The 60,948-nt window shown below is 41.6% G+C and overlaps 1 protein-coding gene across 3 annotated transcripts; it reads right to left on the minus strand.

The window, feature by feature from the left end:
* Positions 1–20,153: 20,153 nt before the first annotated feature.
* Positions 20,154–59,362, minus strand: LOC138741020 (uncharacterized). Of its 3 annotated transcripts, none has more exons than XM_069894465.1 (6): positions 59,200–59,362; positions 55,826–55,867; positions 36,709–36,744; positions 26,119–26,943; positions 22,076–22,166; positions 20,154–20,247 (listed from the first exon to the last, which is right to left on the minus strand). In XM_069894465.1, the coding sequence occupies exons 1-5, from the start codon at positions 59,306–59,308 to the stop codon at positions 22,114–22,116; spliced, it is 1,065 nt and encodes a 354-aa protein (XP_069750566.1). In that variant the 5' UTR covers positions 59,309–59,362; the 3' UTR covers positions 20,154–20,247; positions 22,076–22,113. The 3 variants fall into 3 exon arrangements, with proteins under 3 accessions (XP_069750566.1, XP_069750565.1, XP_069750567.1); XM_069894464.1 differs by having other exon boundaries at positions 26,083–26,943; XM_069894466.1 differs by lacking the exon at positions 59,200–59,362 and adding an exon at positions 36,445–36,555 and having other exon boundaries at positions 26,083–26,943.
* Positions 59,363–60,948: the final 1,586 nt, after the last annotated feature.

Here is a 60,948-nt window from a genome sequence, read left to right on the forward strand (position 1 = left end):
AAATTTTCCGTGCATTCGCTTTGCTATCGAGTCCAGTGGGTTGCAGATACAGAATGAATCATTGTTTGAACAACCACCACTCATGGTTGACATTCCAAGTCCAACACACAGCATCAGAGGGGTTCACTGTCTCCTGCTGATACCCACTCATGGGTACATTCTTCGTGGGAATGGTAGCACAGGAAGGTTTCAAACCAACAGAAACCGAACAGAGTTCAACAGTGCCATTTCATGCAAATGGACCAAATATTCCTTTCAAGCTGGTCACGTTGTAAAGGCTAATTTGATCTATGAATGCGTCATCAGGGCAATGAAGATAAAGCCATACATCCATCCAAATTCTGTTCAGCTCAAGGCCTACAATGGACAACACATTGACACAAAAGGCATATGTATACTCAAGGGGAAAATTAAAAATAAACAGCATCACCTCATGTTTGCAGTAATGCCAGATGGGCATGAATCACTGCTTGATGACAAAGCATGTGAAAATGTAGGCCTAGTCAAGAGGGTGTACTGCATTAGCAGTGCCAATGCACAGAACAGCATAGAGGAAATACTGGATCAATTTCCAGACATCTTCAAGGGATTTGGAGTTCTACCATTCACCTATAAGATACAGTTAAAGGAGGACCTACAGCCCTAAGGTGGGTTCCAGCACCACTAAAAAAAAGGTCAAGCAGGAACTCTACTGAATGATGTCACTGGGGGTCATAAACAAAGTGGAGGAGCCCAGAGAATGGGGAAATTCAATGGTGTGTGTCAAAAAGAAAAATGGTGACCTATGCATGTGCATGGACCCAAAATTTTTGAATGCCAATATAAAGAGAGAACATTATCAGATTCCAACCAGGGATGAAACTATAAATGAGATGGTCAGTGCAAAGATTTTCAACAGCATCAGAGATTCTGGCAATTAGAACTGCATGAAGATAGCACAAAATAAAGGTTCCATTATTGTCACATAATTTAGAATGTAACATATATGAAATTCTTTAACTTTTCTCTACCATAAGGCAGACAGAGAGTTGCCACTTTGTCCAAAGTCCCTCACAGAAACCTACAGCATCTGGTGTACATACCTAGGCAGTCTCCCCTCCAAGTACTGACCCAGGCCTGAGCCTGCTTAGCTTCTGAGATCAGACAATTTCAGGCACATTCAGGGTATTAGGCTTCTGTACATTTAATACACAGTTTGCCCGATACTCCTGTTTAAGGAAGCCTTTGGAATTTCCTCAACTCTTGAAGTGATCCACAGGACAATGGAGCACATCATAGGAGGGATAAATGGGGTATGGATGACATGATCCTATGGGAATCCACATAGGAGCAACACAACGAGAGGCTCATGAATTAAAGTTAAAAAGAAAAAATGTCAGTTTGGTGTGAAGGAAATCACTTTTCTGGGAGATAAGCTGTCGGAGGCAGGTGTGAAAGCAAATTTAGAGATGCTCAGTCCCATGGACTAAAAGAGTATATTGAAATGATCAACTTCACTGATAAATTCATACCAAACCTGTCTTCCAAAACAATGTACCTGAGGAAGTTGTTACAGGACAAATGTTAATTCAAGTGGATGGCTAACCACGAGGAAGAATGGGGATGACTGAAGACCATTCTAACTGATCAAAAGCATCATTCTATACCATCCAGAAGACAATAATATCTAGTGACACTTCAAAAGATGGAAGAGGTGTACTACTTCAGGCTGTGGGAGAAGATTGGAGGCCAGTTGCATATGCATCAAGGACGATAATCACATCTGTATGTCGATATGCACAGATCGAGAAAGAGTGTCTGGGTCTGGTCTATGGATTTGAGCAATTCCACAGTTATGTGTATGGTCGACCAACATTTGTGGTAGAGACAGACCACAAGCCATTATTAGCAATAATCAAGAAAAATGTCACTGTGAATCCAAAGACTGACGATGAAGCTACAACGTTATGACTTTGAATTGGTGGACACACCCGAGAAACTTATTATGTTAGCTGATGCGTTATCCAGGGTAACGACACAGAGTGAAGCACACAATGAGAGTTCCACAGAGACAGATGTGAACTTGATCACCAAATCTCTTCCTGTATCTGACATGAAATCTAAGCAGATCACAGCTGAAACAGAAAAGGACACAGTTCTACAGAAGGTCATCAAGAATCTGAATGAAGGATGACCTAAAGGTGAATGTCAGCAATACTACAACATCAAAGCAGAGCTGAGTGTTGTCAATGGGCTCCTACTCAGGCAGAGCAGCAGAATTATCATTCCTCAATCACTTCAACAAGACATGCTGAAAAGGGAGCGTGAGGGGCAACTTGGAATTGAACAATGCAAGTTTATTGGTCAGGGATAAATGCTGACATCGACAGAATGGTCTCAAACTGTGAGATTTGTCTGAAAAATCACGTAAAGCAGCCAAAGGAACCAATGACCATAACTGACTTACCAGAGGGAACACAGCAGAAAGTTGGGACTGATCTGTTCCACCTGGATGGAATGAATTACCTTCTGGTTATGACTCTCTGTGGAACTATCCTGAGATGGCTCTGCTTCCTAACATGTCTGCTGCCTGCATGATCAGATACATGAAGTTGATCTTTGCAAAACATGGAATTCCTCAAATTGTCTACAGAGAATTCCAGAACTTTTCAAGAGTCCTCAACATCCCCAGTCAAATTGTAAAGCAGAGAAAGGAGTTCACATAGTTAAACAGTTGTTCAAGAAAGTACAAGACAGTGGTTCAGATCCTTATCGAGCTCTGTTGAGTTGCATGGTACCACTTGAACGTGGGACCTGCTGAGCTCCTAATGGGATGTAGACTATGAACTACACTTCCCTACTCTGCAGATTCAGACAAAAAAGATGCCAAATACAAACAAAAGCACCTGAAATGGAAACAAAAAAAACAAACTATTACAAGTCATCAAGAAGTTTGGGACCACTGGCCCAGTGAGACTCGGATTTTCCAACACCTGAGACAAGGCAGCCACTGTTCTGGAGGAAGTAAATCCAAGATCCTACACTGTCAGAACAGAGAAGTGTTAAATACTGAGCAGGAATCAAAAGAGCCAGCTGAAAACACAAAAGACACTATAGGAACAGACAAATGCAGAAGATCCAGCCTGTACAGCAACAGAGGAAACAGCACCAGTGCCAGACAGTAGCGGGCCATCAGAAGTCAACACAAGCACCTGGGTGAAGAAGATCCACACATGTCATCAAAGCACCTAACAGATTGAAACTCTAAAAGAAAAAGAACTGCACACTTAAAAGCTTGTGCTACAAATGTTTGCATTTATACTCTTTAACTTTAAATTGAAATGAATACTGTATTAGTGTGTCATGTTGTTAGATTAAACATCTTAAGGAAAGGGGATGTGGTGTTTGGGAGTTGGTGATCCTCCTGACCACTAGAGTGTGTCAGAGATAGACTGTCCCACCTTGGGTTAGAGGCACAAAATGGATGAGTCCCACAAGATTGCGAGTTGATAATAAAATATAAATAATAGAAAAGAACCCAAGTTTCTTTATCACAATAGAACAGTGTCCCTCAAAGTGGGTTCCGCAGAAAGGCGCAGGGGTTCTGCAGAAGAAATGGGTACTAATAACTAAAACTTGTAAAAAACTGTTTTTATTTAATTTAAATTTAAATTACTTTTTACTTGTGTTTCTAAACGGTTGCCTTTACACTAACAAAATTAAATAGCATCTTGAAGCCTGACTTCAGTAGCACAGACATCAGGCCTCAAGACGCCATCTTCAACTAATGAGACTCGGATTTCTTTTGGCATGAGGCTGGCCACATTTTCAAAATTTAAACTGCCTCCTCCCCTCCCACCTTGCTCACTGTTGGACTCTGGCTTTAATTTATTTACTCTTAATTTAGTCTATGTGTGAGCTGAGTCCAGCGCGTTCGTTGAATGAAGTGATAGGAGAAGGTATTCGGTTCAACAGTCAGTTTATTACACCACACAGCACAGCACAGCACAAGAATAAAACTTATCAGAGCTCTGGGTCAGTCTGTTAGTTCATAGGTCACCTGCCAGTGAGCTACTCCCCGAGACTGACCCCTATTGTCCAGTTGGCACAGTTTATATAGGTCAATCTTATCACACAGAACAAAAGTTGTTTTCCCTGCTAGATCTTTTTGCATAAGGGTTATCACAAGTCATCTCCTGTTTTGCAGATTTCTGGGGTGTAGCCTTCCCATGTTAATCCTCCAGGCCAGACTATCCTGTTGTTTAGATCTGAAATTAATTCATCCCCAGATATTTCTAATCACCATTTGGTCCCTGTCTGGCCAATTTCTGCTGTTCTCTTTAACACCTCCTCGTGCCTTAATCTTCCTCCTTGACTGGTTTTCCATTCCCTTTGATTCTTGCGGGCCATTCTTTGTTCTGATCTGGCCTGTGTCTCCTGTGCTACTTCCCACCTCCTTCAGTTGAGCATTCCTCCTAAATCGTTTTATGCATATCCTCTCCCTGTATCTTGGGAGCGGCCAATTTCTGTTCTGCCAACTTTGCTCCATGCTGTGACAGCCACTTAGCCACATTCCTCTTTCCCTGACTCATGCAGTACAAATAAACTTATTAATTAATCATTTATTTCATAATGTTTTAACCCCTAGATTCCAACATCACTCACTCGCTCCCTCCCTCCAGCCCTCTTACACACTCGCTTGCCATCTAAGCGGGGAACAAGGTACAGTGGAGGCAGCATGGGCTGCGGCAGGGAGTAAGGTACAGCAGAGGCGGCCTGGGCCGCGGCATGGAGCTTGTGGCAGTGGAGGCGGCCTGGACCATATCAATCTCTATATAGATTAAATTATGTACCATTATTGAAGAAGATTAAAGTGGATTTGAATAAATGGAAAGATCTTCTGTTAACATTAATGGGACAGGTAAATTGTTTTAGGATGAATATCTTTCCATGTATTCAATATCTTTTTCAACCGATTCCATGTTCACTTCCAAAAGTATTTTTTCAGGATTTGAGTAAGGCAGTAAGGAAATATTTATGGAAGGGAAAGTTAGCTAGGGTAGTATTACAGAAAATGACTTGGAAATATGCCTTAGGAGGACTTCAATTGCCTCATTTTCAAAATTATAATGAGGCTGCACAATTAAATTTTGTTAATAGGATGTTAGATACTCCACAACTTCCTAGTTGGGCTAAAGTGGAATTAGCCTGTATTTCTGAGTTTCAGGTTCATCAGTTTATATTTAAGTGGGATATAATATGCCTGTTTTAAAACACTTATTAGGGATTTGAACTAAAAGGAATTCTATTATGGGTTCGAGGGGTAAGATATCGGCCCAAACTCCATTATATCAAAATAGGGTAATCCCTTTTTCAATGAATAATATATATTTAAAGATTTGGGATTCTGAGGGTATAAGGGTGATTGAGGATTGTTTTGAAGGACAGTTTCTTTCTTTTCATTGACTTAGGGAAAACTTTGGAATACCATTTAATTCTTTATTTGTGTATTATCAAGTCCGAGCTTTGCTAAGGGATAATTTTGGAAGAGAAATGAAGCTACCTGAATTAATAAAGTTTGAGATTTTGATTTCGCAAATACTAAATAAGGGTTTTATTTCTGATATGAATGCTTTATTACAAGATAGTATGAATAAACCAAATTTAAATAAATCTAGAAATAGATGGCTAGAAGATTTATCTTTGATATATCTCAGGAGGATTGGGATGTTATGTGTCAAGATGGGGGTAACTAAATTACTTAATGTAAGATATAATTTAGTTAATTATAATTTTTTTTACATCAGTTATATTTGATCTCCCTCAGTTTCTAACACTCCATAGACAACAGCCCAAGTTTGTCTAAGGTTTCTTGTAGTTCATCACCTTAAATCCAGAAAACATTCTGGTAAACCTGTTTCATTTCAGAAGCCTCCCGCATCCTTCTGGCACAGTTAGCATAGTGGTTAGTGCAACGTCTTTGAGCGCCCATGACCAGGTTTGAATCTGGTGCTGTCTGCAAGGAGTTTGTATGTTCTCTGCGTGGATTTCCTTGGGGATCTCCAGTTTCCTCCCACCCTTCAAAACGTAATGGGGTTGTAGGCCAATTGGGTGTAATTGGGCGGCATGGGCTCGTGGGGCCTGTTACCATGCTGCATGTTTAAATTAAATAAAAATTAAATTCATCTAATGGGGCAATCAGAATCACACACTGTATTCCAAGTGCATGAGCACAAATCCCTTAATCCCTCTGACGATAATGATACCAGAAAGGGTTGCCAGCAGCAGAGTAGGGAAACCTACACCCACAAAGATTCTCATGTTCCACAATTGCTCTCCCCTTGTTCATTTTTACCTCTCAGAACTGAAATTTCTCCAGCCGACTCTCTTGAAGTTGGCCAGGCAGCATGCATCGAGAGGAGTGGTCAGTCAACTTTCAAGAAAAAATACCATAAAAGTATATGTCATAGAATATATCTCAATCTTAAATGCACTTTAACATTGTATTGTGGCTGAATATTTAGAGGGGGTTTGGGATGATTGTTAGAACAGGTTGCACACAAACATTTTAAAACACAGAATTTTTGCAGGACTTTTTCAGAATGTTAGTTTGCAAAAGGCAACAAAGTAGCAACATATGGCAGCAGGTTGTCTAGAAGAGCAGGTGATCTTTGCAGGCAGAGGCAGAACAGCTTTGCTCTCAGAGATGGAGGGAGTGAGAGAGAGGAGAGACAGAAACTTCAGTTCCAGAGGGACAAGCTGGCAAAGTTTGGAAGACGGCCTGGTCAAAGGAGAAGACTGAAAGGAATTCTGTGGTGACCTGAAAGAAAGAGGATCATCTGGAGAACCCTGAAGGGGGCAAGTTTAATCAGCAATATTGATTAAAAAAGAATCAGGTGCGGAAGTCCTGGAACAAAAGGAATCTCTCTCTGAAAACTAACAAGAACCCTCCTGAGTGGTAATCATTTGCCTGTTAAGCACCAAAACCTGGTGAACTTTATTAATGCTAACTTCTGTGCACAGTCCAAGAATTATCTGCAACCAGTGACATTGGACTGTGAACCAAAGAACTTTTCTACACTTATATACACATTACACGCACGTGCACGTAGAATTAGAGGGGTGTTAAGTAGGTTAAGTAAGTTGATAGTAATAAGTTAAAGTTTGATTCTGTTTTCATGTGCAAATATAATTAAAAACAACTTTTGTTTAAATAACCCTTTGTCATGGTGCATATCTACTGCTGTTGGGTTTCCGTAACAGCATGTATAACACTGGACAACAAATGTTTTCAAAGGGTTGACAGAGGGTGGACCACGGACCATCAACATCATTCTGTGTCAAATGACACTAAATTAGTGTAATGTTTGTTTGCCCACTACATTCCACCACGTGAGGTCAGTGAGACCACTGAAGCACATTCCAGCTGAGTGTCTTCAACTTCCCACTCCTAATGAAAGGGAGTTTTCTTTAATAACACTTTGATGGGAGTATGATAGACAACTTCAAGCTGTATCACGCAGGAAATTGAAGGAACGTTAAATTAACTGTTATAGAATTTAGCATGTTCAATTGGATGATGATGCTGACCTAAAAATGCTTTTCCGCTTATTTTTGCTTGTACTCAGTATCTGATGCCACTCGTTGCAGTGTCCAACATTAGTCAGCCATTATATGTCCAGTTGCCTCGACATTGCTTTTCCATGGTCACAATGTCCTGGAGAAACTTTTCTCCACGTTCGTCATGGACTGCACCAAGATCAGCAGGGAAAAAGTTCAAGTGTGAACGCAGAAAATAAATTTTCAATGATGTGTGGCACATCATGGTTTAGTATGCTTGAGGTAGATGTAAAATATAATAGGAAATCACAAAAGGTTATATCTAAAAATGATATGGGCCCAGAGGACCGATGCAAAGTTGATAAGATCGGATTGCATTCAGGAGGTAGTCCAGCACTGTGTTAGTGTTGTGACTGAGGGAACAGTATTGGTAGACTTCAAAGGCAAGGACTCAGGATGCAGTTTTTGTAGTGAAAGGATTTATTTACACAAGGCAAGTGTGGAAAATGGCACACGCATGCACACACACACACACACACACACACACACAGAGTTTGCAGCAGCTGTGAGAAAGTAATAGTGGACAATTAATAATGAACGTGGGGAAAATAGCGTGGAAACAAAACACACACACATTCAATGAACTGGTACATACAATGATGAAGGAAAAGTCACTACGATACCCCTTGATTTAGTGCAGGCACAGCTCTATGCTACAAGAGGCACTAATTAAACACTTCCAACCTTTTTAACAGTGCACATCTTACCAACAGTTTCTCCGGCACCCTTCCACATTTCTAGGCCTGGAGTGAAGCAAGGTGGTCCCAAACTGGCAAAGAGGCATCTGTATAGTGCTGGAGGGTCCATCCCAGCTCGTTAGCAGGTTAAAATGGCTCAGTGTCAGGAGGTTTAATCCAATTACAACAGCCAATGGCCCAAGTACAGGCAGTCTGGATATTCCAGCCCAGGTCATTAGCAGGGTCTAATGGCAAGGTGTGCACTAATGGCTAGGGTGCAGCCAAACCTTGATTGGCAGCTGGTGTGTCCTCCAAATAGGTAGGGTGCAGTGCAGTCACGTGACAGCCACAACCCTTTCCAATACAGTTAGTTTTTATATTTTGAGTCATTGAGAGATACAGTATGGAAACAGGTCCTTTGACTCCAAGTGGGTTCACAGAGAGACAAATCTGGACACACGTAACTTTATTAACACACACAAAACAAACAGGGGAGAATGTTAAATGGTACTTGATCACTATTTCACTTAAGTGATGAACTAGACATTCACTTTGGACTTTGTTAGACTCCAATAATTGTAAACCTATACTTGACCTGCTCACACATCACAAACAAGGACTCTTACACATACACCCAGTTCCCTTTACCAACAGGTTTGTGGATCTCCATGGATCACAGCATTGTCAGGAGGGAGAGGGTGATCAGCCAAATGTTGTGGTCCATATATGGACCAGTGACATTTGTAGGAAAGGTGAAAAGGTAAAGAAAGGAGAGTTCAGGGAGTTAGGCACAAGCTTGGACCTCCAGGATAGCGATCTCAGGATTTCTACTTGTGCCACATGCTGGTGAGTTTAGAAATAGGAGGATAATTCAGCTCAACATGTGGCTGAGGACATGGTGTAGGTGGGAGGGCTTCAGGCTTCTACATCAGTGGGCTCTCTTCGAGGGGAGGTGATGGTTTGCATCTGAACCGCTTGGAGACTAATATCTTTGTGGGCAGGTTTGCTAATGCTGCTCCAGGTGGTGGGGGGGGGGGGGGGATTAAACTAGATTTGCAGGGGGATGCGATCCAGAGTGCTAGAGCAGAGAGTGAGGTGGAAAAGTCCTCATGTGAGGACTGCAGGTATAGACAGAAATCAAAGGTTTGTAAGTGATAGAAACATTCTCAGGTGTATTTATTTCAAAGCAAGGGGTATTGACAGAAAGGCAGATGAGTTTATGGAGTGGATTGGCACGTGGGATTATGATATTATTGCTTTGAGTGAGACTTAGTTACAGGAGGGGCAGGACTGGCAGTTCACTGTCTTGGGGTTCCATTGTTTCAGACATGATAAAGGGGGAGGGATGCAAGATGGAGGTGTCATTGCTAGTCAAGGAAGATAACACAGCTGTGCTTTGACAGGACAGCACTGAGGGCTCGTCTACAACAGCCAAATGGATGGATTTGAGTAATGGGAAAGGTGTGACCACACTGATAGGGTTGTATTACAGACCGCTCAATAGTCAGAGAGAATTGGAGGAGCAAATCTGTAAAGAGATAGCTGACTGATGTAAGAAAGAGAAAATTCCGATAATAGGAGACTTTAACTTTCCACATATTGACTGGGACTCCCAAACTGTAAAAGGGCTGGATGGCTCGGAGTTTGTGAAATGTATTCAGCAAAATTTTCTAAATCATTATATAGAGGTACCAATGAGAGAGAACGCAATACTTGATCTCCTACTAGGTAACCAGACAGGTCAGGTGACAGATGTATGTGGGAGAGAACATTTTGGTCCAGTGACCATAATGTCATTAATTTCAAGTTAGTTATGGATAAGGATAAGGTCTGGTCCTCGAGTTGAGATTCTCAATTGGAGAAAGACTAATTTTGTTGAAATGAGAGAGGATCTAGGAAGAGTGGATCGGGATAAGATGGTTTCTGGCAAGGATGTGTTCAGTAAATGAAAGGCCTTCAAAGGAGAAATTTTGAAAGTGCAGAGTTTGCATGTTCCTGTCAGCATAAAGACAAAGATAAAAGGCATAGGTCTGTACTCGCAGTGAGCCTCAATCCCAATAGTACAAAGAACCGGGTCAGTGTGTAGTGTGCGAGCAGGTTGAGTATAGGTTTACTGTTGTCAGAGTCCAGCCGAAGTTCAAGGTGAATGTCTATATTGTCGCTTAAGTAAAATAGTGGTCGAGCACCATTTAATATTCTCCTGTTTGTTTCCCGCGATTTAATGAAAGTTACATGTCCAGACTCATCTCTCTGTAAACCCACCAAACCTGATACTCTTCGCAACATGACAGTGGTGGAGGAGGAAACTGGAGGTCCCAGGGGAATGCAAGCAGTCACAGAGAATCTCCCCGGTGCTGTAAGGCAGTGTAACACTTCACCACTCTTCAGAAACGCAAACACATTTTGATTGTGGAAAGAGGATACAAACCAGAGAGTAGAAATTAGGAAATGCAAGGTCTAGGTTTGGCATTTTCTGACAATTGTGGGCAAGTGGGTGAATGTAGCAGCAAGAAATTCCATAAGAGGGACTGCAGATCCAAACTGTGGAGCTGTTGGGGTGGAGAATATTAGTTTAGGGAGTTATGCAGAGAGAAAGATCTTGAATTTATTATAGGTTTCCATGTTTGCTACAATCTGCAAGTTGTTTCCTTGTATCCTAAAGTACTTAGCACCAAATGCACTTTTGAAATATTTCTGCCATTGTAATGTAAAGAAATATAGTTGTTACATTTCTCCGGAATCCAGTGCTAATTAGTAATGGCTCGAAACTCTATTTTAATCGTTTTTTTTAGTTTAATTCTCATGCTTGTAGTGTGTGCGCTACCACGAAGCGTTGAAAGAAACACACACGAGAAGTCGAAGTCAAAGACTGATTTATGGCACCGGCAGCTCTGCTTCTATTCTATCCCCGCGTGATGTTCAAATGAACCGTAAGTCTTTGACCTCACTGAATTGAAAGCAGGAAATATTTGTGATTATTATTTTGATTGTTGAACATCTCTTTCAACTTGAACACTGCTTTTGTGTGATATTAATGTCACATTGAAGGTTAGATCATTATTTTGCTGATGGTAATTTTTAAAAAAATTTCACTCCATAAATGTTGACTTAACTGTCAATCAACAGCAGGCTTTCATTTAAGAGCAAATGTGTGACAACAGGCCAGTTTTGGAGATGGGGAAAACCATCCACATCATGTTTTGTAAATTATTGCAAAAATGAAACTAAAGTTGTGTTCAACTTAATTTTGGTTGTAATATTATTCAATATTTTGTAAGGGCTATATTGATTGAATGAATTGTGCAAAAAGCCTCAATGTTAACCCTTTGGACTCTCTGTCCCTGTTTTCAGGGACGACCAACATTAGGGTTAGGGTCCTGGTTTTCAGGGACTATCAACAAGTGCATATAGTCCATGTCCCCGTTTTCCAGCCACCAGCTGGTCCGTACTGGTGTTCGTACTGTAGTTTACCCATGGACCCAGTATATATTATAAAAGGTTAAAAATGGCCAGAATCCAAAGCTTTAAAAACAGACATGAATTCTTTACCCAGCTAACCAAGCAATGTCAGTAAAATTATTTGATTATTTAACTTAACCTGAGAGAACAGAATTGATAATGGTTTTTACAAGGTTAGCAAAAAAAATGTGTATTTTGAATGAGAATATTATGCAAAATGCCATCCAGAGCATTTCATCTTAGATTCGTTCAGTTCCTTTTTTAGCCGTTCACCTCAAGGTGGAAACATTCTTCAGCAGCCCTTTGCCTTATATCCACTCCCATTCTATGGGTCATGTGGTATCAGATGAGGTGAGTGTAGAATCTGTAGAGGGTCACAGGCTGGAAGAGGTGGATGAATGTGAAGTTTGGGAGGAGGTGTGCTCCTTCTATCATTGGAATTCTCTGTGCTCCTGATGAATAGACTGAAGATCCATAATTGATCATCTCCATATCAAATAGTCCAGGGATTCTTCAATGTCAGCACAAACATTGCGTGTTTGAGAACATCCATTAATTGTTTTCTCCACGCACTCAGTAATCTTCAGCCATGATGGAGCTTGTAAAAGTGTTTGTTTGAGGAGCCTGGTCTTGGACATGCAAAATAAATGGCCTATTTCTTGGAGCTGGTTGAATGAAACTTGGGTCTCCATATTGAGAATGTTGGCCAGAGAGGATGCTGATGTTTCTTATACTTCCAGAGGATTTAGAACATTTTGCTGGTGGGAATCTTTTGGATATTTCTATGGGTGGTCTATATCTCGGATGGATACTGGAGAACATGGATCCCTCCTGCCTGGTAGACAATGTCAAAAATGGCTCTGCATACCCCCATCCAAACTACCCATCTATCTGCCCCTTCAAGCTTGTGACGCTCTGGAGATCCTACACTGACCTCATCAGGCATGAGAGAGCCCAAATGGACTGAAGCAATGCAAGGGATTGAAGGATTTTTCCACCTGGTGAAGGACTGCTTGAAGGGGCAATATATTCTGGATGGTATTTTGCATAATATTCTAAATCAAAATGTACAAAATTTAACCAAGTTAACATTGTACCTAGCCTTGATTTTTTTCCCCCTCAAATGTCTAGAAGGCAGCTTTGAGGCATTGAAAACAACCTTGAACATCGTCATCAAACTGCACTTTTGTCAAGAGGTGGCTCTTAGTTCTGCAGTGTCCCATGTTTTCCTGTGACCCGAACGAGATCTCTATTGTCAGTGAACCGTATTGTACAACCAAAGGCAAGGTACTAGACAATCTTAATTTTGTGGATGTTAAACATAGGGCCTATTTTTTTCCGTATTTTCCAGTGATCAAGTTGAAAGTGGATTGGAGCTTAGTCACCAAATATGCACATAGACCAGCACTTTCTACTGACAGCAGATCCATGACTCAAGCTGCAGTGAACTTGGTTCTAGATCGGTAGTGATGCAAGTTGAACAGGGTTTCTCACTTGATCTGTCGATTAGCTTCACACCTGGAGGTGCGGTAAAGACAAAAAAAAGAAAGGTTTTTCCAAGAAAATCTGCAGACACTGTGATTCTGTTGCAATACGATCCAGCACTTTTGTGTATTGAAAAATAACTGTTGGTTTGATGCCACAGTGTTGCTTCACATCAGTATCTGTGAGCAGCCAGGCTTGAGAAGGATGCTTCATACTTTCTCTCAACTGATAAAGTCAAAGGTTTGCATGAAGCCAAAAAATGGTAATGGTCTTTGAGAGTTGTCGTGTGGTTAAGATGAGATCCATTGTGCTTCCGAGATAGATGCAATTTGGGGAACAGGCCTTCAACCTACTGGAAGGAAGCAGATGATTTCTCTGCCACAGGAAACCCTTCTGTGACGATTACAGCCAGATTTGCCAGCTTTCTTGGTATTTCTGAGGTCTGTGGGTATATCCTCCTCACCACAAGCTTATGTTACGAGCCCAGAGGACCCCAAAACCCAGCAGCAATAGATATTCACCAAGACAAATGGTTACTTAAACAAAAATTGCTTTTAATTATCTTTATACATGAAAACAGGATCAAACTTTATCTTATCACTATTAATTTAACAAACCTATCTTAACCCCCTTCTAATTTTAAGCACACATGTATGAAATGTGTGTCTAAGTTTAGAAAAGTTCTTTGATTCACAGTCCAATCTCACTTCTCATTCCTCCAAGTTCACTGGTTTCAGGCAATTCTTATACTGTGCACAGAATTTAACATTTATGAAGTTCACCTGGCTTTGGTGCTTGAAAGGTAAATGGTTACCATTCAGGAAGGTTCTTTTCAGTTTTCAGAGAGTGATTTGTTGTTCCTAGACACAAACTGATCCCTTTTAATCAGCCACATCAGTGTCTTGCTGAAGGAATTTGTCCCATCGGGGTTTTCCAGATGATAACCTTTTTCTTTCAGGTCACCACAGAGTTCCTTTTTGTTTCGCTTATTTCAAGTGAAACATTAGGCAACCAGTCCTCTCCTCTTGCATGAACTACAATGGCTTTGACCAGGCTGAACTAAGCACTCACAACCTATCTTCCAAATGGGGTTTTTCCACAAGCTTTCCAGCTTGTCCTGTTCCAGTTCCAGCTGCTGCTGAACTATAAAACTGCAGAACTGATCTCTCTCAGAGAAACAGCCTGTTTGACTCCCTCTGCTTGCAAAACCACATTACCCTCTTAGAACAGCAAGCTCCACTCCCTACAGCCTGCAGCTTCGAACTATTCTTCCGATCTCTTTCATCTGTTGCTTTTCAAATCAACAATCCATTAATGAAGTCTCTTGGGCCCCAAAGTTTTTCCAAAGACCCGAGGAGCTGCCCTGTCTGGCTTGAGTAGAGCTGCAGTATTTTAAATGAGATCTGTTTTGAAGTGTCTGTATGCGACCTACATCAGATGACCACCCAAAAGTGTTCTGTGGGCTTGATTTAAAATTTCATTCCAGTAATTTCTAGGAACAACCACCTGATGAATCACCACCCCCCCACCCCCCCCCCCCCCCAACACACACACACTGTTCATTAGCTGGTATATCAAGAGGTCTCCATTTCCTTTATCAACAGTAATATCCACAGGCCATTTCTTTAATCTCCTGTTCATTTACTGCTTTGTCCCTTGTCAATAAGATCTGTATCTATTCTCTGTTGCCGAATTAACTCTTTCCTTGACAAAGAGAAATCCTTACTCTCACACTTAACCTGCTCTTTCAAGACTATTTCAGAAGCTCTGGGCAAGTCTCTATCAACTGGATCTTCCTCAGCTCTCATTTTCTTAGACAAAGGGCTTGTTACAATACATGTAGGATATATCTCACAATCCTCTTCAACATCATCCTTACTAGGCCGATTTGTTAGTCTCAAAACTGACCCAACTTTATCCTCTGCCAAATCATTCCCTAATAAATATGAGGTTCCCTGGATGGGTAACTTTGAAATTACTCCTACTACAACAGGTCCTTTAACTAATTCTGAATTCAGCACTATGTTGTGAAGAGATATTGACTCTACCTCACCTCCAACACCGTTAATCAGTCGTCTCCCCTGTGTCAGTCTTTTGATCAAGAGTTAAAACATTTTCTAACCGTGACTGAGCTGCCCCAGTATCTCTAAGAATTTTAACTGGAACCTGTGATTCTCCCTCCTTTACTGAAACCAAGCCCTCTGGCATAAAAGGTTTGAAAACATCCATAACACCTTTACCAGGTTTGGAACATCTACTCCCTTTAAATTCACCTGTCTGAATACATGCTTCAGGTAAAACCTCCTTTTCTCATCTCTTTTTCAATACTAGACAATTCCCAATAACATGACCAGTTTCTTACAGAAATGGCATACAAAACGAGAAGTTCTGTCCTTTCCCACCTTACCTTCATCTTTTCTTTTCACATTCTCCCCAGACTTAATTTCAGACTCACTAGTCTTCTCCACGTTAACCCTCTGAACAGGCTTATTAATCTGCTCCACATTAACTCTCTGAAAAGCCCTACTATTCTGAATGTATTTTTGTGAATCAGGGCAAATTCGTCTGCTAATCTAGCCATTTGCTGCCACATCTCCACGTCTCTCTCATCCAGGTATAATTTAATCTCATTTGGAACACACCTTTTAATTTCCTCAATTAATATGAATTCTCTCAACCTGTTTAAATCATTATTTATTCCTTTTGAGGCATACCAATAGTCAAACCATACAGATTTTCCCAGAGCAAAATCCATATAAGATTGGTTCCATGTCCTCACCAAACTCCTAAATGTTTGTCTGTATGTTTCTGGAACCAACTCATAAGCTTTCAATACTGCTTGTTTTAACAGTATTGTGGCGGATGATATTTGTGCTCTTACGCCATCATGTTGAAATAACAAGACCACTCCTGAAGTTGTCAGCCAGCGAAGAGAAGAACGTTTATTACAGTGTTACCAGACTTAATATAGACATACAACACCTGACTTAGCATCGTGACATCTGAAATGCTAACGACCTCATGACGTAGCTACGTTGAGTAGGCCAGGGCTTCTCACTAGACCTACATGTGCTGCTGAGTCACTATGCCTCGTGGCTTTAGTGGCTAGTTGCCAGTAGATAGGAGGCTGTTGTGTCTAGCTGTCACAAGACAAAGAGCTGTTAGTACTGGTTAAGCACTGGTTCTGCCCACACCCTCCAACCCATACTGCTACAGTATCATAATTTGCCACTTGCTCTGTATGCAATTTGTGCTTTTCCCTTCAATACACATTGAAGCTTAAAAGTCCATTTTTCTTTTGGCTATTTTTAGCTCTCAGCAACCTTTTCAAAAAGATGAAAATATGTATCTATATCTCCCTCATCAAAAGGAGGCACTAGATTTACCTCTCTACTACCCAAAAACCTCTCCCCAGAAGTTACAGCCTCAATTCTCTTACCTCCTTCCATCTCAATTTTTAACTTCTCTAATTAAAACCGTCTGTCTCTTTCAATCTGTTCCAAATCATATTTTATTTGTCTTTCATCACCCTCCCTCCATTTTTCAGCTACCTCCAACTCATATTTCCTTCTTTCAGCTTTCGCTCTGTTTTTCAGCTTGGGCTGCCTCATATTGTTGTCTCTGCAACTCAAAGTTCTGTTTCCCTCTTTCTTCCACCTCCCTTAATTTCTCCAACTCCAATTGCAATTCAACTCATCTATCTTCCAGAAAATTTTCTAAGTCTTTTTTAACAAATCTTCCCTCACCTGCATAATATTTCACTATAATCCTCTGTATTTGTATTTTCCTCATCCAATGTTTGACTTCAGTCAGCTTTAATGCATTAGCAATGACCATCAGTTCCACTTTTCTCTTTCTCTGCAGCTCCGCAGGTGATGGTTGTGACAACAATGTACTAACATCCATTGCTGCTGTTTCCACACACACAAGCTTTAAATTAGCTTGGAAAAACCAATTAACTAATAAATCACAAAAACTCCAAGAGTTTAAGTTCCCAAAACTCAAATTTTCAATCCGAAAAGACGAGCCCCAAAAATGTTACGGGCTCAGAGGACCCCAAAACCCAGCAGCAATAGAAATTCACCAAGACAGATGGTTGCTTAAACAAAAGTTGCATTTAATTATCATTAAATATAAAAACAAGATCAAACTCCAACCTATTACCATGAACCCAACTTAACCCCTTCTAATTCTTACCGCACATGTATGTAATGTGTGTATAAGATCAGAAAAGTTCTTTGATTCACAGTCCAATCTCACCTCTCACTCCTCAAAATTCACCGGTACCAGGCAATTCTTATACTGTGCACAGAATTTGACATTCACGAATCTTCACCATGTATTGGTGCTTGAAAGGAAAATGGTTACCATGTGGTGGCGCACGCTCTCATGGCGAACCGGCCCCATGTGTAATGCCACGTGGCGGGGCAGCCGTGAGAAAATGGCGTCTTCAGGGTTTCTCCCTGCCTCAAGTCTCTTGCCCAGCGTGCACCTGGGACAGCGATTATGACGTCTCCACGCATGCAGTGACTGAGCTCATGCTGCCCTTAAAGGGGCGCATGCTGAATTTGAATTAAACAGTCATTAACAACATTCAACGTGGTGAATGTGTTTTTCTTGGCTGTGACCAGCTCCACATTGGTGACCCCGATGAGCCCAGATGCCTCTCTGGTCTCAAGAACATGGATCCGGCCAAGATCAACGCCATTGCCATCAAAGTGCCCCCCTTCTGGACCCATCACCCACGTACGTGGTTCGGTCAGGTAGAGGCGCAGTTTCGATTGAGGAACATTTCAGCAGATGCCAAGATGTTCTACCACATCGTGAGTGTGTTGGACAAAGAAACAGCAGCCAGGGTGGACAAACTAATATACAACCCATCGGCCGAGGGTAAATATCCTGCCCTCAGGAACCTGCTCCTAGGCACTTTCGGGCTCTCCCTCAGCAGCATGTCTCCAGGCTCCTGCACCTCGATGGGCTTGGGGACCACACACCATCATTGACGAGATGCTGGCGCTGGCGGAGGATCACAAACCTTCTTTCCTATTCCATCAGATATTCCTTGAGCAGATGCCTGAAGACATCCAACTACTCCTGGCGGATGAGGACTTCACGGATCTATGTCGAGTCGCAGCCGAGCAGACACCCTCTGGCACACCAAGAGGGAGAATGAAGCAGCCCTCAGTCAGGTTATGCAACCAGGAGCCAGCTGGCTGCAACACTCCCCCAAGCACAAGCCGGAGGAGCACCATCCCATCTGGTGCTTTTACCATCAGCACTGGGGAGCGCAAGCTCGTAAACTACCAGGGAAATGACCCAGCCAGTCGCTGTTGATGGCTGTGACGGCTAGCCATGTGAACAGCCTCTTCCACGTTACCGACAAGTCCACCGGCTGGCATTTCCTGGTGGACACAGGAGCAGAGCTGAGCATCCTGCCCCCCCACCACCCTTGAGACATGCACCCGATCTCGTGGTCCCTCCCTGGGACAGCCTTCGGTGCCCGCAGGGTGCAGATCCAGGCTGGGAAAGAGAAATTCCGCTGGAAGTTTGTGTTAGCCTCAGTGGGTACTGCGTCGGGGGCCGACTTCCTGAGGGCACATGGCCTGTTGGTCGACGCTGCAGTTCCTGGGGCACACCACCTCGGCAACAGAGGCTGCCCTGGTGCCAGAGAAGGTCGCGGCCATCCAACGGTTCCCCAAGCTAACCACCCTCAAGGGCCTACAGGAGTTTGTGGGGATGATGAATTTTTATCATCGGTTCATCCCCGCCTGTACCATGCTACCGCTGTTCGCATTGATTGCCACTAAGGAGAAAGTCCTGGCCTGGTCGGAGGAGGCAACAAAGGAGGCCCTTAACAACGCAACTCTATTTGTGCACCCATGCCCGGAGGCACACACGGTGCTCTCGGTGGATGCCTCAGCCATGACGGTAGGGGACATATTCATGCAGTGGCTCAACGGACAGTGGCGCCCACTGGCCTTCTTTAGCTTTTGTTTGCAAATAAAAGCTTAAACTTTTCTAAAGAATTCTCCACGTTTCCTGACTCATTTTTGGACATCAAAAAAACCAAAACTTAACTTCTTTCTTTCAGGTCATCACAGAGTTTCTTTCCTGTTACCTTATCTCATGTGAAACACCACACAGCCAGCCAACTCCTATTGCATGGAGCACAAGGGCTTTGAATAGACTAAGTCAGAACTCATAACCTGCTTCCAAAATGTTTTTTCTCCCAGGCTTGCCAGCTTGTCCTGTTCCAGTCCCAGCTGCTGCTGCTGAACTGTAGAACCCACCGGCCGAGGGTAAATATCCTGCCCTCAGGAACCTGCTCCTTGGCACTTTTGGGCTCTCCCCTCAGCAGCGTACCTCCGGATTCCTGCACTCTCTCTTTCTCAGAGAAAACCACAGGACCCTCTTAGAAGAACAAACTGCATTCAGACTGGTGGCACCGGACCCAATCTTCTGAGTCCATTCATTTGTTGCTTTCCAAAACAATAATCCATTACTCCACAGCATGCCTGTGAAGTTCTATAGGCATTCTTCAAAGTTTTTGCAAAGGCGCCCGGAGCCTGGACTGACTGGCTTGAGCCAACCTTTTGCATTTTAAATGAGATCTGTTTTGAAGTATTTGTATGTGACCTACACTAGAAAAACTGCCACAATTGATCTCCTTTAAAACATACCTATACACAATATAAAATATAACAATCTGTCACATTTGTCAAATTCTTAACAGAACTATTTAAACTATTTAAATACCCAGCATCAACAATATAGACAGCTACAAAGATTAGATAATGATTCATGCTTTACATTTCCTTCAAACTGGGTTATGTTATTCAATAGCTGATTCTCAGCTCCTCGCATGGACTGTTAACCCCTAGCTCAAGAGATTAGCTATGATTAAAGAAAATAGTTGCACAGGATCCATTGAACTGAGATCTTATTTTGTGGTCCTTTATTCAAGAGATTGATTGTATTTTCTGCCCCATTTGCACTGTGATCTTCACCAGGTGCAGCTTCTCAAATTCTGTCAGATAAAGACAAAAAGAGATTCATTTTAGGATCGGCCTGGCAGTCTTGTCTTCTATGTTACTAAACCAAGAGTTCTAGCTGTCCTAAATCCTTGAGATTTAAATCCAATCTTCTGTTCTTTTTCATTTAACGAGAGAATGCTGTACTCCGAGGGACATTGTCTTTTGAATGATTCATTAAACAAGAAGGTCTATTTGTCTCTGTGGTGGATGTAAAAAAAATATGAAAAACACACAAGGGGCAATTTTAAAGAGGAACAGGGCAAGTATGCCCACTCTCCCAGCTATGATTTATCTTTCAACCAATATCACTAAAATACTAATCTGGCCTTTCATTGGGTTGTTTGTTGCAATGCTGCCCACATATTTATTCTTATGCTCTAATCTTGGAGTTTGCTGAAGAACATGATTCATTGTCAGTAAGTCAGTAGAAATAATGATTTTCCTTATCAAGCCCTCTGCGCTGGGGGGCAGTGGCTGTCCTTTAACAGGGGGGTCAGGGGCTACCCTTTGCACTGGGGGTCAGAAGCTGCCCTCTGCGTTGAGGGGGGTTCAGGGGCTGCCCTTTGCACTGGAGGGCAGGGAGTGCCCTTTAACTGGGGGGCAGGGGCTGCCCTTTGCACTGGGGGGCAGGGGCTGCCATTTGCACTGAGGGGCAGGACTTGCCCCTGTGGGGCCAAGCTAAAGATTAGCATAGATGACAGAAATTGACAGCACAACTGACTGAAACAGTTAAAAAGTAATAAGACAGTTCAAAATAAACTTTTGGGCAAAAGGCAATGGTTTTCTCACCTTTTTCCCTGCTCACATACCACCTTAACTAATCATTTAGGTGCTCTGTGATAAGTAAGGTGGTTAAAGTAAGTGGAAAGAAAAGGTTGAGAACCACTGGGATAAGGGGACCCTGACTCCCTAATAGTTTGAGAACAACCTGTCAGATATCCTATGCCAACATATCTTCAAATTTTGAACTTCAGCTATCACACCACATTGAACTGGACAATGTTACATGACCCACTAATGTATTTAATAATTTTTTTTGTGAAGGTCAAAACTATGATACTAAAACAAACATTAAAAATTGTATTAAAATGTGATGGTTATAAAGTGCTGACATGCTTTTGTGAAATTCAATGCAGAGAGAGTGATGTCTCTTGCTTTTGTTCCCATACCTCCTACTGCAAAAACTTTAATCTGTGGTCTAAACAAAGAGCGGCACAAAATTTGGTTTCCTTTTTTTAAATTAATTCTCTGACTGTTTTTAAGACTGGAATTTATTTCTGAGAAGTTGGTGTCAGGCCTTATGCCACAGGCAACGTAGAGTTTAGGGTTTTGCTAGGACTACCAGAAGGTTGATTAAGAATCAGTAAGATGGACCCGATCTTTCCTACAGAATCTTTAGACAAACAGAATGGTAACAGGCCATTTTGGTGCACAAGTCCGTGCCACCCAATTTACTCCAAACAAGATTTACGCAGAGCCATGGATTAGAATGGACAGTCGGAAGATGGGGTGGGGGAGGGGGGAAAGGGAAGAGTTCTTGCGGAGGAGAGAGGGACTTTCAGAGCTTAGGACTGGGAATCTCGGGTGCCATTCATAATGTCATCACATTCAGGGAGGGACAGGGGTCAGATCACAAGACTGCAGATACTTTCCATGGGGTTACTAGAGGTAAGGAAGACTGAGATAACAGAGGACTTAAACTTGGGTTGCTTTGACATACCTTGAAGTAAGTTTTACAACTGTTAATTCAAATTCAGATAAATTTTGTCATAAGAGACTGATGAACATCCTTAGGTCAATCTCTATTTTTCTTGTGCTCACCTTGAGATTTGAGATATAGCTTCTCCAATCCAATGCTCTTATTTGTCAGACGTGCATTTTTTTGGGAAACATCTATGTCCTCCTTGCCTTTCTGGAAAGCCAAAGAACAATCAATAAATGCAGGCCCATTGTGTGGAAATTCCCTTATTAACTCTATCTACAGCTCAGAAATATTAGAGCCATGAACATCTCAAACAGCTTAGCTGCAGGAATATTAAGAAACTAAAACATGGAAATACATTCTTTGGATTTATAACTGTTCTATGAATTTATTTTGTATCTCATTTTCCTTTATTTTTGTTTGCACCTTTTATCCTCTATTTCTATATATATATCTATAAATACCCATTATACGATTTGTCTGTTTAAACATATTTGTCCAATAAAGGTTTTGCTTCCCTTTCTTTTATCAGCAACATTGAATGAAGTAGTGTTATGTGCAGTTGTACTGTAAGAAGGATACTATACTATAAGAAGGATGTGGTTGCATTGAAGAGAGTGCAGAGGGGATTCACCAGGACTTTGCCTAGCTTGGAGGATTATAGCAATGGGGAGAGATTGGATAGGCTTGTGGGTTTGATTGGATTGGATTGGGTTAGTTTTCCCAAGATTAGAGGCTGAGTGCTGACCTTATAGTATGTAAAATTATATATTTATATTATATTATAGATATTTATATTATAGATAGGGTACACAGTCAGAATCTCTTTCCCATTATAGAGCTGCCAAAAACAAGAGGAAAACGAGGGAAAAAAAAACATCTTCAAGGGGGTTGATAACTGAAACTCACAGCCTGAAGAGGCAGTGGATTCAAACTGGGACATTTAGTCAAGCTGAGCTTAGAGGAGCCAATGCAGGTAAATGGAATTAGAGTAGATGGGTATAAAGGCTGGCAGGAAGATGATGGGCCAAAGGACCATAATGTTTCTGTACAACTCTATTACTGTAATATTCGTGAATGGAATCCACAGAGGCTGGAAACATTTGCTGGGAAAACCTTGAAAGTAATAGGCATTTATCCAACAAGGGATAAATTGAGCTGCAGTATTTTCACTCCTCTTCTCTTTTGAAGAGAAGAAAGAGCTGCTCTAAAGGGTTAATTAAAGCCCATGTTTCAGAAAACCTTCTTCATCTCACAGTGTCTAGTGACAAGGGGCTTGTCTTCCTTGGCCTTGGTAATGCTTCAGGAGGCTAGCTATCCAGAGAAGTGGCAGCGGGCCTCTGCATCTTTTGGAAAGTGAACCCATCACCCATCGAATTAGACAACTAATCCATCTCAGTGGCAGTGAAGGTACTATTACCTCCAATGTTCACGCTCCTGAATTCTTCTAGGAGCCTCAAAGTCTCTCAGAGATGCATCAGGAAAATAGTAGCTCTACTTGTTTGAGTTATTCCTGACAGATCACAATCACATTGTGCTTTAATGGTTTTCTGCAATTTACTGTTACTGCAGTATATAACTGAGATTTAGTTAACCAGAAAAATTTCAGATCAATTTCTGTCCAAACTATACAAAATAATTTATTCGAAGGTTTATACAGATGTGCCTTTCTTTGAACCCCACTTTGATACCATGGCAATCAATTATTCGCTTAGTGTTGCACCCAGAATAAGGATTGATGCTTGTGGACAAGAGATCCCCCAGTTATATCACGAACTATTACATCTCTGGAATTTCAGAGAACAGAACACACAACAGTCGCGTCACAAGCGAGTTAAAACACAGGTAGGTCTGTATTAATTTCTCACCATTTTCCAGAATGAAAGTGCTTTTTATCACACAAAACCTGAAGTAAAAGGGTCCATGGGCCCTCAAGCTTCTTCTTGCATTCGACAAGATCATGAATGATCTTCAACCTCAATATTCTTGCCCACCTGATTTCTGAATTCTTAAGAGAAAATCCAACCTTGAATATGCACCACATTTTGGTCTGCCATCCCTCTAGGACATACTTCCTATCTCTGTCTGAGACGACAGACTCCAGATTCTACAACTGCGTTCTTCTAAATGTAAAATGGTGGAGATCCTTTCAAGTCTTTTTTCCTCAAACAGTTTATCCCAGAAATCAACCTCAAGAAACTTTGCTGCACTGTTTCGACATGACTGATTAGGTCAATAATGACTACACCTAAGTTTACCAGAATGCATCTCCCAATTTTATTGAGCAGCCACCCACTTAAGAAATGACATGGCAAATTAATTGGGTGTAATTGGCTTACGCAGGTTTCATTGGCTTCTACCATGCAGGAGATAAATTTGCATTTATTTAAAGTGTGACAGAGTATATAGAAATATTTTTGGGAGAAAAATTGGGAAAAGTTACAGTGGGTTACATACAAACACTTTAAAACAGATCTTATTTGAAATACTGGAGACTTCATGTCCAGAATTACTTTACAGAAACTTTGAAGAAGGCCTATGGACACTTTACAAGTAAGTGTTAATTGGGCTGATGTTGTGGAATAAATGGACTATTGTCTTTAAAGCAACATAGGAGACATAGTGACTCCTCACACCTTTTTGCAGGAGTTTTGAGAGAAGTCATTGATGGGTTCTTGTTTATCTAAAAGCAGCAGATGGAGAGAGAGAGAGAGAGAGAGAGAGAGAGAGAGAGAGAGAGAGAGAGAGAGAGAGAGAGAGCACTGTCAAGCAGCAGGCTTGCTGGAACTGCAACAGAAGCTCCAGAGTGTGGAAGACGGTCTTCTCACAGTCTTGTGGTTCATGCAAGAGGAGAGGACTGGCTGTCTAATGTTTCACCTGGAATAAATGAAACAAAAAGGAACTCTGTGGTGACCTGAAAGAAAGAGGTTATCATCTGGAGAACCCTGATGGGGCAAGTTTTATCAGCAAAACACTGAGGTGACTGGTGGAAGTACCTCAGTTGTGGATTTCCTGGAACAACAAATCTCTCTCTGAAAACCTACAAGAACCTTTCTGAGTGGTGAGTGGTAACCATTTACCTTTCGAGCACCAAAGCCTGGGGAACTTTATACATGTTAAATTCAGTGCATAGTATAAGAATTGCCTGCAACCAGTGAACTTGGAAGAATGAGAATTGAGATTGGACGGTGAACCAAAGAACTCTTCTGAACTTACCACACACGTTACATATACGTGCGCTTAGAATTAGAAGGGCACTAGGATAGGTTAAGTAAGTTAATAATAGATATGTTGGCTTGTTTCTATTTTCATGTTTAAAACTAATTAAAAACAACTTTTGTTTAAGTAACCATTTATCTTGGTGAATACCTATTGCTGCTGGGTTCTGGGGTCATTACCATGAACATTGTGAACAATCAGACGCACAAAACTTACAGTGCAGATGAAAGAGATAAAGTTAAAAGACTTTAACGTGCACAAGAAAGTAGTTTTATATCATGTTTCATATCAGCTATTTTTTTTTCAGTTGAAGACACTTCTAAAGTAGCCTGGTCCAGATGAGTTTTGAGGGGGAACGAGGGAGTGGATGTGTTGATACTCAGAGAGAAGTCATCACAATCTGCACTCACCCCAACAACCTTTTTTGCTTTTTGGTGGGGTGGGGAACTATTCCACCTGCAGACCTGTGAGAGATGCAAGAGAAGGAGATGTGTTGGAGATCATGGATGCTCTATCCACCAGGTGGAACAGACATTGACACTCCGATTTGTATATAGCCAATTAACCTTCTATCAAGGGTGAAAAAGTTGGTTACTGTCCCGATGTAACAGTTTGGCCATGGCATTACTGGGAAATGGAGAGAGCACCATCCCTGAAAAAAAGCCAATACATCTGGCACGTGAATGCCTCCAATATCTTTGCCACAATGTTTAGGACAGCCAACATCTTGCAGGTTTTTTTGTCCTTCATTTCAAGAACTCTCCTGTTAATGGGTGGCCCCAGAGTTGTACATCTCTATCCTCTTGAGAAAAGCTGGGAGAGGATGGCACACACCAACATTATTCTCTTCCACTGTGCAAACTAACTACCTCAGTGTGGTCCTGCCTACTTCCGCTGCTAGACTCACCAGATGCTTGCTTAGATGGATCAGTGACATACCCACCAGTCTCTTGAATGCAGCAAGCTTGCGATGGTTGGTCCGTTGACTTTGGAATGAGTGGACAGAGTACTGGTTGATCCTCAGACAGGATGCACCCCCTCGATCGTGAAGAACATGGAATGCACAAAGATTGATCTTCTTGACAGACTGACTTTTTCTGTTCTGGCATGCATGGCCCACATGATGGTTGGTTTTCAGGAGAGACAAGGTTCTTTGACTTTGAAACGCACATGGTATGTAACTGATGGCCTTTAACAGGGAGGGGATCCTTTGCACCTGAAGCTGATGGTTGGTTCTCAGCAGGGATGGTGTTCTTTTGCCCTGAGAGGCAGAGAGCACATTGCTGTTGGCTGTCAAGAGGAATTAAATTCTTTGCCTCTGAAGCATTTTGGGTGTTTAGCTGTTGGTCCTCAGGAGGGAGGGGGTTATTTCCATCTGAAACACATCTGGTGTGTAGCCCTTGGTTCTGAAGAAGATTGTGATTTTTTGATTCAGGATAGCATGGTTGGCCTTTTGATCTTGAAATGCTGGGTACATACAGAGGGTGGTCCACAGAAGGAATTAGGTCCTTTGATTTTGAAACACATGGAGGGTCTAATACCTTGACCCCAGGAGAAAAATGGCAATTTGATCCTGGAGTTAATGAAGCTTCTAATGTTTGGTTCTTCTTTAACACTGAAGTTTGTAATGGCCGATCTTCAGGAGGGGCATGGAGTTTTGATTCTGGAAGCCACGTGGGCTGTAAGAGTTGGTGCTCAGCAGGATTAGGAACTGTCAAGCAATCTTCTTCGCCTCGATGCGGGGACTCATGGTCATCTGATGGGGATTCTGGAGGAAGGAAGATGTTGACTTAGTAATCATATAACCAGCACGTGGAGCATTGACTACAGGGGTCGCAGAGACTGAAGATGCATTCAAGGCACAATGAGGTCAGGGTTGGGGTTTCAAAGTCTGATAATTCCATAACCTGGCCATGTTGGGAGTCTTGCACTCCCCCCACCACCACCACCACCCTCCTAACTCCTCAGTACACTATGCTACTGAACACCTAATCAATATCTATCTAATCCTCTCCTTATAAATTAATACGGACAGTTTCATGAGTGGGGACCTGTCCTTGGGCTGTTTCTGCATATGGTGCATTAGGTGAGAGGAGGAATTACATTATGGACAGCAGAATATGTCATGTCTACAAAGTAGCAAAACGTCTGTTACAAGGTGCTGCAGGCTAAACAAACTGAGGACGATGTTAACAGGAGCATTATGAGGTTGAGGAATTTGGGGGAGGGGTGAAAATTGAAGGTATTTGGAGTAAGATTTTATAATTGGTAAGGAAAATGTTGGTTTGATGTCTTTGGCCTGAGAGAGATAAAAGGGAGTGGAAAGGTCCATTGAAAGTGATGGATAAAGAAGGAATTCCATGGACTTTTCCTGGACCGGTCAGGCGTTTGAGATGTTTCTTGCATTGCATCCACATGCTTTATGTCGGCCTCCTGCTGTTGAATTTCTCAGCCATATCAGCCTCCTTGGTTGTGTCAGTTATCTTTTCACTCTCCGTGGTAAGCACATTCTTCCTGACTCTTTCTCCACTTGCCGGGATCTCCGGCAAAGCAGAGGACCTGGGATGGTGGTGGAGCAGGGAAATTCACTGTCTTGAAGGCATCTTCACAAGTTGCACCAATGCTTTTCAATGACTGGAATCCTGAATGTTTGAATGTGATGCTCAGCATTTCATAAACAATGGGTGCAAAACTCATGGTCACATAAAATGACTAAGAAAATCAGAAACATTCAAATCAGCCATACCTATGTGTCTGGGGAAAAACCTGGGGCCGTGATCTCTCACCATATTTAAATTAAAATCAAAAATGTAATTTATAATGGAAAATATTAGCAGCAAAATATGGTCAAATAGTGCAATCGAATCAAATACAAATTTAAGATTTTGAAGAGGTCAGAATAACTTGAGAGACAAGCCATGAAAAGTGAATCAATTTGTTCTTAAATCGCAAAGTGTATCTTCTTGTCAGGAATTTGCAATTTGTAGTTTCTTTCTTCTACTAAACTCTTGAAACTAGAGGTTATCATTCATTGTTTTAGAGTCTGAATACTTCATTCTTTGATACTCTGTCAGCTTTATAAATTTAAATTTTTAAATAAATAAAAAATTAGACATGCAGCACAGTATGAGCCCATGCCGCCCAATTACACCCAATTGACCTCTGGACATTTTGAGGGGTTGGAGGAAACCAAAGCTCACGGTGGAAATCCAAGCAGACATGGGGAGAACATACAAACTCCGTGCTAACTGTGCCATCTTTTCAATGAATCATTTCAAATTAATTAGTACAGCAAACAGTTATTGTATTGAGACATCAACCACACAAATTAGTGATTCCTCATGGACCAATCACATAAAATCTTAACCCAACAACACTTTCCTGCATTTCATTAAAACTGGATTTTTTTTTTCTTTGCTACTGCTACTGTTACTTGGACCTTGTGACTATAAACCACTTTTCCACTATTCTATATATTTGGACAAGACTAAGGTCAGATGATCTCTTGATAAGATGCAAAGGGACCTTGGATTGTGAGGGAGATGTCGTTGAATGGAAGTTAGGGGAAGGGATTGTGGGTTTTGATCAGACTTAGTTTTGGAAGAGAATTGGACAGTGAAGCTTTGGAGTTTCCTGCTGTCTTGGATGGCTTTCTTGGAGTTATGACATTCACAGTCGGAAATATTCAGACTCTTCAATAATTTTTTGATTGATGGGCAATTCTCCTGATTAGCGATGGAGCACCATTTACATTTTGGTGCCATTGCCATGAGGGATCAGAGTTCATGCTGAGATTGAGATTCCCCACGTGCTATAAAAGTGGGGACTCTCTTCATTTGCACTGCTTTTCTGATTTCCAGCCACAAGTAAAATTTTGTTATTTCCAAATTCAACTGTAGATAATTAACTCTCCTCTCATCCCTTCAACAATTTTCTGAATTGCTGTATTGGAATCGTCCCAGTCGCTAAATTCCATCCAGCACACAGTATCTTTGTTCCTCTGCCATCAAGAAAGTGGTGGAGATGGATCAAAATCAGGACAGCCAGGCTGGGAAATAGCTTCTTCCCTCAGGCCATGAGACTGATGAATGGTATCCTGTAACCGAGTAGATCATCCAAAAATATTTATATGTAGTGTTATATACTGAGGAAACTTGGGACTATTTTATGCTGGAGCATGAATACTGCAAGACTATAAGAACCATATCACACTTGAGTGGTGAGCATGCTTAGTGCGACATTGTATCAATACATGACCAGTAACCTAATGTGACTAAAGAATTGTGCTGTTAAACTTACAAGTCTTCTTAGTGTTTATTACGACCTCCGATGATTCAACGAGGACACAACATATAGTTATTTTAAATTATATCTTTCGGTATAGGTGTGGCGACCCATTTACCAGCAAGCGAACTGGCTTCCAAAATGCAGACGTGCTGTGAAAAATACAAGAAATTGACCTGTATCCAATGCAGGTTTTTATCTGGGCTCGTGTCATGACTGATGGTGTAACTTCCTGTCCATGTAACAGAGGCAGTGATGTGTATCGGCCCAGAGTGCGAGCCTGGGGTTGTCAGTCTTGCACTAGACTCCACAGCATGTAATCGACTTCCCAGTGTATATACCAATCGACAATGTGTACACCAAAGTCTGTAGTAGCTCGGTATAGAATACTTTGCTACATTGGTGATTCCGACGGTCCAAATGATATTTGGACCCCAAAATGGAAAGATTTTCTTTGATGGATGCTGCAGCTCTGAAACTACCAATGTTTTGGACTTCATAACCCGTGTGTATGGTTTGACCAAGCAGAAGCCCAATTCCAGTTGGGACAGGGAACATCTGATTCCATGTGATACTACTATGTAGTAAGTGCCCTGGATCCAGAGACGGCACGCCGTGCTTCCAGTTTTCTACAGCAGACTCCAGAGGAGGGCAAGTGTATGGCGCTCAAGAGTCTGCTCATCCATAACTTTAGCCTCTCATGACGTGAGCGAGTGGCTCATTTACTTCTCTTGGATAGCTTGGGAGAAACTTCTTAAATTTATCCTGGACCTCATCCACCACTTTCAGGCATTTTGTCATGTCCAATTTAATAGAAGGCATTTCCCCTTTCATGTCAGCAAGCAGTTCCTTCACAGATGAAAACCCTTGACCCGTCTGAATTGCCAAATTCTCCATCTGCTTAGATAAGTCAATATGTAAAGTTGAATCTGAATGATGAAAATCAGACTTAAACTTTAAAGCCTGTTTAACCATAGAGCAGTTTCCTGCTCCTCCATACCTTGGTCTTCCAGTCCTCCTGTGTCTGCTTCCTCCTCCTCCTCCTCCGTTGATACTAAAGTCGCTTCAGCCTGACTATGGGTGCGGACACCGCCCCCCCCCCCCCCCCCCCATCAGCCCAGGATTGCTGGGCCAAGAGAGGTCGGGTCCCCCCGCAGCCTGGGCCATACCCGACATAACACACATGCACGATTGTTCTTCTTGGTCAGAGGGATTCCACTTCAGTTCAGTGATACTAAGTACACGTGGACATTCACATTGGCCGCAGTTGCACAATCGCTACTGGAGCTGATTTTCTCAGAGCACATGACCTGCTGGTTGATCTACAGGGATGAAGGCTCGTTCATACCAACACTTACCAGACCTTCGCCCTAGGTGAGGCCAAGCTGCCAGGCTCACATTTAGACTCTGTAACTTTTTCAGAGAATGAATTTGCCAGGTTGTTGGTGGAATTCCCTGCAATAATTACAATGTAATTCACCTTGGCGATGCTAAAACATGGGGTGCAGCACCATATACCAACCAAAGGGCCCCGTTGCATGACCGAGCTCACAGGCACCCTCCAGATAAACCGTCTGGTCAGAGGAGTTTGAAAGGATGGAGGACATGGGTATTGTACAACAGTCTGATAGCTCCTGGGCCTCCCTGCTCCACATTGTACCTAAGGCCGCAGGTAGATTGAGACCCTGTGCTGATTCGCTACCCAGTACCACATTTACAGTACTTTGTATCCAACCTGCAGGGAGCCTGCATCTTTTCCAAGGTGGACCTGGTCCAGGGGTATCATCAGATCCTGTTCCACACCGATGACATTTCAAATACAGCTATTATTGCACCCTTTGGCCTTTTTGAATTCAGAAGGTTGTCTTTTGGGCTCAAGAATGCCACACAGACTTTCTAATGTTTAATGCACAGAGTGGGACGCAATCTCGACTCTACCTTCATATACCTAGACGATAAACTTATCACTAGCCGCAGTCATCAGGAACATCTGTCCCACCTGTGCAAGCTTTCCACTCATTTGAATGAGTTTGGGCTGACCATCAACCTGACAAAGTGTCAATTCAGGTTAGTAACCATCAACTTTCTGGGCCATAGAATCAACAAATACGGAGCAAAGCCTCTACCGGAAAAGGTCGAGGCAATCTGGGCATTCGCTAAGCCCAGCGCAGTTCATGAGTTCATTGGAATGGTGAACTTTTATCGCTGGTTTCTACCATCAGCGGCTCGCATCATGCGCCCCTCTTCGCCCTAGTGTCAGGCAAGGCAAGATATGTCAGTTGGGATGAAGAATGGTTGGTAGCAATCAAGAAAGCTAAGGAAGCACTGGCTAATGGTGCATTACTATTCCATTGCCAGACATCCAAAGAAGAGAGTCACAACAGCCCTGACAGTGGATGCGCCCAGTGTGGCAGTAGGAGGGGTGTTTGAACAGTACATCGATGGCCATTGGAAACCATTTAGCAAGCACCTAAGACCACCAGAACTCAAGTACAGTGCTTTTGATTAAGAATTATTGGCACTGTACCAAGCTATCAGATATTTCAGCTACTTTCTAGAAAGCAGACATTTCACAGCTTTTATGGACCACAAGCTGCTTACATTTGCCTTCACTAAGGTATTAGATCCACGGTTGGCTCGTCAACAGAGATATTTATCATATATTTCTGAGTTCACGACAGCCATCGAACCCATCTCAGGAAAGGCCAGTGAAGTGGCAGATGCTCTGTCTCGCCCAGCCATACAATCTGTGCAGACTTTAGCCCAAGGGTGGACTATGTTGCATTCATGAAAGCACAACAGGCAGACGAAGAAATTCCACGTTACGGAACAGGAGACTCAAATCTTCAGCTGGAAAAAATTCCAGTAGGCCCGGGAAGCTCACACTCCTGTGTGATGTATCTACAGGTCATCCTTGTGCAATCGTTCCGGTGGCCTGGAGGCAACAGGTATTTGACACGGTACACAGGTTCACACATCCATCGATCATCGGTCCGGATGGTAGCCAGCAGATTTTTTTGGTATGGCCTTCGAAAACAGGTCAGCAATTGGGTGAAAACCTGGTCTTGTTGCCAGACATCCAAAGCCCAGCAGCACATGAAAGCCCCACGACAATCTTTTTAGCTGACGTATCAGAGGTTTGATCACATACACATGGAAACTGTAAGCCCCCTTCCAGTGTCATGTGGTTCCAGTTTTCTTCTCACTATAGAGGACTGAGCCACGGCTAGAGGTGGTTTCACTGGCAGACTGTGATAGTACAAATTCTATCACCAATGTGTATATGTATAGATTGTAGTGTAGGATGATTGTGATTGGCTGAGAGCATAGCCACGCCTACTGGCAGGACTTAAAGGATTGCTCCTAGCTAGACCAGATCATTCTGGACTGGTTGACCTACATGTGATACACGTCAGTCTTCTAGTTAGTAAAAGCTTTGGTTTGGATCAACAAGCCTTTGATTCTTTCAACGCGCTCTACACAGACATGTCAACAGACACCTGCCCCAGGGCTCTGCCTGGATAGCACATTTCGGTCTGCCAGCACACATCACATCTGACAGTGGTGCCCAATTTACATCAAGCCTTTGGTAAGCAACGGCCATCCTGATTGGAACCAAGTTGCACCACATAACTGCGTACCATCCACAAACCAATGGACTAGTAGAAAGGTTCCACAGGCATTTGAAATCAGCCCCTATGGCATGTCTGCAGGGACCTAACTGGGTTGATGAATTGCTCTGGATACCCTTGAGCATATGAACGGCACCTAAGGGCGATATAGATGCCTCATCGGCAGAACTGGTCTTATGGGTCCAGGGGAATTTGTATCAGACTCACAAGGCCGGGAGGAGATGCCCACAGAGGTTCTAAGTAAGCTGTGTGAGAAGTTCGGTTCTTTATCACCCAAACCAACATCTCAACAAGGTCAGACCAGGTGCTATATACTCCAGAACTTGCAGGACTGCAAGACTGCAAGTACGTTTACGTACAGAAAGGAGCACATCGAGCATCATTGCAGCATCCATATGAGGGTCCCTTAGAGGTACTAAGACATTTTAGCCATTGGAGGTAAAGAGGAAGCTTTTGCAATTGACCACCTCAAACCTGCTAATCTGGATCTGGACAGACCAGTTGTGGTTCAGGTGCCTCGGCGGAGAGGAAGGCCGTCCAAATAAAAGAAAATACAGACTTTGGGAGTCCACAGCAGGATTGCCAGTTCTGGGGGAGAAGGGTCATGTGGTGACCCACTTACCAGCAAGTGAACTGGCTCCCAAAATGGCAGACATGCTGTGGAAAATACGGAAAAGTGACCTGTATCCAACACAGGTTTTCATCTGGCCTGGTGACATCACTGATGGCATCTTTTCCTGTCATGTGACAGAGACAATGATGTGCATAGGCCCAGAGTGTGAACCTGGGGGTGTCAGTCTTGCACTGGACTCCACAGTGTGTACATCAACTCAACTAATGTCTATAGTAGCTCAGTATAGAATATTTCGCTACTAAGTGTGGATTGTTTATTATGTGTGAATACTATGATACAGTTTCTTCGGGCTGTGCATGTAGCTCAGTATAGAATATTTCGCTACTAAGTGTGGATTGTTTATTATGTGTGAATACTATGATACAGTTTCTTCGGGCTGTGCATGTACAGTCAGATGATAATAAACGTGAATATTTGGACCATCTTATTGTATAGTATTCAGGCCTAGTCAGTGAAACAATATCAATGTGTGCATCCAGGTGGAAGAAATTCAACAATTGAATTCTTAATATTGGCGTCTCCACCACTCAAAAGAGCCATGTTTAAAATGGGTAGTTACTTTTAACACTCGAAAAGAGCCAACAGCTTTATATTTACATTTGAGCAAATGTCCAATTTTCTGTTGTACTTTGGACAAAAATAACATTTTCAGATGAATTGTACTTTCTAGAAACTAATATAAGACACGAACAGTCATTTTAGTTGTAGGGACCTAGTATAGATTATAGTTAAATTTAGAATGATACACTACAATGGGTGTAATGCTGGGTACGGCAAGGGCAGAGATATGGGAGGGCTGGTGATCATTGGAACATTTGTGTGACCAAGGTGGGGAAAGGGGTCAGTGGAATCTGGACTAATGAAGACCTATGGCTAAGGTCCAAAGGGATGTGAGATGATGGATGGAGGAGTGCATCTGGATTGATAGCGGGCATGGTCATGGGGAGGTGGCAGATGGTTCAGATGTGGGTTTAGAGAATGTTCAGGAGAGACTGGAGTGATCTCTGGAAATACTGGGGATATTTGGGAAAAATGAGGCATGGGTCTCCAGGGGTTGGGAGAAAAATTGGGAGGACAGAAGAATAGTTGAGAGTGGGAGAATAACACACCCCCCCCCCACCACACCCAACAAGTATGGGGTCTATCCAGAGTTGTTAAACATTATGTGAACTTACAGTGACTTCTGCTGAAAAGAAAGTGGTTACATTAAGTTTAATCAAATGCAAAAAGAAAAATCCATATGACGATTGCCTTAGAACTTAAGAAACAGAGGCAGGAGTCGGCCATCAGACTCATTGATCTTGGTAGTTTTCAACCTCTGAAAGGCTTGGGATTAGATAAGTTTCAGATTGCTTTTGTATATGTTGCTTTATCCATAGCAAAAAAATGTATTGCTAATACATAGAAAGATACAAATATGATTGATATTAATAGATGGCATAATGAGATGAAATATTGTTTAATAATGGAAAAAATTATGTATGTTTCGCATGATAATTATAATTTTTTAATTAATAAGTGGCTGTTATATGCAGAATATTCACATTTCAATTTATATTGATTAGATTTTAATATGTATATTTAACTTCTTTAAATATTCTTTCTTTTTTCTTTTTTATGGCTCTCCTTAAGAGAGTTGGCTGAAGGCGGGGGGTTCTTTTCTTTTCTTTTTTTCTGTATATATTTTTTAAAAGTTCATGTTCATGTTTAATTGCTGTATATGTCATATATTATTTGTTTTTTGAACAAATAAATAAAGTTTAAAAAAAAAACTCATTGATCTTGCTCCACCATTTAAATAGATCATGGTTGATCTGGTCGTGGACCCAGCTCCACTTACCCATCTTTACCCCAAAATCTTTAATTCCCCTACTATGCAAACATCGCTCTAACCATGTCTTCTGCTTCTTAGCAACAGAGGGCACGATTTTGGAAGCTGCTATTGGGAACAAAAAGCTGTTGGGCAACTAATCTCAAAATCTACTCTACCAAACAACTGCATTTTGGAGATAGTATAAACCAGGGGTGGGCAAACCGCGGCTCGTGAGCCACATGTGGCCCTTTGACCTTTAATATGCGGCTCGTGGAAAATTCAAATATTCTATAAATTTCGACCCCCCCCCACATCCGCTCAACTCGCGCTGCCGGCCTCTCACCCGCCCGACTAATAAGACTAATTTTGTAAGGTGGAAATCTGATTAAAATATCTCTTATTTTTTGGTTTTACTTCTTTTACATATTTATGTCTTTGTGATTACTTAAATTAATACAAATTAACAGTTTAAAAACTGCATGCATGAATAAATATTATTGCATTTAATATGCATTTCTTAAAATTTATATAAAATTTTTGAAACAAAATGTGTATGTTACAATAAAAATGTATGTGTGAATTTTGTTCATGTCCTGTGGCTCTCAAACATCTGAGCTTTATCGTTTGTGGCTCTTACATTAAGCAAGTTTAGCCACCCCTGGTATATACTGCAATTTGCTTCACCTGGGATGATGAGAATGAATATCTAAAGTGGCGGATGGAGCACCAAAGAAACAGGCTGCTTTATTCTGAATGGTGCCAAGCTTTCAGAGTGACATTGGAGCTCCACTCATGGACACCTAAGGAGAAGTCCATCCTATCTTGTGGGAGTTGCCACAGGGAGCACAGTCTCTGGCCTGCTTTTATATTCATCTAGCTGGTCCAAGTGAGATTCTGGTCACTCACCCGCCACTAACCTCACTGTATCACATGCCGCCTTTCTCAACACCAACTTCATCATCCCATAGTTCCTTCACCTTTTCATATTAGTTGTAGTCATGGGATGTCAGGATCTCACTGATAACAGAAAAGATTTGTTACTGCGATGGAGTAGATTTTGAGATTGATTCCCCGAATGATGCCAGTGTGAACGTGAGGTCCTCAGCTTCTCATTGCTTTGAAATACCATTAGTTTGCTAGTCATCTCACAGCATTACATTAAATCCTTACCATTGGACGTGAGAGTTTTGGAGCTGCAGACAGGATCTGAAAACAAGAAGGAAATGACTGAATTAGACAGCTATGGTAAAAAATTGTTTTAAGCAGTTTCAATTCTTGTACCAAATAGAAGGGAAGCATTGCAGAATGTGCTCTTTGATTACCCTTCAAATTTTAAGTCTTCTTCTGAAATGTCATTTACATGGAGGGTTAAGTCTGAACAGCTTTCATAACCCTCAAAGACTAACTTATATACAGCTTCTGCTTTTGCCCTTACCAATCCTGCAACGGCAAAGCTGTGCTGTTTATTAGTTTATTAGTGTTACAGCCCAGTAACAGGCCCTGTAAGCCCATGAGCCTGTGCCGTCCAAATACACCAATTAATCTACAAACCATGTAGGCATTTGGAGGGCTGCATGAAACTGGAGCACCTGGAAGAAACCCACAGAGTCATGGGGAGAAAGTACAAACCCCTTGCAGACAACATCGGATTTGTACCTGGGTTACTGGCTCTGTAATAGTGTTGCGCTAACCACTACATTAATTGTGCCACCCCAATGCTAACCATCCTGCTCCTACGCTAGCCAATGGCGCAATATAACGGTCGGCTCAACCCTATTACAGCACCAGCGACCCCGGATCAAATCTGGCACTGTCTGTAAAGAGTTTGTACATTCTCCACGTCTCTGTGGGTTTACTCCGGATGCTCCATTTTCCTCCCACCCTTCAAAACATACGGTGGTTCTAGGTTAAAACACAAGAATGCTGGTGGCCTTGCAGCATTCATAGGCGGTAAAGATATATAATTAATGGTCTGGGCTTTCTTCAAGGAATGAGCAAAAAGCAGGCAAACGCCTAGATATAAAGGTTGGAAAGAGGAGCAGGGGGAGGAGCACAGGCCAAACAGACAAAAGATGATAATTGGACATGGTTAGGAGGACAGGAGAGGAGGGGTGGCTCTGTGAATGCAGAGCACCAGGGATAGGGGAAGGAGAGAATCGGGTGGAGGGGCTGGTGGGAATTTGAGGAGGATGGGACTCCAGGCTGCAGTACTGGATCAGGATCAAATAGGTTTTTGTGATCCCGGAACCCACTCAGCAACCCACCTGCTCACAGAGACCACTTACCCATGGGCACTGATCTTTGCTAAATTATATCTTATTAACCGGCAAAGTTTCCTTTACTTCATCTGAAGCCGCACAGTGAGGGTCCCAGTTAGCAGACCATTGCATCCACAACTGGCGACAGGAGGGGAGGAGGGCAATGGTGGGAGGGGGAATAGATCAGAGGGGATGATTGAGGAGGGGTAGGGAGATGGAGGTAATGAAAATTATTGGGGACTGGTTAGGGAGATTGATGTGATGGAAATGACAGAGCAAGGAGATAGAGGGAGAATGAAGGATGATTGGGAAGGAGGTAGGTGTAATGAAGAGGGGAGGGAGTAGGAAATGAGTAAGAAAATGTGATGATCATGAGTGAGAGGTCTGGAAGTGACTGGGGAGTGGAGAGGAGGTGTAGAAGAGGGAGATCAGGAGGGTGGTTGGGAAGGATGGAAAGCTGAGGAATGTGGGGAGGAGATGGTGGAAGTAGATGACTGGGATGGGGTAAGGGACCTAGTGGAGGAGATTCTCAGGAGAAAAATGCAGGGAGGGATCTGAATGAGGAGAGAGGCAGATGAGAAAAGTGATTGGGGAGAAGTGACATTAGGGTAATGGTTGGGAAGTGGACTGGGAGATGAGGGGATGTGAGGGAATAAGATCATGGAAGGCATAGAGGTAGGGGAGAGAGGATTTGGGGAGCTAGCGAGGTCATGGAGGTGATGGGGAACATGACAGAGATGATGAGTCAGGAGGCTGGTGGGGGTAGAGGGATGATGGAGGATGTCAAGGAAATGATGGAGAATCTCCAGTAGATGATGATATCAAGATGAAGAGAGGCGAAGAATTGGAAATGAGGGAAGATAAGGGAAAAGTTGCTCTGTCAGATGGCTAATGGGTGCTCTGGAAATATACTCTGTAGAGTGCTATGGAAGCTGCTGAATGCAGCAGGGATTTACAATATGGAAGGGATTTCAAAAGGAGGAAGTTTTGAAGACCATCAGCCAATGGAAAAGTCAGTGAATGTGCTGCTCATTTGGAATTAGTTTATTGATGATGAGGGAAGTGGGGGCTAGTGAGGACTACAAATTAATTCAGCAAAGGTAGTCATATATGATTAAATAGGAGGATTTGGGAGTAAATGGACAATTCAATCGAAAGCTATCTTCTAAATAGTGGAAATTAGAGGCAGAGATCTTTTAAAAATTTGGTCAAGTGATGGAACTTGGCGCAGATGGGTGATCAAGCTGCTAAGGGGTGTAGATGGATCATAGAAGATGGTTGGCAGAGGAATCAGTAGTTTGAGTCAGGGTGGCATAGCTTAACAATGTTAAGCTAGATTATCACCCACCAGAAGATAACTCCTCAGACTCTGTACAGCGGCTTGGATTCCTTTATCCGTTATAGGCTTCTGTTATATATAAATCTGTATTTTTATATATTATATTTTAGAGAGTTATGTTGGGGGTTTGGAACAGGAGAAGACATAGATAACAACATTCTGGAGTCAGGCTGTCTGTTACTTCAAAGCTATAAAGTAGCTTGTTCATTGTTCCATTGAAACTCTGAAACAATGAATATTTGCTAAGAAGGAGATCTGTTTAAACAGAAGGGGCCACCTGCTTGTTGGCTCGTTCTTCTGGGAAATTGAAACTAGTATTGCTCAAGTCAGTCATGTGATTCAGACACTTAAAGAAAGCATTTTTAATTCATCAGAAAGCCATCTGGAGGATCAGAATTAAAATGACTTCTGAGGAAGATGGTCACTTCAGCTGCTTTTCTTTGTCAAGAGAGAGCAGTGATACTGAGGCCATTGTAATGGTAATTTCTGATTGACCCATATCTGGGTAAAGAAAGCAAGATCATTCTTGCATCTGGATCATGGCCATTTTGATGGTTACCTCGTCGAACCCTTGCCTGGGTCTTTGAAAGGATTGCAAAAGTCACAAGCTTCATAACTTGTACGCAAGAAAGGGGAAAGTGGTGATGATCATTTGTATGAAGGAACATTTCTTTGAAAGCAACTTGATAAGAATTCATGAGCAGTTTCAATGAAATGGAAAATGAACTCTCATCCACTTAAGCACAGTGATTATATGATGTAATGTCATATCTAGAGAAAATTAGATACTGTAGCAAGTCCACGCACGGAGACATGGACTGGCCCACAAAATGGCCGACGAACGTGGTGTGGAGAATGTCTGCCAAGCTGCCTGTCTCCCCTCTGGTGAGCCTTGCTGTACTAACATTGGCTGTGCATTATCTCTACTGTTAAGAACACTCCCCTTAGGAATAGCTGTGTATGCACCTATTATCTTTCATCATTGTACCATGAATTTGCTAATAAAGGCCATGATTATTGTTTGACCACATCGTCTTTGTCTGCTAATCAACTGGCACTTCACATGGCGACTGCGCAGATCTGGGGTTGTGTAATGGAGAGGCAGCGCTGCTGCGCTCCTGTTCGGAGGTCACACTACCTGCCAATCAAGGTCAAAGACTCACCCCAAGCCATCAAGGTGACCCTTGCGATTGGCCCACCTAAATCATCAGGTGCTGCAGTCCAGGCAGCCGGCCCAGACTCAGCCCTGACCTTCACACAATTGGCCCTGGTGAATCACCTCAGCTGACCCCTGCTGAGGCCCTGCACTTGGCTTCAGGCCATTGGCCACAGCAGCCAATGGGGCCCAGACTGCCCCGAGTGATTGGCCCCCCAGTACTGCCTGCAGAACTATAAAGGGCCATGGGCCCCTTTGTTTTGCCTCTTTGGATTCCTCATGGTATGTAAGTAGCACCTTTCACACTGGGTTGGGGTGAGTCTTAAGATCAGGTAGTAAGAGCTGTGGCTGTACCAGTCAAAAGGTGGGGGCACGTAGTATCACCTTGATCCTGACTGTTGAATATATGCGTTTGTGTAATTTCCTCTGTCGGTTCCTCCCTTGTTATCCGAAATGTGTACTTACCCCTTATGTATTGTGTGTGTATGTGTGTGTGTGTGTGTGTATGTGTGTGTGTGTGTGTGTGTGTGTGTGTGTGTGTGTGTGTGTGTGTGTGTGTGTGTGTGTGTGTGTGTGTGTGTGTGTGTGTGTGTGTGTAGAGGTTTGCCCAGCATATTGACCCTGTTGTCCCATTTGTATCCCCAAAATAAATGTGTGCTTTGTACCTCAACTTTGGTCTAGTTCTTAACCTGTGGGACCCACATGAACCCGAACAACAGGGTCGTCCCAGGTGACCTCCTGCACGGCAAGAAGATGGGAAACTGTGGCAGGAATGCCGGCCAATCCTAGGCCAGTGCTCCGATGACATGGGACCCTGACATCACCACCTGGGGCCCATATAAGCGCAACAGCCAGTGCAATAAACCAGTTGGGATTCCAAGGCTTTGGTGTGCATGTCGTTTTTCTCCACGCTCACGCAGCTTCAATGCTACAATATTAAAGATAGAAAGTTTCAATTTGAAAAGATATGGGGCCCATTCATAGAATATTATCACGATTGGCAGTTTTAGGTCATTTGGATGCTCAAGTCGTGTTCCATCTATCCTCAGAGGATCACCACTTCATCCATTTTCGTATTTCTTTTGGTCCTATTAAATAACCTCGATTCGAAGAAAGGGTTTAGATTAGTATTAGTTTTAGGTTTTTGTTTTTTCTGTATTTTTTAGGTAAGTTGATCAGATATGGTTTAATTATGATTATTCTAGATCATAACCATTACTTAGATATTATACCAAGGTATGACAAGTGTTGGTATAATGTTACTCACGTTGTTTATATTCATAATCATTTTAACATATTTTTTTCTTTGGCTTGGCTTCGCGGACGAAGATTTATGGAGGGGGTAAAAAAGTCCATGTCAGCTTCAGGCTCGTTTGTGGCTGACAAGTCCGATGCGGGACAGGCAGACATGGTTGCAGCGGTTGCAGGGGAAAATTTGTTGGTTGGGGTTGGGTGTTGGGTTTTTCCTCCTTTGCCTTTTGTCAGTGAGGTGGGCTCTGTGGTCTTCTTCAAAGGAGGTTGCTGCCCGCCAAACTGTGAGGCGCCAAGATGCACGGTTTGAGGCGATATCAGCCCACTGGCGGTGGTCAATGTGGCAGGCACCAAGAGATTTCTTTAGGCAGTCCTTGTACCTTTTCTTTGGTGCACCTCTGTCACGGTGGCCAGTGGAGAGCTTGCCATATAACACGATCTTGGGAAGGCGATGGTCCTTCATTCTGGAGACGTGACCCATCCAGCGCAGCTGGATCTTCAGCAGCGTGGACTCGATGCTGTCGACCTCTGCCATCTCGAGTACTTCGACGTTAGGGATGAAAGCGCTCCAATGGATGTTGAGGATGGAGCGGAGACAACGCTGGTGGAAGCGTTCTAGGAGCCGTAGGTGGTGCCGGTAGAGGACCCATGATTCGGAGCCGAACAGGAGTGTGGGTATGACAACAGCTCTGTATACGCTTATCTTTGTGAGGTTTTTCAGTTGGTTGTTTTTCCAGACTCTTTTGTGTAGTCTTCCAAAGGCGCTATTTGCCTTGGCGAGTCTGTTGTCTATCTCATTGTCGATCCTTGCATCTGATGAAATGGTGCAGCCGAGATAGGTAAACTGGTTGACCGTTTTGAGTTTTGTGTGCCCGATGGAGATGTGGGGGGGCTGGTAGTCATGGTGGGGAGCTGGCTGATGGAGGACCTCAGTTTTCTTCAGGCTGACTTCCAGGCCAAACATTTTGGCAGTTTCAGCAAAACAGGACGTCAAGCGCTGAAGAGCTGGCTCTGAATGGGCAACTAAAGCGGCATCGTCTGCAAAGAGTAGTTCATGGACAAGTTTCTCTTGTGTCTTGGTGTGAGCTTGCAGGCGCCTCAGATTGAAGAGACTGCCATCCGTGCGGTACCGGATGTAAACAGCGTCTTCATTGTTGGGGTCTTTCATGGCTTGGTTCAGCATCATGCTGAAGAAGATTGAAAAGAGGGTTGGTGCGAGAACACAGCCTTGCTTCACGCCATTGTTAATGGAGAAGGGTTCAGAGAGCTCATTGCTGTATCTGACCCGACCTTGTTGGTTTTCGTGCAGTTGGATAATCATGTTGAGGAACTTTGGGGGACATCCGATGCGCTCTAGTATTTGCCAAAGCCCTTTCCTGCTCACGGTGTCGAAGGCTTTGGTGAGGTCAACAAAGGTGATGTAGAGTCCTTTGTTTTGTTCTCTGCACTTTTCTTGGAGCTGTCTGAGGGCAAAGACCATGTCAGTAGTTCCTCTGTTTGCGCGAAAGCCGCACTGTGATTCTGGGAGAATATTCTCGGCGACACTAGGTATTATTCTATTTAGTAGAATCCTAGCGAAGATTTTGCCTGCAATGGAGAGCAACGTGATTCCCCTGTAGTTTGAGCAGTCTGATTTCTCGCCTTTGTTTTTGTACAGGGTGATGATGGTGGCATCACGAAGATCCTGAGGCAGTTTTCCTTGGTCCCAACAAAGCAAATATCAAATTAACAATTATGGATGAAATCTGTTGTAAAGTACATTTATATTAATTCTATGATATGTACATGTTATGATATTCCTTTCTTATATTAGTAAAATATAAAAAAGATTATTATGTTAAACTCAATAAAAATATTTTACATAGAAGAATTCATGAGTTTGACAAGCCTGATGACTCGATGTCTTGTTTACTTCATAATTACTTCTGAACATCACTTTAAAGGTTCTGAGTTTCAACACAAGATTTCAGAATCAGAATCTGAATTTTATTGACATGAACAAGTCGGTGTATCATAGTGAATTCATTTTATAACCATCTTACGACATTACTATAAAAACTAACAATAATAGTACATGAAATGTAAGGCAGAGTCCTTGGTTCATTGATTATTCAGGAATCTGATGTCAGCTGGGAAGAAGCTGTCCTTGTGCCGCTGATGGCTCGTCTTTAGCTCCTGTACCTATGTCCCGATTGTAGCAGAGTGATGGGGGCATGGCCTGGGTGGTGAGGGTCTTTGAGAATAGAGGCTGCCTTTTTAAGGCACCACCTCATGTAGATGTCCTCGATGGAGTGAAGTCTGGAGCATGTGATGTTACAGGCTGAGTTAACAACCCTCTGGAGTTTATTCTTGTCCTGAGAGTTGGCACCTCCATACCAGGGAGTGACGCAACCAGCCAGAATATTCTCCACGGAAGTTTCCACCTGTGGAAGTTTATGAGAGTCTTCAGTGACATACAGAATCTCCTCAGACACGTCACAAAGTAGAGCCACTGTGATTGCATCAATGTGAAGGCTCCAGGAAAGATCCTCAGAGATGTTGACACCCAGGAATTTGAAGTTTTTGACTTTCTCTCCACAACCGAGCCCTTGATGAGGACTACGTCATGTTCCTCTGACTTCCCCCTGAAGTCCACAATCATCTCCTTGGTTTTGCTGACATTAAGCACAAGGTTGTTGTCCTTATACCATTCAATGTGCTGATCCATCTCCTTCCTGTACACTTCCTCATTGCCATTTGTGATTCTGCCGAAAACTGTGGTGTCATCAGCAAATTTGTAGATAGCATTGGAATTGTGCCTGGCCACACAGTCATGGGTGCATAATGAGCAGAGCAGTAGCTCTTGGGGTGCACCTGTGTTGATGATCAGTGAGGAGGAGATGTTGTTTCCAATTCGTACTGACTGTGGTCTTCCATTGAGAAAATCAAGAATCCAGTTGCAAACCGAGGTACAGAGGCCCAGAGTTTGTAGCTTCTTGACCAGCACTGAGGGAATAATGGTATTGAAGACTGAGCTGTAGTCGATGAAGAGCAGCCATATGTGTGAATTGCTGTTTTCAAGGTGATCCAGAGCTGAGTAGCGAGCCAGTGATACTGAATCTGCTGTGGAGCGATTGTGACGATAGGTGAATTACAGTGGGTCCAGACCTTTGCTTAAGCACATGTTAATTTTGGCCATGGCCAGCCTCACAAAGCTTTTCATCACAGTAGAAGTTAGTTCTAAGATTAAATTTTGAATATGACTTTTCAGAATTGTGCCTAAGCTGTAGTACAATGGTTCTCAACCTTTTTCTTTCCATTCACATACCATTTTAATAATCCCTATGCCATCTGTGATTAGTAAGGAATGACTTAAGGTGGTATGTGAGTAGGAAGGGAAGGTTACTGAAATACTTTGCTTGAGAAAAATTGTCATTGGCCCATTTCCTTTGGAGTGATGAAACCGTGCACATAACGAATCAATTAGATATGATTAAATCAGTGGCTTATAAACTTTTTCTTTCCACCCACATACCACCTTAAGCAATCCCTTACTAATCACAGAGCATCAATGGCAAAGGGATTACTTAAAGTGGTATGTGAGCGGAAAGAAAAAGGCTGAGAACAACTGCAGTAATGGTTCTGGTAATCCACACACACACATATATATGTTTGCACATAAGTGGGATTAAGTTTAGAGTTAATTAAGATGTTACATTATTAATAGCTATTAATAAAAATTATTGTTTTAAGATACCATTGTCTTTGTGAATTTCTATTGACACTGGTCTATGTTGTAACAAATTGACAGTTCATCGCTTATGTAGCAGCTGTTTAAAGAAACCCCGGGGCAACGGCACAGGCAATGTTTGAAAAAGATACTGGAATCTTGACAACACATTCATTTTGATGCAGTTAACCCAGCCCACCAATGTTATTGGCAGGGGCATCCTCCTCAACTGTCTCTAGCAAGGGGCCGTAGTTTAACTTGTATAAATTATTCAAGTTACTATCAATATTAATTCCTAGGTATTTGATCCCCTTCTGCAGCCACTTGAAATTACTATTTCCCTTAAATTGACTATAATTACCCTCAGTGAGTGACATCACCTTGCTCTTTTCCCAATTGATCTTGTACCTTGAAAGTTTCCCATAGTCCTCCAGTACCACGTACAGTCGAGCCAGAGAAGTCGCAGGGTCTGTCAGATATATCACTACGTCATCAGCAATTAAGTTAATTTTGTGCTCTTCCTGGCCCACTCTATAATCTTTAATGTCTGGATTCTGACGAATGGCCTCAGCCAGGTGTTCCATTGCCAGCACAAAGAGAGCTGGTGACAGCGGGCACCCTTGTCTACTAGATCTGGTAAGTGGGAAGGCTGAAGAAACCTTCCCATTGGTGACAACTATCACCTTGGGCTTATGGTATAGCGTCCTGATCCAATTTTGAAAAGATGGTCCCAACTCCAACTTCTCCGGAACATTAAATAAAAATTCCCATTCCAGTCTGTCAATAACTTTCTCTGCATCTAAGGAAACAGTCAATCCCCTCTCATTTCTAGATTGTGCCAGATGCATTACACTCAGCAGTCTACCAATGTTATCTGCTGCTTGCCTCTCCTGCACAAAGCCTGCCTGGTCTTTGTTTATCAGTTTTGGCAAATGCAACGCCAATCTGTTTGCCAGGGCTTTGGCTAGGATCTTGTAATCAGTATTCAGCAGGGAAACTGGCCTATAAGAAGAGGGAATGAGTGAATCTTTACCCTTCTTCAAAATCATCGTAACAATCATCACTGTGAAAGATTCCAGGAAGGACCGTGTTTCCCCAGCCTGGTCTATCAACTCCATATACAGGGGCATTAATAAGTCCTTAAATTCTTGATAGAACTCAGGTGGGAATCCATCCTCCTCCAGAGACTTGCCTGCTTGTAACACACTCAATGCTTTAACCAGCTCTTCCTCTGTAAAATTAAGATCTAATCCCGGCTGTTCCTCTGGAACTTTCCATTTGGCATCTCCTGTATAGCTTCTTTAATCTCAAAATCTGTAAATGGAACTTCTAATTCTCTAATCTGCTCCTCCCCTAAAACAGGTAAATTTAATTTAGATAAATAAGATTCGATAGAACCGACGTCCTGCTTTCCCTCAGAAGTATATAGCTTTTGGTAAAATAAATAAAATTGGTCATTAATTTTCTGAGGTTTATAGGTAACTATTGAATTCTTTTTCACAGCATTAATAGTTCGCGATGCCTGTTCTGTTTTTAATTGCCATGTAATACTTTGTGAGCTCTCTCACCTAATTCATAATTACATTGCTTAGATCGATTAAGTAAACGCTCATATTGATAGGTTTGTAATGTATTATAACGCAACTTCAACTTCATTAAAGCAGCTTTTTTATCCTCTGTAACATCTTTCTCAAATTTCTTTTCCAATTCAGTAATTTGTTTCTCTAACACTGAACTTTCCACAACATATTGCTTTTTAACTTTCGTAGTATAACTGATAATTTGCCTTTGTAAATATGCTTTCAAAGCATCCCAAAATACAAAATTACTACGCACTGAGTTAACATTCTCAACCAAAAATAAGGCAATTTGGTCCTTAACAAATAAAATGGATTTGATTAAGTGGAAAGATTTACCATTGACATTAATTGGTCGAGTAAATTGCATTAAAATGAATATCTTTTCTCAAATTCAATATTTGTTTCAATCCATATCGTGTTCACTTTCAAAGGTTTTTTTTCAAGATTTGAATAGAGCAGTGCAGGGGTTTTTGTGGAAAGGGAAATTAATTTGTGTAGCTTTATTTAAACTTACATGGAAATATGCCCTAGGTGGATTCCAGTCACCTCATTTTCAAAATTATTATGACGGAGCTCAATTGAAATTTATTAGCCGATTGATGGATATGGATCAACCTCCAAGTTGGGCAAAGATGGAAATGGCTTGTATATTTGAAGCTGAGATACATCAGTTTATGTTTAAGTGGGATTTGAATTTGTTACGAGGACGTAATATGCCGGAATTAAAACATTTGTAAAGATATGGGTTAAAAGAAATAGGGTTTTAGGATCAAAGGGTAAACTGTCGATTCAAACTCCGTTATATCATAATCGGCTTATTCCTTTTTCAATGTTTAATAATCATTTGAAGAGATGGAATTCTAAGGGTATAAAGATAATTCAAGATTGTTTTGAAGATGGTCAATTCTTTTCTTTTAATCAATTGCGGGAGAAATTTGATACCTCAGTAAATTCCTTATTTGTGTATTATCAAGTTAGAGCTTTGATAAAAGAGAATTATGGTACAGAGATGTATTTACCCATGTTGACGAAATTTGAGTCTTCGATTTCTTCTGTACCTAAGAAAGGTTATATTTCGGATATGTACCAATTGTTACAAGAAGCTATGGATAAACTGGGCTGGGAGAAATCTAGGCTTAAATGGGAAATTGATTTAACCTATGTTTTTCCGGAAGATAATTGGCAGGTTATATGTCATGATAGTGTAACTAAAGTGACCAATGTACAATATGGAATGGTCAATTATAATTTTTTGCATCAGTTATATTTGACTCCAGAGAAATTGAAAAAATATGGGTTTAGTAATTTGGATCCTTGTTTTAGATGTGGATTATGTACTGGAACTTTTTTATATGCTGTCTGGTCTTGTGTTAAAGTACAACCATTTTGGAAAGGAATTAGGTTGATTTTGGAAAAATGATTTAAAATTAAATTACCATTAGATCCATCGATTTTTTTGTTGGGTTATATGGTTTCTTTGAAAGGACTAGGGTTAGATCAATTTCAAATTGCTTTTGTACGTTTGGTGCTATCTGTAGCACGGAAGTGTGTAGCTAGTACCTGGCTGAAGGGGTGGGAGGGTGGGTGCATTTTTTTTTATATGTAAAAAAAATCTTTTTCTCTATTTTCTTTGTTATCTTTAAATAAAGTTTTCTAACTAAAAAGAGCCTTTCTGAGAAGAGATTAAAGTATTTGTGCTCTTGTCAGGGTTGAAGCACCATTGTCATCTTGAAGTGAACAGGCCCTTTCAGGTGGCGTGAACACTGCACTGTAAAGCCGCATATTCTCCCCCCCCCCCCATGCATATATTCTCCCCCCAATGAGGTGTTCCAAAAGCACCTCAGAGGCACCGACACCAAATCTGTAAGCAGCTGCTTAGAGGAGGCCTGATGACATCGCAGTGACGTCATCAGGATGAGACCCATTAGCGTGAATTTTGAAAGCATTAATGGCCTTACCAAGGATTTGATGTATTTTAACCTGAACACTGACACAGGCTGATAACATCATAAGTATTTCCCTTGCCTGCTCTGGGTCCGCCATAATCATGTGTTCTTCTGCTTCAACGCGCTTCAATTGATGACACATCAGAGGGCGGAGTTACAGCCCCAGTTGACCAGCTCCGGAGAGTGCTCCGAGGCACCTCTGGTTGAACATGCCCTTTCAGGTGGACCAGGCGATGCTGCAAGCAGCCTTTTAGGTGAGTCCGCAAGTTAAGATCCGCTCCTGCTGCTGCCCTCAAGGCGGAGGGTCCACCTGAAAGGGCCTGATGACTAAGAATGAGGTCGAATGATAGTGTGAAGTAATTGATTGCATGCTTTTGCTGCAGCCCCTGTCACTCAAGAGAAAACACCCCAGACCTTTTTTCAAACACTCTATATTGAGGGAACATTCTGGCAATATTCTTAGCAAAGCCCCCACAGCCTTCCTGTAATGTGATGGCACATTTGCTCACTATTCTCCAAGTGCAACCTAGCCAGCTCGATAGAGCTGCCACATGACTTGCTTTTTTTAACTCATGAAAGACAAGCCCTTCTTTATTACGTGATCTACTTGAATCAATGGTTAAAAAGAAACAATGGCCAGAAATAAGCACAAAAATACCAAAGGCAGCTGTCAACACCCTTTTAAGTTACATACCATCCTGATTATGGAAACAGGTTACCATTCCTTTGCCATTTACAAATTTAAACTTTTTTAAAAATTTTTTTATTTTTCACACTATGAACCATACTGACCAAAATACATACAAACATTTCCCTCTTGAGTATACACAGTATCATTTTCTCCCCTTTTCCCCCCTCCCTTCCCTCCCTCCCCCACCCATTCAACATTCAACATATATGATATTTTTTCTTTCTTTGGCTTGGCTTCGCGGACGAAGATTTATGGAGGGGGTAAATGTCCACGTCAGCTGCAGGCTCGTTTGTGGCTGACAAGTCCAATGCGGAACAGGCAGACACGGTTGCAGCGGTTGCAGGGGAAAATTGGTTGGTTGGGGTTGGGTGTTGGGTTTTTCCTCCTTTGCCTTTTGTCAGTGAGGTGGGCTCTGCGGTCTTCTTCAAAGGAGGTTGCTGCCCGCCAAACTGTGAGGCGCCAAGATGCACGGTTTGAGGCGATATCAGCCCACTGGCGGTGGTCAATGTGGCAGGCACCAAGAGATTTCTTTAGGCAGTCCTTGTACCTTTTCTTTGGTGCACCTCTGTCACGGTGGCCAGTGGAGAGCTCGCCATATAACACGATCTTGGGAAGGCGATGGTCCTCCATTCTGGAGACGTGACCCACCCAGCGCAGCTGGATCTTCAGCAGCGTGGACTCGATGCTGTCGACCTCTGCCATCTCGAGTACTTCGACGTTAGGGATGAAAGCGCTCCAATGAATGTTGAGGATGGAGCGGAGACAACGCTGGTGGAAGCGTTCTAGGAGCCGTAGGTGATGCCGGTAGAGGACCCATGATTCGGAGCCGAACAGGAGTGTGGGTATGACAACGGCTCTGTATACGCTTATCTTTGTGAGGTTTTTCAGTTGGTTGTTTTTCCAGACTCTTTTTTGTAGTCTTCCAAAGGCGCTATTTGCCTTGGCGAGTCTGTTGTCTATCTCGTTGTCGATCCTTGCATCTGATGAAATGGTGCAGCCGAGATAGGTAAACTGGTTGACCGTTTTGAGTTTTGTGTGCCCGTAATCCCGTTAAACAATGTCATCATACAGAAGGGAAAATAGATGAATTTTTGACTAAAATTGAACTACCAAAACTACAAATAGAGGAACAAAATAAATTAACAGAAACATTTCGAACAGTAGAAATACAAGAGATAATAAAAAAATTACCAAATAATAAGACACCAGGAGAGGATGGATTTCCAATAGAATTCTACAAAACATTTAAAGACTTATTAATACCGCCCCTCCTGGATGTAATCAACCAGATTGATGAGACACAAAACTTACCAGATTCATGTAAAACAGCAATAATTACAGTAATACTAAAACAAGGGAAAGATCCACTCTCACCAGCATCATATAGACCAATATCTTTGCTAAACACAGATTATAAGATAATAGCTAAACTATTAGCAAACAGATTAGCAGAACAGGTACCGAAAATGGTAAATTTAGACCAAACTGGATTTATCAAAAAAAGACGCACAACAGACAATATTTGTAAATTTATTAACTTAATTCATGCAGTAGAAGGAAATAAAGCACCTACAGTAGCAGTTGCTTTAGACGCAGAGAAGGCCTTCGACAGAGTAGAATGGAATTATTTGTTCAAAGTATTGCAAAAATTCAGTTTACCGGAGAAGTATATTAATTGGATTAAAGCATTATATAAGGGACCGTTAGCGAAAGTGACAGTAAATGGACATGTATCAAAGCAATTTAACTTAAGCAGGTCAACGCGGCAGGGATGCCCACTATCACCTTTATTGTTTGCGCTAGCTATAGAACCACTAGCAGAATTGATAAGAATAGATAATAATATAAAAGGAATAAAAATAAAAGACAGGGAATATAAAATCAGTCTATTTGCGGATGATGTTATAGTGTACTTAACAGAACCAGAACTATCAATAAAAGAATTATATAAGAAATTGAAGGAATATGGAGAAGTGTCGGGTTACAAGATAAACGTAAATAAAAGTGAAGCAATGCCTATGAATAATGCAGATTTCTCAAAATTTAAGAAGGAATCTCCATTCAGATGCCAAATGCAGGCAATAAGATACCTAGGGGTACATATAAATAAAAATCTAGGCCAATTATATAAACTCAATTACAATCCACTAATGAAAAAATTACAGGACGATTTAGAGCATTGGAAAGATCTACCACTAACACTGATAGAAAGGATAAACTGTATTAAAATGAACATTTTTCCAAGGATACTATACTTATTTCAGGCATTGCCAATACAACTGACAGAAAAATTCTTCAAAGAGTTAAAGAAAATAATAAGGAAATTTCTATGGAGAGGGGGAAAACCGAGGATAGCACTAGATAAATTAACAGAATGGTATAAACAAGGAGGCTTACAATTGCCAAACTTCAAAAATTATTATAGAGCCGCACAATTAAGATACCTATCAGATTTTTATCAAACAAGGGAAAAACCAGACTGGACGAGATTAGAATTAGATAAAATAGGGGAAAAGATACCTGAACACATATTATATAAATGGGACGAAAAATTGGTACAACATAGAACTTCTCCAGTATTACATCATCTCCTCAATATTTGGAAGAAGATTCATGTAGAAAGAAATAAAACAAATTATCAATTACCAAAACTAATATTGACGCAAAATAAGCTACTCCCTTTTACAATAGACAACCTTTCCTTTAAAAAATGGGAAAAAAAAGGGATTAAAAGAATAGAAAATTGTTTTTCAGGAAGTAGATTCTTATCCTTTGAACAAATGAGAGATAAGTACAATATAACTGGAGATACAGCGCTGGCATATTACCAACTGAGATCCTACTTGAAAGATAAATTAGGAAGCAATTTGAGTTTACCAGAGGGAAGTAACCTTGAATATGTGATTACAGATACAATGTTAATCAAAAGATTTATAACAAATATGTATATTAAACTGCAAGAAAAGGAGAATGAGGAAACAAATGGTAAAACTAAACAAAAATGGGAACAAGATTTAAATATAAAGATAAAAAAGGAAACATGGGAGAAATTATGTTCTGGAACGATGAGAAATACAATAAATACGAGGCTACGTATGATACAATATAATTGGTTACACAGACTATACATTACACCACAAAAGTTAAATAAATGGGACCCAACAGTATCTGATAGATGTTTTCGATGTAAAAAAGAAATGGGAACAACAATTCATGCAATCTGGACATGTGAGAGAGTAGAAAAATTTTGGGATGATCTCAATCAGATATTAAATAAAATAACAGAAAACAATATACCAAAGAATCCAGAGATCTTTCTCCTAAGCAACATAAAAAACAAAGAATTTGGAATTGATTTGGAGGATGCACAAAAAAGATTTGTTAAGATAGCCCTAGCCGTAGCAAAAAAATGTATTATGTCAACCTGGAAATTGGAAGATAATCTGAAAATACAACAATGGTATATAGAAATGAATAAATGTATTCCTTTAGAAAAAATAACATATAGTTTAAGAAATAATATTGAAATATTCGAACAAGTATGGGAGCCTCACATTAAATACAATAGCGAAAACCTACCGGGGACAAACATTACCTAAGTTGATGGAAGGAGAAGGAAAGAAAAGAATGGACTCAGTAGAATTTCTGGTGTATTTTTGTTGAATGACAACATTGACTGACTGGCTTAATGCAACCTAGATTGTATACCTAAAATGGATGAGAGGGGGGTGGGGTGGGGGGGTGGCTTGGGAGGAGGGAGGGGGGGGGAGAAAAAGTCACTGTATATGTGTGAAAAAGAAAAAGTGTATATCATGGCTAATGTGATTTATGGTGTGAAAAATAAAAAATTTAAAAAAAAAACAATGTCATCATACAATGAAAATAAACAAGAAAATTGTGTCATCTACTTTTACATACTGGGTCAGTTCATTTCGTCTTCTTCTCCTTCTGTCATTTTAGGGGGTGGAGGTCCACGGTAGGACTTCTCTGTTGTGTTCCATGTACGGTTCCCAAATTTGTTCGAATACTGTGATGTTATTTCTTAAATTATATGTTAATTTTTTCCAATGGAATACATTTATTAATTTCTATGTACCATTGCTGTACTCTCAGGGTATCTTCTGATTTCCAGGTGGACATCATACATTTTTTTGCTACAGCTAAGGCTATCATCATAAATCTTTTTTGTGCTCCATCCAAATCGAGTCCAAGTTCTTTACTTCTTATATTACTTAGAAGAAAGATCTCTGGATTTTTTGGTATGTTGCTTTTTGTGATTTTATTTAATACCTTATTTAGATCTTCCCAAAACTTTTCCGCTTTCTCACATGCCCAAATTGCATGGACTGTTGTTCCCATTTCCTTCTTACAGTGAAAACATCTGTCTGATACTGTTGGATCCCATTTATTTAACTTTTGGGGCGTGGTGTATAGCCTGTGTAACCAATTATATTGTATCATGTGTAACCTTGTGTTTATTGTATTTCTCATAGTTCTGGAGCATAGCTTTTCCCATGTTTCATTCTTTATCTTTATGTTTAGATTTTGTTCCCACTTTTGTTTGGGTTTACAGCTTGTTTCCTCGTTCTCTTTCTCTTGCAGTTTGATGTACATGTTTGTAATAAATCTTTTAATTATCATTGTGTCTGTAATCACATATTCAAAGCTGCTTCCTTCTGGTCACCTCAGCCTGCTTCCCAATTTGTCCTTCAAGTAGGTTTTCAGTTGGTGGTATGCAAACATTGTACCGTGAGTTATACCATATTTGCACTTCATTTGTTCAAAAGATAATAATTTATTTCCCGAAAAACAATTTTCTATTCTTTTGATCCCTTTTCTCTCCCATTCTCTAAAGGAAAGGTTATCTATTGTGAAGGGGATTAATTGATTTTGCGTCAATATTAATTTTGGTAGTTGATAATTTATTTTTTTCCTTTCTACGTGAATCTTCTTCCAAATGTTGAGCAGATTGTGCAGTACTGCTGAATTCCCATGTTGCACCCGCTTTTCATCTCACTTATATAGTATATGTTCAGATGCCTTCTCCCTTATTTTATCTAGCTCTCATCTGGTCCAATCTGGTTTTTCCCTTGTTTGATAAAAATCTGATAGGTATCTTAATTGTGCTGCTCTATAATAATTCTTAAAGTTTGGTAGCTGTTAGCCCCGTTGTTTGTATCATTCTGTTAATTTATCTAGCGCTATCCTTGGTTTCCCCCCTTTCCATAAGAATGTCCTTATTATTTTCTTTAGCTCCTTGAAGAATTTCTCTGTTAGGTCAATTGATAACTATTGGAACAGATATTGTATCCTTGGGAAGATATTCATTTTTAAAGATTTAAACTTTGAAGCACTTATCCCAACAGCATTGTGGAAGGAGCTTCACCAGAGGCTATGCAATGGCTTAAGCCAAGTCATTTTGGTGTACTCAATGTAATGGATTGCCAGTGATGACCAACATGCAAAAAAAACCTCAAGAGTTTGAAAGCATGCAAAACATATTTTCTTTATCACCTACATCCATCTGCAGTTATTTATGGCTACAATATCATTTAACATTCTGGCTGTATTGGGAAAGGTTGTGGCTGTCATGTGACAGCACTGCCCCCTACCTATTCGGAGGACACACCAGCTGCCAATCAAGGTTTGGTTCCGCCCCACCCACTCGTGCATACCTTGCTGTTGGCCACACATGTATATTACTTGGACTGCACTCTCCAGCCTGCCTGTACTTGGCCTTGTAATTAGATTAACCCTCCAGCCACTGGGCTATTGGCCCCCAGTAAATGATCTGGGCTTGTCCCTCCAGCACTATAAAGGTGCCATGTGTTCTTCATTCTCTCTCTTTGCCAGCTTGGGGCCACCCTGCTTCACTCCAGGCCTAGAAATGTGGAAGGGTGCTGGAGAAACTGTAGGTAAGATGTGCACTGTTAAAAGGGTTGGGAGTGTTTAATTAGTGTCTCTTGTAACACAGAGCCTGCACTGAACCTGGTGGGGAAACGTAGTGATTTTTCCTTGATCATTGTATGTACCAGTTCATTGTGTGTGTAGAGGTTTGCCTAACATATCGACCCTGTTGTACCTGCACTTTGGTCTGGTTCTTAACCTGTGGGACCCACACAAACCTGAACAACACATTCTGGCCTCACATTTTACTGATTAGTTAAGTTCAAATTTATTATCATTTGACTGTACATATACAACCAGACAAAAGTGTTTTTCACTGAGCCACAGTGCATGCACCTTACACATAATATAGCACATAATAATCACATATATACGTAAAATATAATACAAAAATAAATGTATAATTTTTTGGAATAATTTACTGATTTCATAAGTACTGAATATTCTTACCTATACGTGTTGCAGTCCCAGTGAGTTTGCTGTTACTTCCACCTAGAGGAAGGAATGTTATAATTAAATCCATTAGAAATTGTACTTTAACAGTAGTTGGAAAGTAAGATTAAAGCACATATTATGGATAGTGAATGAGAAGCTTGTCTTTTTTTCCCTGGAAAATTGTTTGCAGTAAAGCTGGGTGACATGTGTTTCTGGGATTGGTATGGATTTGGTGAAATTACCCTCAATTAGGTAGAACACTCATATATGTCGGAAGGTCACTCATTACAAAAAAAAATCATAATGACTGATAGTGTGTAGAAGGTGCTGTGACAGAGTATTTAGAGGTGGTTTGGGAGGAATTGTTAAAGCAGGATGCACGCAAACATTTTAAAACACTGAATATTTGCAGGACTTTTGCAGAATGCTTTTTGCAAGATGCAACAAAGTATCGACAGCAGCTTGCCTGGGAGAGCATGTGATCTTTGCAGGCAGAGGAGAACAGTTTTACCCTCAGAGAGGGAGGGTGTGAAACAGAGAGAGGAGACAGAAATCTGTTCCAGAGGGACAAACTGGCAAACTTTGGAAGGCTGCCTGGTCAAAGGAGAAGTGTGAAAGGTGACCTGAAAGAAAGAGGATCATCTGGAGAACCCTGAAGGGGACAAGTTTCGTCAGGAAAACTGATTGAAAAGGATTTAGTTGCGGATGTCCTGGAAATGGAATCTCTCTCTTAAAACCGTCGAGCCCTCCTGAGTGGTAACCATTTGCTTGTTAAGCACCAAAGACTGGTGAACTTTGTTAGTAACTTCTGTGCACAGTACAAGAATTGCCTGCAACCAGTGAGATTGGATTGTGATCCAAAGAACTTTTCTAATCTTAAATATACATTGCACACACCTGTGCAATAGTAGTTAGGTAGGTTAAGTAATAAGTTAAAGTTTAATTCTGTTTTCTTGTTCAAATATAATTAAAAACAACTTTTGGTTAAGTAACCCTGTGTTGAGGTGAAAATCTATTGCGGCTACTTTTTGGGGTCCTCTGGACTGCGTAACAGTGCATATACATAAATTTTAAATGTAGACATACAGTATGGTAGCAGAACTTTTAGCTCATGAGCCGTGCTGCCCAATTTACACCCAATTGATCTGTACCCCCAGTATGTTTTGAATGGAGGGAGAAAACTGGAGACCCCGTGGAAAACCCACACAGTCATGGTACAAGCTCCATACATAAAGTGCGGGATTCGAACCCAAGTCCCGATCGCTGCCACTGTAACAACATTACGCCAACCATGCCGCCCATGTGCCTTTGCTGGCTCTTTTAAAGAGTTGGACAATTTTCAGTTTGATTTGTTTCCATGCTTTTCTCTGCAGGGCTGTATTTTGTTCCTTCTGGTGTTTTATCCAAATCCCTTTGAACATTACCATTGAATGTACCTGCCATGTCCTTTTAGTTTGTTTATACCATATCACAATGACTGGAAATAAATTCATATGATCATGTCTCTGATTCATTTGGCCAATACCTTGGGCAATACACTACATTTGATTTACTTTGATGTATCTCAAAGGCTCTTTTGTCCCTTGCACGTAATAGGTTTTTGGCCAAAACCTCAGATGAGATACTTCTCTTCAAATATTTGGCAAACGTCATTGCTCTTTTAAAAACATGCAATCCCATTTCAAAATCAATTTTTAATGAGTTTCACAGACGGTAGTTGGAAATTGAAAAAATCTTGCAGATGCTGGAAATCTGAAATAAAACCAGAAAATGTTGGGAAGACTCAGTGGGCCAGGCAACATCTGTGGAAAGAGTAATGGAGGTCACGTTACAGGTCATCAGATCTGGACAAGTGAGAAAACAGGTTAGTTTGAAACGACAGAGAGGATTAGTGGAGCAAGTGTGACAGAGGGTCTTGGTGAGACAGTACATAAGGCCATGGACAGACATGGGAGTGTGACACAGAACTGAAGTGGTAGTTACTGAGAGGTCTCTGCTACTGGTATGGATGGAGCGAGGTGCTCAGTGAAGTGATCTTCCCAATCTGCGCCCAGCCTATCCGATTCAGTCAAGGCCACAAAGGGAGCACCGGATGCAATAAATCAGTCCTGCGGATACAAGTGAAGTGTTGCTTCACTTGAAAGGCCTGTTTGGGGCCCGGACCATGGTGAGGGAGGAGGTTCCCCGACATACTCATTGCTGTAATATGGGAACAAATTACCCACTTGCACACAGTGGGATTCCATAAAAAGCAATGGGAAATGCATCTGTTTTAGACAATTTTAATAAGTATAAAATTGGTCAGGACGCAAGGAATAATAATTCCCCAGCTTGCCACCTATGTGACTTATGGTCATCCATACATAAGACCAAAAATATATATATATATTATGCTCTTAGGGTGAAAGATGGGGCCTATGTCCAGAAAATAACACCTCTTGCGAGAGGTTGGTAGGGTGGTCAACGTTTTGCGAGAGCAGGATGGTGGCCAATCTCTCACCAGAACTGGGCTTGGTGGCCGCCACGTTGTATTTGATGAATGATAACATGGATACAGTGCGTTTCCAATATATGTCCATTTCGAGATACGACTAGTTGGTCAGAACAGAACACAGACGTATGTTGAGAACTTGTATTGGGGCAGACACGATGGGCTGAATAGTCTAGTTCTTATTGTCTTATGGTCACATGGATCTCCTTTGAATGATGCCATTGGGTGCTTTAATCTTCACCTGAGAAAACATTCTCCAAAAAATTTCCCACAATGTATCACTTCTTCCGTGCTGCGCTGCAGTATCCCCCCTATATTTGTTGACTTATCCCTGAAACGAAACATGAGCCCACAGGATTTTAATTCGGAAATGAATTTTATAAATTAAAGGAGAGCTCACACATATATAGTAGGAATCCCTCTTTGTGTTAAAAATCCACCGACACTAGCATTCTGAAGGTTGGTTCCAGAGGGAAGCAGATTTTAGGTGCTGAGTAAATTTAATACAGTTGATTAGAGACAATTTCTACCGCATGATATGGGAATGAACTATTGTGGGTTCCTCTGGAAGCACACTTGATCATTTCGGTTCTCTTACACCATCCCATTATGTATTTATGTTGCTGAATCAATTTCAAAGCTTTCCCTAGGAGATGATGAACTTTATTTTTTGGGATGCTCCCCTGATATTTAAATGCTCAATGATATTGTTAGCCCGCTTGAAATTTTATTGGGTTAGCATTACACTCGTGCCAAATTCTATTAGCATACTGCTTTCTATTTCTTACATGTGACTGAGTAAAGATTTCAATTTATCAAAAATTCAGATCAAAAGATGAAAGAATACAAAATATTATGAATGTACACTCAGACTAAAAGTACAACTGATCATTCTTACCTCTTTTGAAGGACGGGAATCTGCCAGATGTGTGCTTTCCAATTAATGATGTTGTCCAATCATGTAGAGCTTGCCCTAAAAGATAAATTAACCATGTCGTAATAATCATGGTCTTCCTGCCCGGTCTTTAGTGAACTGACAACTTGCTTACCAATACTCACCTTGAACAGCCCTTGAGGTCATTGTGACGCTTTGCTGACATGGCGAAGTTTCACAGGAAGTGTAACAATGGTGAGGCATCTTCATGTGCAACCTCTGCATGGCATTCTTGGGGATTGTAACAATCTCTGCTTCAATCTCCATGTTGGCCTGGAATGTGGAATCTCGATACTATATTAAGAATCCATGGAATGGAAACTCTGCCAGTTCTGTGGATAAGTTTATATTTTGCTTATGAACTGAAGAGAAAATTAAACTTAAGTCATCTGGTTCTGGAGTTAGGATTTTCTCGATTATTGCATGTTATTGTATCCCACACCATTTTAATTCAATGATACCCAGTATTATAATAAATTTTCCAGTGGTAAGCTTAAAGGGAGTGCAGGAAATGGAGCTCTGATTACTCCACTGTGTGGAGACAGGGGTCAGGTGGAATTGGGGCTTCAGGGAGTACTGGAGGCAAGTCTTCAGTGAGTAGGATGGGATTGCTGGAACTGAGGCTCCGTGAAGCAATTGGGACCTCGTGAGTTGAAAGGGGCACAGTAAACATCACCTGATGAGCCAGACGCCGAACCATTGGGATTTTCAAATGGGTGGATAGTGGATTATTCAAATCTACTGCATTTTCCAATTTCAGTATCATGTGAAATGATGTGCCATCCTCAACCAATATTTAAAAAAATTAATCCAAAGCTCTCAGCAGCAATCCCTTTGTGGGGTGTAAATGTAACCTTTAATGGTTCAAGTCAGATAATGACAATTGATGAAAGATATGGAGTTCCGAAGTCTTCACACTGATGCCAGGACCGTGGAAATACGAAAGGAGCTCGGTGGCAGACAGGAGCAAGTGTCTCTCTGTCTGATCATTACTCCAGATTATTTTTTCCTATGGGCAGAGTAAAGAATGTCTTCTTCAGAGAATGGCAACATCAATATTGGCTGTCACCATTTTGTTGTGTTCCTTTTTGAGCTGAACTGACGACCCCATCATTTCTTCTTTACTCAAACCTAGGACCTGATGGCCAACAGTTCCTGGTAGGAAATTTACATTCTTGTCCCCTCGTATTGCATCTACGTAAGTTTCTAAAGGTTCAAAGGTTCCTTTTATTGCCACGGAATAATACATTAAAAAATGCAATATACATGATATACTTCAAATTTTGTCTGCCGTAAGAGTCACCATGAGCACCCCTAACACTAGGAAAGGAGAAGCAAAAGAGAGTCCCTTCAGAGTCACTGAATCTCTGTGGGTTTGCCTCCAGTGCTCCCACTGCCTTTGCACCTCTGGTAAATCCATCAGCAACCAGAGTTCCAGGTCCAAACCTCCGATATGATCAGGAAAGTTTCAGTGTCTAAGGCCCCTTCAGGAGCCCTCTTTGCCCTCAACTCCATCTTGAATCCCGGTGCCGACACCTTTTCCCCATAAGCCGGTCTCCAGTATCCCGCAGCCTGTGTGAGTCCTTTGAATGCAGGCCACCGACAGTCCACAGACTGTGTGAGCCCTTCTGCTGCTGAGCCCCTCTCTGGTCCACTGCCATGGTCACTGTCCTCTGGGGTTGTCTCTTCTGCCTCTAGTTGTGATGGGGAGGG

Source organism: Narcine bancroftii, chromosome 8 (assembly GCF_036971445.1).
Source record: "Narcine bancroftii isolate sNarBan1 chromosome 8, sNarBan1.hap1, whole genome shotgun sequence".
Taxonomy (NCBI): Eukaryota; Metazoa; Chordata; class Chondrichthyes; order Torpediniformes; family Narcinidae; genus Narcine; species Narcine bancroftii.

Coding starts and splice junctions, on each gene's coding strand:
- LOC138741020 (XM_069894464.1), bottom strand. CDS start 59,308: ATGATTATTACGACATGGTTAATTTATCTTTTAGGGCAAGCTCTACAT. Junction 36,745..55,825: donor TGGGACTGCAACACGTATAG/GTAAGAATATTC, acceptor TCTTGTTTTCAG/ATCCTGTCTGCAGCTCCAAA. Junction 22,167..26,082: donor TCCATCTAAGCAAGCATCTG/GTGAGTCTAGCA, acceptor TTGGCTTTCCAG/AAAGGCAAGGAGGACATAGA.